Source organism: Cervus canadensis, chromosome 31 (assembly GCF_019320065.1).
Source record: "Cervus canadensis isolate Bull #8, Minnesota chromosome 31, ASM1932006v1, whole genome shotgun sequence".
In the NCBI taxonomy this organism is placed as follows: domain Eukaryota; kingdom Metazoa; phylum Chordata; class Mammalia; order Artiodactyla; family Cervidae; genus Cervus; species Cervus canadensis.
Genome location: NC_057416.1, coordinates 6,129,842 through 6,191,911, shown reverse-complemented (window position 1 = coordinate 6,191,911; position 62,070 = coordinate 6,129,842). Strand labels below are relative to the sequence as shown.

Sequence of the window (62,070 nt, the reverse complement as noted above, 5' to 3'; positions counted from 1 at the left end):
TCTATGCTTTTAACTTAAGAATATGCTGATTTAATACCTGTAGTAAGAAATACTCTAGCCTATAAAGCCTCACCTGGTTGTGGTCTGTGTAAGAGATGACCTAGTAAGCTTGCTTAGGATGGGTCAGTCTCTCTGGACATGGTAGCAAGAAATATGTTGAGAGTGCAAAAGGAGAGAAGACTATTTCTGTTTCCAAAATTCTTTTTGCTTTTTCATTGCAAAAGGAGTGTGGAGGGGGGGCGGGGGGGCGCAGTATTTATTCTGAAAGGATAAAGAGACAGATGCAGAGATATGCAAAAAAATGAATAAATAAATGAATAATTTCTAAACAGAATGTAATTTTTAATGATTTTTCTCAAAAACAAAAACAAAAAGAAAAAAAACCCCAAACCTCAGAGCCATAAGGAGAAGTCACAACCAATGTGGAAACCCTGATTTCCTGCACACCGCTCCCTTTACAAAAGGGAGACACTTGGGTCTGGGACCTTGAGTTCACAGATGAGACACCCTCAAATTACTCCCAGGCCAGAACTTAATATCTCTAGTAGGGACTTTCCAGGTGGCGCAGTTGTAAGGAAACACAGGAGACCCAGATCCGATCCCTGGATCAGCAAGATCCCCTGGAGTAGGAAATGGCAACCCACTCCAGTACTCTTGCCTGGAAGATTCTATCAACAGAGGAACCTAGTAGGCTGCATTCCCCGGGGTTGCAAAGAGTCCAACCAGACAGAGCACAGTACCACCACCAGTCGGAATACAAGTTCTTTCTCTCTGCCTGTTGGTCAAACGCTTTCCCAGATCGCCTGCCCAATTCAGGTGTGCCATCAGACACTGCTGGGTCGACCTGGAATCCAGAAAGCTCCTCTTCCATCATGAGGCTCCTGTACCTTCTCTTCCCCTTACTCATATGTCTTATCCAGACGACACCAGGTAATCGGTGGCTAGGCTGGCTCCAAACTTGGAGCCTGGAGTAGGGAAATTCAGGTTGATTCCTCATTCAGTGATATGCTGAAATATATAGCGACTGAATAATATATCTGAAAGAAGCATGCATATACAATATGCTCCATTTTTCAAATAAGGAAAGAGAAGCTTAAAGTGAAAAATAGTCTCCCATGACTGCCCTTAACTAGTTGGTAGTAAGTCCATAAATTGTAAAGCTGATAGACAACATTTACAGGAGACTTTACAGATTCCAGATCATTTCATGTGACTAACAGTAACACTAATAGTAATAGTAAATTATATTGACCACTTCCTCTTTACTGAGACACCAAAACTTTTAATGTCTTATCCCAAATGTATTCCTCCCAGTGCTATTTACGGGATAGGTGTTTTTAGCCCCGTTTTTCAGCTGGGACTTAGAAATAAGGTAATTTGTTCAAAGTCGTGCAGGTTCTGTGAAAAAATAGCTTGGTAGCTTTGATAGGGATACATTGAATCTATAGATTGCTTTTGGTAGTATAATCATTTTGACAATATTGATTCTTCCAATCCATGAACACGGTATGTTTCTCCATCTGTTTGTGTCCTCTTTGATTTCTTTCATCAGTGTTTTATAGTTTTCTATGTATAGGTCTTTTGTTTCTTTAGGTAGATATACTCCTAAGTATTTTATTCTTTTTCTTGCAATGGTGGATGATATTGTTTCCTTAATTTCTCTTTCTGTTTTGTCATTGTTAGTGTATAGGAATGCAAGGGATTTCTGTGTGTTAATTTTATATCCTTCCACTAAACCACAATGAGGTACCATTACACGCCAGTCAGGATGCCTGCTATCCAAAAGTCAGCAAAGCAATAAATGCTGGAGAGGGTGTGGAGAAAAGGGAACCCTCTTACACTGTTGGTGGGATTGCAAACTAGTACAGCCACTATGGAGAACAGTGTGGAGATTTCTTAAAAAACCTGGGAAATAGAACTGGCCATATGAACCAAGGCAATCCCACTCCCTTGGACAATACAAAGTAGGAAACCAGTCCTGATAGACACGTGCACCCAATATTCATGCACAGCACTGTTTATTAAAAAATAGCGCAGGACAATGGAAGCAAACTTAGATGCCCATCGGCAGATGAATTGCATAAGGAAGCTGTGGCAACATATATCACAAGGAAATATTACTAGGCATTAAAAAGAATTCATTTGAATCAGTTCTAATGAGATGGATGAAACTGGAGCCCATTATACAGAGTGAAGTAAGCCAGAAAGATAAAGACCAATACAGTATACTAACGCATATATATGGAATTTAAGAAAGATGGTAACGATAACCCTATATGCAAAACAGAAAAAGAGACACAGATGTACAAAACAGACTTTTGAACTCTGTGGGAGAAGGCGAGGGTGGGATGTTTCGAGGGAACAGCATCGAAACATGTATTTATCTAGGGTGAAACAGATCACCAGCCCAGTGGGATGCCCATGAGTACAAAGTGTCGGGCTTGGGTGGCACTGGAAGACCCAGAGGGATCGGTAGAAGAAGGCAGGTGGGAGGGCGGATCCGGATGGGAATACATGTAAATCCATGGCTGCTTCATGTCAATGTATGACAAATACCACTACAATATTGTAAAGTAATTAGCCTCCAACTAATAAAAATAAATGTTAAAAAAAAAAAATTCGTGCAAGATGTGTGTAGGGAGGACTTTAACTCAAGCCCAAGTGGGTTTGATTCCAAAGACCATGTTTTTATTAAATATTCAACAATCCCAAAAAACAAATTTACTTACTGAATTATAGGAACAACACATTTATAGATTTGTTTAATATATTTATATATACATATAAATTTATATATTTGTGTATATAAACAACAAATACTTTAGCTTGAGTGTGCTCTCTCCATCACTTGGGACATACTTATCCTACCAGATTGTTTGTTGATCACCTGAAATCCAAGTTAAACTGGGTGTCCTGCATTTTCTCTGCAGCCCTCCTCAAGTGACAGCATGCTCCAGGCTGTGCTGTAGTGACAGTGCTTCCAGATCATAGGATCTAAAAAGAGCCAAAGGTGATTCTTGCTCAAATGACACCAACCCATGAGGGACCAGGTGCATTGATCACGCCCCACCTCCGAGGAGCAGCCACCACTGTGGTCGCTGCTGGTTCTGTTGTCGAAGAAGGCGCTCTCAGGACTCTCAAGCTGGCGATTAAGGGCCCCAGCCCTGAAGGGAAACGTCAGACCCCTTCCTGACTCACGAATTTGGTGGTTTTCAGACTGCAGTAAAGAATAAGGTATGTTTGACCTGAAATGCCGCACTCCATCACAGGCAAAGGACACAGGGCAGAGTCTCTGGAATGCAACCCACTTTTCCTTCCCTTCGCACACTACTTAAAAGCTGATTCCATTTCGGGCAAATCCAGGCAGGCTCAGGGCATGACACACCCCAGTCTACACCTAGATTCTGAATACACCAGCCTTGGACTGGACTGATGGGGCTCAGGCTCTCCCAGGACTTTAGGAAGAAGGCAAAAGCTTAGAAGACCACAGTGGGCACAGGTGAGCTCCCAGCTACACGCCCCAGGACTGTATCCAGGAGTGGGCAGGTCTTTCCCGTCTCAGACAGTCAAACATGAGCCAGCCCTACACGAGCACCCAGAGCTCAGAGGCAACAGAACAAGCCTGTGCTTACATCAGGCACTGAGTCTCCCTGAGGTTTGTCGTTAACTCCTGGGGGGAATGCGCATGGTCTGCTTTGTAAGGGACCTTGGTATGAAGCATCAGGAAATACATCATATTATCATCACTGCAATATTACAGGAATTGCAGCTGCTGAATGCTTCTCCCTATGGCTGCGGACCTGGAGCCTTTATAAAGTGAGCGAGCACACCGTCCTGTCCAGTCTCACCTGGGAAGCCAGACAGCCATGAGGGTCTACTACCTTCTCTTTGCGTTGCTCTTCTTGTTCTTGCTGCCTGTTCCAGGTAAGAAGCGCTGGGAAATGACAGGGCTGAATGGATTGAGAATTTGTTAGTCAGAGTCAGCCCTCTCCATTCATTTGGGAATTTTAGATAAGAGAGATTTATTGCTTGGGAATTAGACATTACCGGCTTTTCTTTTCTTTTTTTTTTTTTTTCTTGACAAAGATCATCAAGAACCTCAAAGTAGGCTCTCCATCCCTTCTGATTCACTCTTAAGAGACTAATTAGCTCACAAACCATCCCTCCATGGGAGGACTGTTATACAGGTTCATGAGAGAGGAAGAAAGTGATGTAAATCTTTATTTATTTATTTATTTTATAAATCTTAATACCAACAGGAGAAATGGAAATTAATCTGAGGACAGAAGCACAGGTTCCCTTTTATTAGCTTAGAAGTCGGAGGTACAGTCTTTAGGCCTCTAAAGGACTTGGGGGACCATCGTGGCCCCTGCCTCCCAGGTGTCAGTTCACAAAGGGGCTGCCACGGTCACGCCACATTCTCAGCTGAGTCGATCCCACAGAATCATTGTTAGTAGTTAGCCACACCTTCTTCTTTACTCCAGATGGTAGAGAAAGAGGAAAAAGACATACAAGAACAGAAAATGGCAACAGATAACTTATTAGAGAGATTTCAAAAGCCTTGGACTTCACCTTGGCCTTCCTAAAACCTTCCATGTGCTCCATTTCTTCACCACAGGCAATGGCGGCATCATAAGCGGGTTACAAAGGTATTACTGCAGAAGAAGAAGCGGCCAGTGTGCTCTGATTGGCTGCCTTCCAAATGAGGAGCAGATAGGCCGCTGTTCCCTGAGTGGCCGAATATGCTGCCGGAAGAAGAAATGAAAAATCCAGAAACAGGAGGAGAAAGTTGCATAGTGTGAAAATGCCTCCTTGAAGACTCCAGAAGCCAAATCAAAGACTTTTTACAAAATTTAAAAGCTTGATTATTATCATGATTATTTTTTAACATTCTGTTTATTGTGCTGCTTCTTACCAAATAAGCAACTTAAAAAGTGTTAATGACTCCCCTTTAATTCAAATAAAGTATAATCCCTAGAGGAAGCCACAAGAGGGTCTCAACTGATGTTCCAAAGATTGTCAGATTTTTTTCCTCTTTCACAACTTTCACCCCACAGTGACACTGGACCACTTGTTCTTTCTGAAACACTTCCTTTGCCTTCTGTCACCCATCTGAGCTGTGCAGTCTGTCCATCTGTCAGAGCATCTCCCCAGCAAATCCATCTCTGAAACTTCAGGGCATCCCTGAGTGTCTTCCCAAGTCCTTCTGAGCACTTTCCAGCTCAGAGACACGGGAACCTGGCTCCTCCTTGACCTTGCCTTCAGCTTTCCTCTCACTCTTGCCTCTGTTTTGACTGACCTCAAGCCTGGATAAAATCTCTCCTCCAGCTATGTCTCCAAACCCATCTCTCAGGGGCACCTCAAATTCTACCTCCTTCTTAAAAACATATTTGTTTCCCCAACGAATATGATCTTTCCTTTTAAAAGGGTTCTGATCTGAGTGCTCCATCTATGAGTCCTGCATGATTTTTACATTCACTACATTTGCATATTTCCACTCTTCATATTTGGCTGCAGGATTTTGAAGGGCACTTCATCATTTAATCACTCCTGGCACAAGTGTTTTGGCACAAAAGCTGCTCAACAAGTGTTTATTGTGACCCCATGGACTGGGGCCCACCAGGCTCCTCTGTCCATAAGATTCTTCAGGCAAAAATACTGGCGTGGGTTGCCATGTCCTCCCTTATGAGAGCTGAAGTACACTCCAAGGCTCTGTAACTATTTAATGGTCCCTGGAGGTTGACACAAAATGATTCCATCGAATGTGGTGGCAGGCCCATCACCCCCAACAAGAGCCCCCAGTCAAGGAAGTGAGTTCTCAGGAAGAAAGGGCAAACACTCAAAGACAAGAGCTTGGACCCCACAATTCAGCATTAAAAAAAAGAAACGACGTGATGGGACTGTATGCTGCCCTTCTCCAGTACACAACTAAGGAACCAGGCAAAACCTGGGAAACCACTGATTCAGACTCTGGCACAAGCAATGCAGGACCATAATTGAGGAGAGTAGAAAACAGGTGAGGTGAGGGACTTCCCCACCGGTCTGGGGCTGGGATTCTGTGCTCCCAACACAGGGGGCCTGGGTCCACCCCTGGTCAGGGAACTAGATTCCACATGCTGCAACTAGATTCTGCCTGCCGTGATTAAGGCCCAGGGCACCCAAATTAATGAATTTGCTAATTAAATTTTTTAAATCCTGTGCTCAACCATTTATAAAAAAAGAAAAGAAAGCAACTGAAGTGAGACTTATGGCATCTCCAGCCTCTACAGATTTCCAGGCCTAAAGCATAGGGAACAAGAACCCAAACAGGCCAACAACTCTCCTGAGTCGAAGAGAGTGGGGTCAAAGTTCAGAGAGTGCAGACATCTTCACTTCTGGACCGAAAACCAGCAACGGGCATCAGGATCAGGGCTGTGTGCCTGTGTGCTAAGTCGCTTCAGTTGTGTCTGACTCTTTGCCCTCTGTGGACTGTGGAGTTGCTGAAAGCATATGGGAAAACACTGTGGTTTTCATTCAATTCTAAAGCTGCTCTAAAACAATGAAATCTATGATACTAGGTGGGAAGTTGGATCCGCCTTACGGGATAAACTGTGATGCTAAGATTCAAGACACTCTCTTAAGGAAAGAGATGATCATTTCAGTAGAGAAGAAAAAAACATCAAGAATCAGATATCAGTTATCTGTAATAAACCCACTTGAGATATCATATATAAAGGCAAATGGGTTAAAAAGGAAAGGATGGAAACAGATCTGCTGCTGCTGTTGTTTAGACGCTCAGTTGTGTCCAACTCTCTTGAGACCCCTATGGAATCATCCAGGCAAGACAGCTGGAGTGGGTTGCCATGCCCTCCTCCAGGGACTCTCCCCACCCAGGGATCAAAACCATGTCTCTGCATCTCCTACATCTCAGGAGATTCTTCACTGTTGAGACAACAGATATGCTATGGAAACATTAATTTAAAGAAAACATAGGAGAGTGTATGGTTAATTAACAGGCTTCCTGGTGGTTCAGATGGTAAAGAATGTGCCTGCCATGTGGGAGACCTGGGTTCGATTCCTGGTTTGGGAAGATGTCCTGGAGGAGGGCATGGCAACCCGCTCCAGTGTTCTTCCCTGGAGAATCCCCATGGACAGAGGAGCCTGGCAGGCTACAGTCTATGGGGTCACAAAGGGTCAGACACGACTGAGTGACTATGCATGGAACACAATCAAGTAACTTTTAGAACAAGGACCAGATATAGAGAGGGGTATTTATCCTAATGGTAAAATGTGTAATTCATCAAGAATACATATGATTACTGAATCAGAAATCAGAATGTACTTAGCAAAGGAAGTTTAAACTTCTTAAAGACAACCCATAGGAATAAGCATAGAAACAGACAAATTAGCAATTACAATTGGAATTTCCCTGGCAATCCAGTAGTTGAGATCCCTAGCTTTCACTGCAGGGGGCACAATTCCGTTCCTGGTTGAGCAAGTAAGATCTCTTGTATCATATACAAAATTCAATGCAAGATAGATGAAAGGTTTACAAAAACCACACAACTCCTAAAAGAAAGCATAGGAGAAAAATTCTTTGGCATGGGTCTCCACAATGATGGTTTTGAGCTTGACACCAAAAGCACAAGCCACAAAAACAAAGCTAGACAGTAGGATCATCAAACTGGAAAGTTCTGCTCAGCAAAGGAAACAATGAACCACCTGAAAAGACGGTGTTCTTTTAACGCTCCAGGGATCTCTGAAGCTGGAGGAGATGGCAGCAGTGCTGCGGGCAAGAAAGTGGGGTGAGAGAGGATGGTCACATCCCAGGTCATCTCCGAGTCCCTGGGATGGCTACCAGGTGTGGGTACGTGACTTCAGATAGGCAGAAATTCAAGAGGGGGTCACGGTGAAGTGAAAGAAGGTCAATCCAGGGAGGAAACACTCTACACAGACAGCGTTGGCCATCCTGGAAGGCAAGCGCAGCACCAGGGTATAGGGCTGTCAGTGTTTATAGTGGGGGTTATTTCATAGCCTGATGAGTGGTAGGAGTATGCCAGCTATTTTCAGGAAAGAGTAGGGATTTCCAGGAACTGGGTCAGCACCCACTTTTTGACCTTTATGGTCAGCCCTAGAACTGTCATGGCGCCTCTGGATGTGTCACCTAGCTACCACGTTACAAAGGGATCCAAAAAAAAATATTTACTTCAAGTCTCAGTTGCGGTATGCAGGATATTCATCTCAGCACACTGGTTTAGTTGCCCCATGGTAAGTGGAGAAGAAAATGGCAACCCACTCCAGTATTCTTGCCTGGAAAATTCCATGGACAGAGGAACCTGGTGTGCCAAGGTCCATGGAGTCGCAAAGAGTTGGACACGACTGAGCGACCTCACTTTCTTTCTTTCACGTGGAATCCTACTTCCCAGGCCAGGGACTGACCCACATCCCCTGCATTGCAAGGCAGATTCTTAACACTCAGACCACAAGGAACGTCCCGGTAATTCTTTCAGAGGTTGTGCCCTGCCCACTTCCGGTCTCATCAGCACCGGATAGCCGGCCTTTGACAGCGCCATGGGAGCTCTTGCCTTACAGGAGAATGCCCTGGTGAGGTTCTCAGGACCCTGTGCTGACTGCAGACGGCAGGAAGGACCCTGTGAAGAGAGGCTGATTTAGCTCCAAGTTACACCACGGCCTCTTAGCATGCTGAGGCCTTGGACACACATTTTTGTTGGATTTGCAGCCAATTTCAATTGACTTTTTAAGTCAGTTTTGCCTGTGGCCTCACACATGGCTTTCTAGTCCTCAGGACCGTCTTGTATAAAACTTGGGTCATACCTACCTGGCGGGTTTGTTTAGGGGAACTCAAAGAGATAACTTGAATACAAGTGGCCAGCTACTGAGCAAGGCTCATTGCAAAATATAAGTGTGGGACGAGTTCAAAGAAAAAACTACTAAAAGTGTCAGTGGGGGAGCACAGCATTAGACCCAGCCCTGGTCCCCTTCTGAGGACAGGTGTGACCGGAATATGACCCGGGTGACCATCAGAAGCCATGGCACCCACCCCATCCACAGGAGAAGGGAACTGGGAACAACAGCCTCTGCCCATTAACACCCAGGGCTCCGTGCTGACAACACCTGAGTTTGTGGAGTCATAGATTGAAGGGCTTTGCTCTTCAAAACCTTATCTGTAGGACTGGGACACCCTTTCTTGCCTGAGGAACTAATGCACTCTCCTGGAAAGACACTGCCTCACTTTCCTACTCACAGGTTAAAGGTTTGGAGACATAGCATTTATCTTCCCTTTAAAGAATGAGACCCTGAATTGCCTCTCAGCCCAGGCATGAAGCAACCATAATCCACATGGCCTTGTTTGGCTTTGAACCTGTGAAAACTAATAATCCATTTAGACTTTAATAATATTAACCGTTCCCTCTACCTTATATTAACTAATCTCTGGTTTCTGGTGAGCCACCCCATGGTTTCTTGGATGTGTGACCTGCTTGCTGAAGCAACAGGACCCTTCCCTGATGGACAGAGATGCCCCTGGGCTTTATCTCCAGATTAACAGCTCTGCAAAGCAGTCATCTTTAGATCTTGCCTAGGAAAAATAAGCCACTGCAATTGGAGAATTCCTACAAGGGCCATGTCCCACTAGTGAGGAACTGTGGCAAGAAACTCTCTTGAAACTCACCATGGCACCGTGCAAGCCTTTTGGAAACTTCCTTCTGTGAAAACTCATGCCCGGTCTTACATATAAAACTGCATCATCTTGCTTAAGCTTCATCTTCCTTAAAAGAAAAAAAAAAAAATCTACATCTTCCATAAAAGAAAAAAAAATCTGCTGTGCTGCAAACCATAGGTCATTAAAATACACCAATTTTTATTTTGTTTATTTATTTAGGCTACACCAGGTCATCGTTGTGTCATGTAGGTTCTAGTTCCCTGAACTGCTACGCTTCGGAGTATAGTCTTACCCACTGGACCATCAAGGAAGTCCTGGAAAACAGCATTTTTAAAAATTATATTTAAAAAAAACTTTGAATTGGAGTATAGCTGACTAATACTGTTGTGATGGTTTCAGGTGGACAGCAAAGAGACACAGCCATGCATATACAGGTATCCATTCTCCCCCAAACTCCCTTCCCATCCAAGCTGTCACATAACATTAAGCAGAAGTCCCTGAAAAACAGCATTTTCAACAAAGAGCCACTGTAGACAGCGATTTAGTCTCACTTCTTTCTCCAGTGTAGAATTAGAGCATGTATGTAAATCAACCCTGTAGCATAGATTTTGACTGCAAGGTCCATAAATAAACAGATACATATATATATCTTATGTATCAGTTCAGTTCAGTTCAGTCACTCAGTCGTGTCTGAGTCTTTGCGACCCCACGAATCACAGCAGGCCAGGCCTCCCTGTCCATCACCAACTCCCAGAGTTCACCCAAACTCATGTCATCAAGTTGGTGATGCCATCCAGCCATCTCATCCTCTGTCGTTCCCTTCTCCTCCTGCCCCCAATCCCTCCCAGCATCAGGGTCTTTTCCAGTGAGTCAACTCTTTGCATGAGGTGGTCAAAGTATTGGAGTTTCAGCTTCAACATCAGTCCTTCTAATGAGCACACAGAACTGATCTCCTTTAGGATGGACTGGCTGGATCTGTATAGATAATGATATATATATAAGTAGATGATGTCTACCTCTCTCAAATATCATGTAGAGCTAAAGCCGAGGGAATCATGATCAAGACAACTTATTTTCCATCAGAAAATTCCTATTCCCGGGTGCCAGCCAGGGACTCTGTCTGTTCCAGGCAGCCTCCATGGCTTTGCCGAGCCTCAGAGGTGAGATGCTGAGCCACAGTGGGGAACCTGAACAGGACTGAAGTTCTGGAGGCTCCTTCAGGACGGGGTCCACCCGGGGTACCCACATTTCTAAAGGGCTTGGAGTTCTACTCAGAGCTGCATGGCAAGCTCCATCCTGAGCTTTAGCATTTCTGAAAAGCCAGATCAGTGTCTCTCCAGCACTGAGATGGATGGATGTTACTAAGTGAGGGATGTTACTAAGTGAGGGCTGTTACTTAGTGATGGAGGTCCCTCTTAACCCAGTGAAAGGGTCCCCACTGCTGGACCATTGTGATACTAGGCTGGGGAGATGCGTTCAGTGGCAGCATCATCCTCCCACTCTGTCTCTGATGAAAGGAAACGGAGCACCCTTCTGCCCATCATGTGTCCCACTGAGATTTTATGAGACTGGCATGTGATTGTCTTGCAGTGAATTAAGAAAAGATTTTTTTCCCTCTTTCTTTTTTCCCTTTTGCATCTTTCTCCACTTTAACTGTTCCTAACCTACAGTCTGCGCTGATAACCAAGTTTCTTCTTATCAGAAGACTAACCGATTATGCAAACTACATCTGGTACCTATTGCCCTCCATTTCTGCAGGAGTCACGTCTGCATCTGTTATCCTTTAATTTAGTCTCGCCACATCCTGATACTTAACTCTATCGCATCATAAACCTCCCCTTGTAGTTTAATTTCCCTTCCTTTGCTCTGTGTTCCTCATGTTGATGCTTAACTTTACGGTACACTCTTTGGAAGCCACCCCCTAGTGGTTTGCTTTCCCCCTTCTGTATTACAGGAAGACAGTTGCCAGGAAATCCCCAAAGGACAATGGACCCAACCACCAGGACCAACTGCCAGACCCGAAAACCAGCTACCTGATTCTGGCCTTGACTGTTTCCAAACAGCCCAAAAAGAGATCATTCAGGACCCCTAAACCTTTTGCGGTGTATCTCCAACCCCTGACTGAGAGCACCAATTGTATGATGCCCTCAATTCCCAACGGAGGGAAGACAGTCTCCTTGAGGCAAGAGCCTACTGTGTTCTCCCTTCTGCCAGCTAAAGGGTTGAAAGTATCTTTCCCTTTGCTCCAAACTCTGTCTCCACAAGTTTTATTCAGCTCTGGTGGGCAGAGAAAACCAAGATTTTGGCGGTGACTGTTGCTGCCAACCCATAACAGGCTAGCTGGCGTGGCAAGAGGGTTGAGACCACTGGGTCTCTTCCCTCAGGGCCCCAGGGGCCATAGAGAGGATGGCTGTCTCTGCGGATGCTGGGAGTCAGCAAGTCTTGCCCAGGGTGTGAAACTGCCTCTGGACGAGTCAGTTCCTATTTGGGCTTGAAACAGCCTTTCAGGAAAACAGTGTATGTGTGAGTTGCTTAGTTGTGTCCGCCTCTCTGCAACCCCACAGACTGCAGCACACCAGGCCCCTACGTTCATGGGACTCTCCAGGCAAAAACACTGGAGTTGGTTGCCATTTCCTTCCCAAAAGAACTAGAGAAATAAAGAAAGTGGAGTCGCTCAGTCGTGTCCAACTCTCTGCAACCCCATGGACTGTAGCCCACCAGGCTTCTCCATCCTTGGAATTTTCCAGGCAAGAGGACTGGTGTGGGTTGCCATTTCCTTCTGAAAAGGAAAAAAGTGGGCAGATTCAAAGACCCGGAGGGGTGAGGGTGGGGCTGGGGAGCGGGTAAGCCAAGGTTGAGCAAGAAGTCTGTGCCCCTGCCAGGGGAGACAGGCCCCTGGGCCTTGCCACACCCTTGCCCAACAGCTGAACTGACTTCCAGGGAGAAGCATCTGGTCAAAAGGGAGGCAGGAAAGCTTTTTGTGGGGTTTTCAACAGCCTCATTAGCATAAGAGAGACTGACCCTGCTCTGTGCTATAAAGGCCACTCCCAGGACACACAGATAGAGACTCAGTTAACCAGTTCATAAGAACCAAATCCACAGCCAGCGCGGAATTCCTCCTGGAACCTGGGACCTTTATAAAGCGGCAAGCACAGCCTCTTCTCCAGCGTCAGCCCCAGAGCTCCGGCTGCCAGCATGAGGCTCCATCACCTGCTCCTCGCGCTCCTCTTCCTGGTCCTGTCTGCTGGGTCAGGTGAGCTCCTGGGAGCCCCGGGGGAGCCGCGGGCTCTCTCTCCTGTTTCTACCTCCTTCTTTCCTGCTACCCTCATCTACACGGGGTCAGACTAAACCCACCGTGTGTGATGCTTCTGAGAAGCCAGCGCTGAGTCCTTAGTAGCGGGAGGGGTCTGAGAACCGCCCTGCAAAGTTCCTGGCTGTTTCTAAGCCACTCTAGCGAGTCAAAGCTTCTGAGCCAGTCTCCTCACTGGTGTCATGAGGACGAAACAGAAGATGCCTCTGTTAAGGGACTCTCCTTTGTATCTTTTTCATAAAAGCAAGAAATCTGATTTTGTCCCATGACAGAAGCGCAGAATGTCGCTTTATAAATCTTTCTACTTGAAGGGTGGAGGCTCTGGGCAACCAGAGAAGTCCAGAGGAGAGTCAGGCCGAGCCTGGGCTTTGGGAGCTGCCCTTGGGACGCTCCGTGCTGAGTCTCCTCAGCAGGAAGGTCCTCCAGGACACGTCGCTGATGATGCGACACTCGCTCCTCAAATGGGAGGCACCACATCCAAAGCAGTGTGCAGGATCGGATGTCTAATTTTCATCTTACCCTTGATATTTCCAGAAATAAGATGAAAATATGTAGGAAGAAAGGAAAGAGGGAGGGAGGGAGAGAGAGGATGCGGAGACTGAGACCTGACAACTGATTAGATGTCAGAATGAAGTTGAAAAGCCCTTGTCATCAGTGTTGTTTATGATTGTAACCCAACTCTTACACAGTGGCAGGGAGAGAGGCCAGGGGGTTAAGGATGACCGCTGCTCAGTGCCCGAGACCCGGGTTCAATCCCTGGGGGGATGATCTAGAGGGACCAGAGGTGCCTTGTGGTCAGGGGGAAAAAGGCCTGTGACGGAGATGGAAAGGCCACTGGTCAGGAGGAAACCACAAAGGGAGGAGGAGAGGGGCTGACTCTCTCCAGTGCTGAGCTCTGAGTCAGTAGAGATAATGATACAAAATTTGTTTTCCGAACCATTATCACTCTCAGTTGTAAGTTACTTTGAGAGTAAGTTCTTTTTAAACAGTTCTTACACTTTCAGCTGCATCTTTTCCTCCTATCTCAGCTCCACTACTTGACTGACTCCTTGTGCTGGAAAACTAAACAGTGAAAATAGACGCCCGCGGGCCTCTTCTGACTCCTGGCCGGAAGGTGGATGTAGCAGAGCTTACGGGTCTTTGCCCTCGTGGTGGAGCTGACCACGCACACAACCATGCTCCTCACGCCCCAGTCCCTCACCCTCTGTTTCTGGAAACGTGAGGGTCCTCCGGAGCCCGGGCAGGGTCAGTGTCTGTCTGTAAGCTGGTCCATGGTGTCCTGGACTCACATCCTGTTATCACGAGGCCGTGTCCGCATCTCAGCACAGAAAGCCCCAGGGTCTCACTCAGAGGGCACACAGCTGCCCTTCTCGAGATGCCGCTTTTCCTGCTGACACTTTCTTTCCCTCTTCGTTCTCTTTTTAGGATTTACTCAAGGAATAATAAGTTCTGTAAGCTGCCGTTTGAATAGAGGCATCTGTGTGCCAAACAGGTGCCCTGGACGCATGAGACAGATTGGCACCTGTTTCGGGTTTAGAGTAAAATGCTGCAGATGAAGATAAAAGAAGGCGAGGAGGTGGTCAGGACCGATGCGAAGTCAGAAACTGCACCCTTCAACGGAGCATCTAAAATTGAAACCAGAATAAATTTTGTTCAAAATTAAAGAATTGCCCACTGGTCACTGAGGTTGTTGTGTGGAGTCTGATCCCAGACTAATTCCCAAATCCCTGATGATGGTCTCTGAGCTCCTTACGGGAACCATGGGGGAATCGTAGTGGGTGCTCTGATTTCCCTGTTCCTTGCGGGCCTGACCTTCCCCAGCCCCTCTGTGTGCTGTCCTTCCTGCTTTCCGGCCCAGGGCACCCTCGCCTGCCCCTCATCTCCCCTCAAACATGCACCCCAAGGGTCCAGAATCACCAGAACACCAGTCCCGTAGGAAACCCCCGTCCCCTGCTTCAGGAGGAAACCCTTTCCTCTGTCCCCCTGCAGTCCTCACTTCTGTTTGGTTTATGCTTCTTACTTCTGCCTGTGCACACATGGATACACTTCCGATTCCCTTTTGGACAGTAAGGTCTCTATAGGCATGGACTTGTCCTATTCCTGGATGTGCCGGGCATTGAGCCGAGACATTGCTTCACCAACTGTCATCAGTTGAATGACACAGTTGTCATGGACAAAGCATGTCTCTCTGTGCGAACATGATAGGATGCAACTAAATGCGATGGAAGAACCAGTCCTGTGGAAGCACAATTCAGTGAGGACAACACAGCACGGAACAGAGAGCCCGCCAGGGCAGGGTGAGCACACGGACCTCAGCCTGCTTGCAGTTTCTTCAGAGGGTTTCCCAGTTAAATCAAGAGCGTTGCTGGTGCATGGGGTATGTGTGAGCAGCTCTCTGGTCTTCACACTAACTCTTCCCTCAGTGCAAGCTGAGCTCACCAAAGGGATGGTGTTAGGAGACAGGGCCTTTGGGAGGTGATTTGGTCATAAGTGTGGGACCATTCTGGGTGGAATGAGGGCCTTTATGAAAGAGGCCCCAGAGAGATCGCTCACCCTTGTGCCCTCTGAGGACACAGGGAGAAGACTGCCGTCCACCAGCCACTTGCTCTGTCTTGATCCTGGAGCTCCCAGCCTCCAAATCTGAGAAGTAGAGGTCTGTTGTTAATCAGCCACCTATTACAATACCACATGTAAAATAGATAGCCAGTGGGAATTAGCTGTATCACTCAGGGAACTCAGACAGGGGCTCTGCGACCAGCTGGAATGGTGGGATGGGGAAGGAGATGGGACGACGTTTCAGGAGGGAGGGGACATGGGTGAACATGTGGATGATTCTTGTTGATGTATGACAGAAAACCTCGAAATTCTGTAAAGCAATCATCCTTCAATTAAAAAATACAGTGCAAAGAAAGAGCCACCTAGCCTTTGGTGTTTCTGTTTTAATAGGCTGAAAGGGCAGACACATGACAAGTGAGAATTCCAGCACAGGTGGAAATATGGTACCTAGTCATTGGCCCTTAAGATAAGGAAATGACCTGGATTAACTGACTGTGCCCAATGCCATCTCCTTACAAGGAGCCTTCGATGTGGACGAGGGATGCAGCTCAGTGTCAGAGACGTGGGCTGAGAGACTAAACCAGCCCTGGCTCCCACTGACATGGAGGGGAGCCATAAGCCAAGGAGGGATGGCATCTTCTAAGCATGAAAAGGATGGAAGCCTCCAGAAGGAACAGCATTCTGCTGACACCGTGATTTGAAGCCAGCGAGACCCATTTGGGACTTTGGATCCTCAGAACCACAATAACAACCATGTGTTCCTTACAGCAATTAGTTGGTGGCTATTTGTGAAGCTGTAACGGGAAATCAATACAGCAATCGCTTAAAATCATGCTTTGAGCCTAAAATTAGGAGCTCAAAAGAGACAAACGTGTGTGTTTAATGGAGGAAAAAATGATAACGGCTGTCAACATTTTGTTCAACTTTATATTTTTTTTTTCACAGAAATGCCCATGGTACATCTGCCAACTCCTTTTCATCTCAAAGGTTGTATTTGCGACTCAGTCTTACATTCATATATCGTATAGCCCTTTTATCCTTTATTTTTAATTTTTTTTTATCATGGAAAGTTTATCTGACATTGAGTGTGGTTTGGTGGGACTGTTTATTAAAGTTTTATCATATTCTTTATTGGGATTTCAATTTTTTATTTTTGCTTGACTTTTTAGGTGTTATTGTAAATGTATCTGCTGATGTTTTATTGCCATGATATTTCTGAGTGTCGTGTTGGACTATTGCGTGGGAGGAATGCTCTTCTCATTTCAGCACCAAGAAGAGGATGGCTTTTCCATGTGACTCATGAACCAAACAACTTCCTGCTCTGGTCCATAGCCAACCATTCCACCTGGGTCCTGGATCTCATTTCTCTTGCTTACTTGTGGGTGAGGCCCAAATCAGCTCCACCTCTTGCTTCCATCTACTCAATCTATTGTGAATGCAGTGGCACCCCACTCCAGTCCTCTTGCCTGGAAAATCCCATGGACGGGGGAGCCTGGTAGGCTGCACTCTGTGGGGTCCCTCGGAGTCAGGCATGACTGAGCCACTTCACTTTCACTTTTCGCTTTCATGCACAGGAGAAGGACATGGCAACCCACTCCAGTGTTCTTGCCTGGGAAAACCCAGGGACGGGGGAGCCTGGTGAGCCGCCGTCTATGGGTCGCACGGAGTCAGACACGACTGAAGTGACTTAGCAGCAGTAGCACTGCATCTGTAGAAACTAACAGCAGGGATTGACCCGGCGTCCAGTGGTTAAAGACTTCATGCTGCCCATGCAGGGGGCTGGATTCCATCCCTGGTTGTGGAACTAAGACTCCACATGCTAAGGAAGAGGCCAATAGTTCCAAAACAGACAAACAAAATACACCCCCTAAATGCCAGTGTTTAAAATAATAAAACCTAAAAGCAGGAAATAGTTCTTCATTGACATGAGAGCAATCATGAGCTCAGTCTTCTTTGCACTTAGTTTTTCAGCAAAACTCTTCAGAAGGAGTGTCTGCAGCCCCCACTTCCTCTCATCCTCTCAGGGGGATAGATACCATCAACTCTGGCTGGTCTCACCCCTCTCCCCCAGGATGACTCCTGCCAACATGGATCACGAGGCATCCTGTGTGACCTCACTCAGCCCTTCCTCTGCCCTTTCTTGACCTGCCCCTCACTGTGTGGCAACGGAGAGGGGCTCTCGGGTGTCTCTGCCTGAGTGGATGGGCCACAGTCCACCTGAGAAGGGCGGAGGAGCCAAGTGTAAGGTAGGTTTTTGGGAGAGAGAGAGAGAGACATCGGTTGTTGAAGAAGGGGTGGGAATAGATGCCTAACATTTAGGGAGTCAGTGTAAAGGACTGCTTTCCCTATAAGAGTAGAAGAGAGAAATGTGACCCAATGCTTTTAGTTTATGCTTTCTTTTCTATTATTATAAAAGTACTGTTGCTGGGGCCAATGAAGTAAAACCCTCACAGCTATTCTGTAGCATTAGGTAAGACTTATTGAAACAGCTTACTGCAAACACTCATTCTATTTTTAGGTTGATATCACTAAATTAAAATAGATCTCTACTTAGTGAAAGATTCAAATGCTGATCAAAAGATTAAGTGAAAATATTTTATTTCTAAGTTGCCTCATGACAGAGAGAAAAAAGTCAGAACATACAGTTCATGTAAGATGGAAGAGAGTCGGGTGAGTGAAGGCTAGAGGCCATGATGTATTATGACAAGCTTTGACCTGTTCTGTTGGGAATGAGTGAGTGGGTGCTTGAGCTCAGGAACACTTTGGCATAAAGAAACTTAATGGGCTCTCTCCCAACCCTCAAAACTCTAAGGATTATGTCTGAGCCTTCCTTCCTTTGCTCCTTGCCTCCTTCTCTCCCTGATTCCCTCCATTCATCCATTTATTCATTCACCCATAGGATGACGTTTCCATACTAGGGCCTGTTCATACAGAGGTTTGACTGACTACCTGCTCTATGCCTGGCTCTGTTCAAATGTGATATAATAAAACAGGACTTGTTGCTTTAGAAATTTACATATAAAGCTAAAGAGAGATATGAACACTCTAAAGCAAAACTGAGATGGAGAGAAGGAAGAGATGGAGAAAAATTTCAGTTATTTACCTGGTATGCGTGGGTGCTGGGTTACTTCAGTCATGTCCAACTCCTTCCAACCCCACGGACTACAGCCCATCAGGCTGCTCTGGCCATGGGATTTCCCAGACAAGAAAAGTGGAGTGAGGGAGGAGCCAAGATGGTGGAGGAGTAGGACAGGGAGACCACTTTCTCTCCTACAAATTCATCAAAAGAATAACTGAACGCAGACCAAACTTCGCAAAACAACTTCTGATCGCTAGCTGAGGTCATCAGGTGCCCAGAAAAGCAGCCCATTGTCTTCGAAAGGAGAGTTTTACGATTTTTTTAATTAGGGAAAAAAAAATTTTTTTTTCTTTTTTCTTTTTTTTTTCTTTCCTTTTTCTCTTCTATTTTCTATTTTTCTTTTTCTCTTATTTCTTTTAAAGTCCTCTAGTACTCCTCAACTACTCCTTAATTTTCATTTTCAATATACTATAACCTTACAAAAAAAAAAAAAAAAAAGAAGAGAAGCCCTATTTTTAAACCGAAGATTATTCTCTCCCAATCTTGACTCTCTGTTTTCTACCTCAGAACACCTCTATTTCCTCCTTGCCCCTTCTCTTCCCAATCCAATTCTGTGAATCTTTGTAGGTGACAGGGCCAGGGAGAACACTCTGGGAACAGACAGTTGCGTAGATCTGTCTCTCTCCTCTTGAGTCCCCCTTTTTTCCTCCTGCTCATCTCTATCTCCCTCCTTCCTCTCCTCTTCTTCATGTAACTCTGTGAACCTCTCTGGGTGTCCCTAATGGGGGAGAATCTTTTTGCCATTAACCTAGAAGTTTTATTATCAGTGCTGTATAGTTGGAGAAGTCCTGAGACTACAGGAAGAATAAAACTGAAATCCAGAGGCAGGAGACTTAAGCCCCAAACCTGAGAACACCAGAAAACTCCTGACTACATGGAACTTTAAGTAATAAGTGACCGTCCAAAAGCCTCCATACCTACACTGAAACCAACCACCACCCAAGAGCCAATACGTTTTAGAGCAAGACAAACCACGCAAATTCTCCAGCAATGCAGGAACATAGCCCTGAACATCAACATACAGGCTGCCCAAGGTCACACCTAACACATAGACCCGTCTCAAAACTCATTACTGGGCACTCCATTGCTCCCCAAAGAGAAGAAATCAAGTTCCACGCACCAGAACACTGACACAAGCTTCCCTAACCAGGAAACCTTGACAAGCCAATCGTCTAACCCCACCCACTGGGTAAATCCTCCACAATAAAAAGGAACCACAGACCTCCAGAATACAGAAAGCCCACTCCAGATACAGCAATCTAAACAAGATGAAAAGGGAAAGAAATACCCAACAGGTAAAGGAACATGAAAAATGCCCACCAAGTCAAACAAAAGAGGAGGAGATAGGGAATCTACCTGAAAAAGAATTTTAGAATAATGATAATAAAAATGATCCAAAATCTTGAAAACAAAATGGAGTTACAGATAAATAGCCTGGAAACAAAGATTGAAAAGATACAAGAAATGTTTAATAAAGACCTAAAAGAAATAAAAAAGAGTCAATTAAAAATGAATAATGCAATGAATGAGATCAAAAACACTTTGGAGGGAACCAAGAGTAGAATAACGGAGGCAGAAGATAGGATAAATGAGGTAGAAGATAAAATGGTGGAAATAAATGAAGCAGAGAGGAAAAAAGAAAAAAGGATCAAAAGAAATGAGGACAACCTCAGGGACCTCTGGGACAATGTGAAACGCCCCAACATTCGAATCATAGGAGTTTCAGAAGAAGAAGACAAAAAGAAAGGCCATGAGAAAATACTCGAGGAGATAATAGCCGAAAACTTCCCTAAAATGGGGAAGGAAATAGCCACCCAAGTCCAAGAAACCCAGAGAGTCCCAAACAGGATAAACCCAAGGCGAAACACCCCAAGACACATATTAATCAAACTAACAAAGATCAAACACAAAGAACAAATATTAAAAGCAGCAACGGAGAAACAACAAATAACACACAAAGGGATCCCCATAAGGATAACAGCTGATCTATCAATAGAAACCCTCCAGGCCAGAAGGGAATGGCAGGACGTACTGAAAGTAATGAAAGAGAATAACCTACAACCTAGATTACTGTATCCAGCAAGGATCTCATTCAGATATGAAGGAGAATTCAAAAGCTTTACAGACAAGCAAAAGCTGAGAGAATTCAGCACCACCAAACCAGCTCTTCAACAAATGCTAAAGGATCTTCTCTAGACAGGAAATGCAGAAAGGTTGTATAAACGTGAACCCAAAACAACAAAGTAAATGGCAACGGGACCACACCTATCAATAATTACCTTAAATGTAAATGGGTTGAATGCCCCAACCAAAAGACAAAGATTGGCTGAATGGATACAAAAACAAGACCCCTATATATGCTGTCTACAAGAGACCCACCTCAAAACAAGGGACACATACAGACTAAAAGTGAAGGGCTGGAAAAAAAATATTTCATGCAAACGGAGACCAAAAGAAAGCAGGAGTCGCAATACTCATATCAGATAAAATAGACTTTCAAATAAAGGATGTGAAAAGAGACAAGGACACTACATAATGATCAAAGGATCAATCCAAGAAGAAGATATAACAATTATAAATATATATGCACCCAACATAGGAGCACCGCAATATGTACGGCAAACACTAATGAGTATGAAAGAGGAAATTAATAGTAACACAATAATAGTGGGAGACTTTAATACCCACTCACAACTATGGATAGATCAACTAAACAGAAAATTAACAAAGGAAACACAAACCTTAAATGACACAATGGACCAGCTAGACCTAATTGATATCTATAGGACATTTCACCCCAAAACAATCAACTTCACCTTTTTCTCAAGTGCACACGGAACCTTCTCCAGAATAGATCACATCCTGGGCCATAAATCTGGTCTTGGAAAATTCAAAAAAATTGAAATCATTCCAGTCATCTTTTCTGACCACAGTGCAGTAAGATTAGATCTCAATTACAGGAAAAAAATTGTTAAAACTTCAAACATATGGAGGCTAAATAACACGCTTCTGAATAACCAACAAATCATAGAAGAAATCAAAAAAGAAATCAAAATATGTATAGAAATGAATGAAAATGAAAACACAACAACCCAAAACCTATGGGACACTGTAAAAGCAGTGCTAAGGGGAAGGTTCATAGCATTACAGGCTTACATCAAGAAACAAGAAAAAAGTCAAATAAATAACCTAACTCTACACCTAAAGCAATTAGAGAAGGAAGAAATGAAGAACCCCAGGGTTAGCAGAAGGAAAGAAATCTTAAAAATCAGGGCAGAAATAAATGCAAAAGAAACTAAAGAGACCATAGCAAAAATCAACAAAGCTAAAAGCTGGTTTTTTGAAAAAATAAACAAAATTGACAAACCATTAGCAAGACTCATTAAGAAACAAAGAGAGAAGAACCAAATTAACAAAATTAGAAATGAAAATGGAGAGATCACAACAGACAACACTGAAATACAAAGGATCATAAGAGACTACTACCAGCAGCTCTATGCCAATAAAATGGACAACTTGGAGGAAATGGACAAATTCTTAGAAAAGTATAACTTTCCAAAACTGAACCAGGAAGAAATAGAAGATCTTAACAGACCCATCACAAGCAAGGAAATTGAAACCGTAATCAAAAATCTTCCAGCAAACAAAAGCCCAGGAGCAGATGGCTTCACAGCTGAATTCTACCAAAAATTTAGAGAAGAGCTAACACCTATCTTACTCAAACTCTTCCAGAAAATTACAGATGAAGGTAAGCTTCCAAACTCATTCTATGAGGCCACCATCACCCTAATTCCAAAACCAGACAAAGATGCCACAAAAAAAGAAAACTACAGGCCAATATCACTGATGAACATAGATGCAAAAATCCTTAACAAAATTCTAGCAAACAGAATCCAACAACATATTAAAAAAATCATACACCATGACCAAGTGGGCTTTATCCCAGGAATGCAAGGATTCTTTAATATCTGCAAATCAATCAATGTAATACACCACATTAACAAATTGAAAGATAAAAACCATATGATTATCTCAATAGATGCAGAGAAAGCCTTTGACAAAATTCAACACTCATTTATGATTAAAACTCTCCAAAAAGCAGGAATAGAAGGAACATACCTCAACATAATAAAAGCTATATATGACAAACCCACAGCAAGCATCACCCTCAATGGTGAAAAATTGAAAGCATTTCCCCTGAAATCAGGAACAAGACAAGGGTGCCCACTCTCACCACTACTATTCAACATAGTGTTGGAAGTTTTGGCCACAGCAATCAGAGCAGAAAAAGAAGTAAAAGGAATCCAGATAGGAAAAGAAGAAGTGAAACTCTCACTGTTTGCAGATGACATGATCCTCTACATAGAAAACCCTAAAGACTCTACCAGAAAATTACTAGAGCTAATCTATGAATATAGTAAAGTTGCAGGATATAAAATTAACACACAGAAATCCCTTGCATTCCTATACACTAACAATGACAAAACAGAAAGAGAAATTAAGGAAACAATACCATTCACCATTGCAACAAAAAGAATAAAATACTTAGGAGTATATCTACCTCAAGAAACAAAAGACCTATACATAGAAAACTATAAAACACTGATGAAAGAAATCAAAGTGGACACAAACAGATGGAGAAACATACCGTGTTCATGGACTGGAAGAATCAATATTGTCAAAATAGCTATTCTACCCAAAGCAATCTACAGATTCAATGCAATCCCTATCAAGCTACCAATGGTATTTTTCACAAAACTAGACCAAAGAATTTCACAATTTGTATGGAAATACAAAAAACCTCGAATAGCCAAAGTAGTCTTGAGAAAGAAGAATGGAACTGGAGGAATCAACCTGCCTGACTTCAGACTCTACTACAAAGCCACAGTCATCAAGACAGTATGGTACTGGCACAAAGACAGAAATATAGATCAATGGAACAGAATAGAAAGCCCAGAGATAAATCCACGAACCTATGGACACCTTATCTTTGACAAAGGAGGCAAGGATATACAATGGAAAAGACAACCTCTTTAACAAGTGGTGCTGGGAAAACTGGTCAACCACTTGTAAAAGAATGAAACTAGAACACTTTCTAACACCATACACAAAAATAAACTCAAAATGGATTAAAGATCTAAATGTCAGACCAGAAACTATAAAACTCCTAGAGGAGAACATAGGCAAAACACTCTCCGACATAAATCACAGCAAGATCCTCTATGACCCACCTCCCAGAATATTGGAAATAAAAGCAAAAATAAACAAATGGGACCTAATGAAACTTAAAAGCCTTTGCACTACAAAGGAAACTATAAGTAAGGTGAAAAGACAGCCCTCAGATTGGGAGAAAATAATAGCAAATGAAGAAACAGACAAAGGATTAATCTCAAAAATATACAAGCAACTCCTGCAGCTCAATTCCAGAAAAATAAATGACCCAATCAAAAAATGGGCCAAAGAACTAAACAGACATTTCTCCAAAGAAGACATACAGATGGCTAACAAACACATGAAAAGATGCTCAACATCACTCATTATCAGAGAAATGCAAATCAAAACCACAATGAGGTACCATTACACGCCAGTCAGGATGGCTGCTATCCAAAAGTCTACAAGCAATAAATGCTGGAGAGGGTGTGGAGAAAAGGGAACCCTCTTACACTGTTGGTGGGAATGCAAACTAGTACAGCCGCTATGGAAAACAGTGTGGAGATTTCTTAAAAAACTGGAAATAGAACTGCCATATGACCTAGCAATCCCACTTCTGGGCATACACACTGAGAAAACCAGATCTGAAAGAGACACGTGCACCCCAATGTTCATCGCAGCACTGTTTATAATAGCCAGGACATGGAAGCAACCTAGATGCCCATCAGCAGATGAATGGATAAGGAAGCTGTGGTACGTATACACCATGGAATATTACTCAGCCATTTAAAAGAATTCATTTGAACCAGTCCTAATGAGATGGATGAAGCTGGAGCCCCTTATACAGAGTGAAGTAAGCCAGAAAGATAAAGAACATTACAGCATACTAACACATGTATATGGAATTTAGAAAGATGGTAATGATAACCCTATATGCAAAACAGATAAAGAGACACAGAGGTACAGAACAGACTTTTGGACTCTGTGGGAGAAGGCGAGGGTGGGATGTTTCGAGAGACCAGCATCGAAACATGTATATTATCTAGGGTTAAACAGATCAACAGCCCAGGTTGGATGCATGAGACAAGTGCTCGGGCCTGGTGCACTGGGAAGACCCAGAGGAATCGTGTGGAGAGGGAGGTGGGAGTGGGGATCGGGATGGGGAATACGTGTAAATCCATGGCTGATTCATATCAATGTATGACAAAACCCACTGAAATGTTGTGAAGTAATTAGACTCCAACTAATAAAAAAATAAAAATAAAGAAAATTAAAAAAAATAAAGATAATAAGGAAACAATTAAAAAAAATAAAATAAAATAAAAAGCAAAAAAAAAAAAAAGAAAAGTGGAGTGAGTTATTTGACATCCAGGGGATCTTGCTGACCCAGAGATCAAAGCTGCATCTCCTGCATTGGCAGGTGGGCTCTTTAGCACTAAGACCATCTGGGAAGCCCCACAGCAAGTACCCTTCTATGCTTTTAACTTAAGAATATGTTGATTTAATACCTGTAGTAAGAAATACTCTAGCCTATAAAGCCTCACCTGGTTGTGGTCTGTGTAAGAGATGACCTAGTAAGCTTGCTTAGGATGGATCAATCTCTCTGGAAATGGTAGCAAGAAATATGTTGAGAGTGCAAAAGGAGAGAAGACCATTTCTGTTTCCAAAATTCTTTTTGCTTTTTAATTGCAAAAGGTGTGTGGAGGGGGGGGGGTGCTGTATTTATTCTGAAAGGATAAAGAGAAGGATGCAGAGATATGCAAAAAACTGAATAAATAAATGAATAATTTGCTAACAGAATGCAATTTTTAATGATTTTTCTCAAAAAAAAAAAAAACAAAAAGAAAAAAAACCCCACACCTCAGAGCCATAAGGAGAAGTGACAACCAATGTGGAAACCCTGACTTCCTGCAAACCTCTACCTTTACAAAAGGGAGACACTTGGGTCTAGGACCCTGAGTCCACAGATGAGGCACGCTCAACTTACTCCCAGGCCATAACTGAATATCTCTAGTAGGGACTTCCCAGGTGGCGCAGTTGTAAGGAAACACAGGAGACCCAGATCCGATCCCTGGATCAGCAAGATCCCCTGGAGTAGGAAATGGCAACCCACTCCAGTACTCTTGCCTGGAAGATTCCATAAACAGAGGATCCAAGTGGGCTACATTCCACAGGGTTGCAAAGAGTCCAACCAGACAGAGCACAGTACCACCACCAGTCGGAATACAAGTCCTTTCTCTCTACCTGTTGGTCAAACTCTTTCCCAAATCACCTGCCCAATTCAGGTGTGCCATCAGACAGCGCCGGGTCGACCTGGAATCCAGAAAGCTCCTCTTCCATCATGAGACTCCTGTACCTTCTCTTCCTCTTACTGATATGTCTTAACCAGATGACATCAGGTAACCAGTGGCTAAGCTGGCTTCAAACTTGGAGCCTGGAGTAGGGAAAGTCAGGTTGATTGCTCATTCAGTGATATGCTGAAATATATAGCAACTGAATAATATATTTGAAAGAAGCATACATACACAATATGCTCCATTTTTCAAATAAGGAAAGAGAAGCTTAAAGTGAAAAATAGTCTCCCATGACTGCCCTTAACTAGTTGGTAGTAAGTCCATAAATTGTAAAGCTGATTTACAATGTAAAGATAACATGTACAGGAGACTTTACAGGTTCCAGGTCATTTCATGTGACTAACAGTAACACTAATAGCAATAGTAAATTATATATTGACCACTTCCTCTTTACTCAGACACCACAACTTTTAATGTCTTATCCCAAATGTATTCCTCACAGCACTATTTACAGGATAGGTGCTTTTAATCCCGTTTTTCAGCTGGGACTTAGAAATAAGGTAATTTGTTCAAAGTCGTGCAGGTTCTGTGAGAAATACCGTTGGTAGCTTGATAGGGATTGCATTGAATCTATAGATTGCTTTGGGTAGTATAGCCATTTTGACAATATTGATTCTTCCAATCCATGAACACAGTATATTTCTCCATCTGTTTGTGTCCTCTTTGATTTCTTTCATCAGTGTTTTATAGTTTTCTATATACAGGTCCTTTGTTTCTTGAGGTAGATATACTCCTAAGTATTTTATTCTTCTTCTTGCAATGGTGGATGGTATTGTTTCCTTAATTTCTCTTTCTGTTTTGTCATTGTTAGTTTATAGGAATGCAAGGGATTTCTGTGTGTTAATTTTATATCCTGCAACTAAACCACAATGAGGTACCATTACACGCCAGTCACGATGGCTGCTATCCAAAAGTCTACAAGCAATAAATGCTGGAGAGGGTGTGGAGAAAAGGGAACCCTCTTACACTGTTGGTGGGAATGCAAACTAGTACAGCAGCTATGGAGAACAGTGTGGAGATTTCTTAAAAAACTGGAAATAGAACTGCCATATGAACCAGCAATCCCACTCCTGGGCATACACACCGAGGAAACAAGATATGAAAGAGACACGTGCATCCCAATATTCATCACAGCACTGTTTATAATAGCCAGGACATGGAAGCAACCTAGATGCCCATCAGCAGATGAATGCATAAGGAAGCTGTGGTATATATACACAATGGAATATTACTCAGGCATTAAAAAGAATTCTTTTGAATCAGTTCTAGTGAGATTGATGAAACTGGAGCCCATTATACAGAGTGAAGTAAGCCAGAAAATAAAGACCATTACAGTATACTAACACATATATATGGAATTTAGAAAGATGGTAACGATAACCCTATATGCAAAACAGATAGAGACACAGAGGTACAGAACAGACTTTTGGACTCTGTGGGAGAAGGCGAGGGTGGGATGTTTCGAGAGACCAGCATCGAAACATGTATATTATCTAGGGTGAAACAGATCACCAGCCCAGGTTGGATGCATGAGACAAGTGCTCACGGCTGGTGCACTGGGAAGACCCAGAGGGCTCGGGTAGAGAGGGAGGTGGGAGGGGGCATTGGGATGGGGAATACATGTAAATCCATGGCTGATTCATGTCAATGTATGACAAATACCACTACAATATTGTAAAGTAATTAGCCTCCAACTATTAAAAATAAATGTTAAAAAAAAAAATGATGCAGGTTGTGTGCAGGGAGGACTTTAACTGAAGCCCAAGTGGGTTTGATTCCAAAGACCATGTTTTTATTAAGTATTCAACAATCGCCAAAAAACAAATTTACTTACGGAATTATGTGAACAACATATTTATAGATTTGTTTAATATATTTATATATTTGTGGATGTAAACAGCAGGTACTTTAGCTTGAGTGTGATCTCTGAATCACTTGGGACATACTTATCCTACCAGATTGTTTGTTTATCACCTGAAATCCAAGTTAAACTGGGTGTCCTGCATTTTCCCTGCAGCCCTCCTCAAGTGACAGCATGCTCCAGGCTGTGCTGTAGTGACAGTGCCTCCAGATCATAGGATCTAAAAAGAGCCAAAGTTGATTCTTGCTCAAACGACACCAACCCGTGAGGGACCAGGTGATTTGATCAGGCCCCAGCCCTGAGGAGCAGCCACCACCGTGGGCGCTGCTGGTTCTGTTGTCGAGGAAGGCGCTCTCAGGACTCTCATGCTGGCGATTAAGGGCCCCAGCCCTGAAGGGAAACGTCAGGCACCTTCCTGACTCAGGAATTTGGTGGTTTTCAGACTGCAGTAAAGAATAAGCTATGTTTGACCTGAAATGCCACACTCCATCTCAGGCCAAGGACACAGGGCAGAGTCTCTGGAATGCAGCCCAGTTTCCCTCCCCTCCCACACTAGTAAAAGCTGATTCCATTTCAGGCGTATCCATGCAGGCCCAGGGCATGACCCAGCCCCAGTCTACACCTAGATTCTGAATACACCAGCCTTGGACTGGACTGATGGGGCTCAGGCTCTCCCAGGACTTTAGAAAGAAGGCAAAACCTTAGAAGACACAGTGGGCACAGGTGAGCTCCCAGCTAAATGCCCCAGGACTGCATCCAGGAGTGGGCAGGTCTTTCCCGTCTCAGACAGTCAGACCTGAGCCAGCCCCACACTAGCACCCAGAGCTCAGAGGCATCAGAACAGGCCTGTGCTCACATCAGGCTCTGAGTCTCCCAGAGGTTTGTAATTAACTCCTGGGGGGAATGGGCATGGTCTGCTTTGTAAGGGACCTTGGCATGAAGCATCAGGAAATACATCATATTGTCATCACTGCAATATTACAGGAATTGCTGCTGCTGAATGTTTCTCCCTATGGCTGCGGACCTGGAGCCTTTATAAAGTGAGCGAGCACACCATCTTGTCCAGTCTCAGCTGGGAAGCCAGCCAGCCATGAGGGTCTACTACCTTCCCTTTGAGTTCCTCTTCTTGTTCTTGCTGCCTGTTCCAGGTAAGAAGCGCTGGGAAATGACAGGGCTGAATGGACTGAGAATTTGTTAGTCAGAGTCAGCCCTCTCCATTCATTTGGGAATTTTAGATAAGAGAGATTTATTGCTTGGGAATTAGACATTACCGGCTTTTCTTTTTTTTTTTTCTTGACAAAGATCATCAAGAACCTCAAAGTAGGCTCTCCATCCCTTCTGATTCACTCTTAAGAGACTAATTAGCTCACAAACCATCCCTCCATGGGAGGACTGTTATACCTGTTCATGAGACAGGAAGAAAGTGATGGAAATCTTTATTTATTTATTTTATAAATCTTAATACCGACAGGAGAAAAGGAACTTAACCTGAGGACAGAAGCACAGGTTCCCTTTTATTAGCTTAGCAGTCGGAGGTACAGTCTTTCGGCCTCTTAAGGATCAGGGGGACCATCGTGGCCCCTGCCTCCCAGGTGTCAGTTCACAAAGGGGCTGCCACGGTCACGCCACATTCTCAGCTGAGTCGATCCTACAGAATCATTGTTAGCAGCTAGCCCCACCATCTTCTTTACTCGAGATGGTAAAGAAAGAGGAAAAAGGCATACAAGAACAGAAAGTGGCAACAGATAACTTATTAGAGAGATTTCAAAAGCTTTGGACTTGCACCTCGGCCTTCATAAAACCTTCCGTGTACTCCGTTTGTTCACCGCAGGCAATGGCGGAATCATAAGCGGGTTACAAAGGTATTACTGCAGAAGAAGAAGCGGCCAGTGTGCTCTGATTGGCTGCCTTACAAATGAGGAACAGATAGGCCGCTGTTCCCTGAGTGGCCGAAAATGCTGCCGGAAGAAGAAATGAAAAATCCAGAAACAGGAGGAAAAAGTTGCATAGTGTCAAATTCCCTCCTTGAAGACTCCAGAAGCCAAATCAAAGACTTTTACAAAATTTAAAAGCTTGATTATTATCATGATTATTTTTTAACATTCTGTTTATTGTGCTGCTTGTTACCAAATAGGCAACTTAGAAAGTGTTAATGACTCCCCTTTAATTCAAATAAAGTATAATCCCTAGAGGAAGCCATAAGAGGGTCTCAACTGATGTTCCAAAGATTGTCAGATTTTATTCCTCTTTCACAACTTTCACCCCACAGTGACACTGGACCACTTGTTCTTTCTGAAACACTTCCTTTGCCTTCTGTCACCCATCTGAGCTGTGCAGTCTGTCCATCTGTCAGAGCATCTCCCCAGCAAATCCATCTCTGAAACTTTAGGGCATCCCTGAGGGTCTTCCCAAGTCCTTCTGAGCACTTTCCAGCTCAGAGACACGGGAACCTGGCTCCTCCTCGACCTTGCCTTCAGCTTTCCTCTCACTCTTGCCTCTGTTCTGACTGACCTCAGGCCTGGATAAAATCTCTCCTCCAGCTATGTCTCCAAACCCATCTCTCAGGGGCACCTCAAATTCTACCTCCTTCTTAAAAACATATTTGTTTCCCCAACGAATATGATCTTTCCTTTCAAAAGGTTTCTGATCTGAGTGGTCCATCTATGAGTCCTGCATGATTTTTACATTCACTACATTTGCATATTTCCAATCTCCATATTTGGCTGCAGGATTTTGAAGGGCACTTCATCATTTAATCACTCCTGGCCCAATTGTTTTCACACAAAAGCTGCTCAACAAGTGTTTATTGTGACCCCATGGACTGGGGCCCACCAGGCTCCTCTGTCCATAAGATTCTTCAGGCAAAAATACTGGAGTGGGGTGCCATGTTCTCCTTTATGAGAGCTGAAGTACACTCCAAGTCTCTGTAACTATTCAGTGGTCTCTGGAGGTTGATACAAAATGATTCCAGCGAATGTGCTGGCAGGCCCATCACCCCCAACAAGAGCCCCCAGTCAAGGAACTGAGTTCTCAGGAAGAAAGGGCAAACACTCAAAGACAAGAGCTTGGACCCCACAATTCAGCATTAAAAAAAAAGAAACGACGTGATGGGACTGTATGCTGCCCTTCTCCAGTACACAACTAAGGAACCAGGCAAAACCTGGGAAACCACTGATTCAGACTCTGGCACAAGCAATGCAGGACCATAATTGAGGAGAGTAGAAAACAGGTGAGGTGAGGGACTTCCCCACCGGTCTGGGGCTGGGATTCTGTGCTCCCAACACAGGGGGCCTGGGTCCACCCCTGGTCAGGGAACTAGATTCCACATGCTGCAACTAGATTCTGCCTGCCGTGATTAAGGCCCAGGGCACCCAAATTAATGAATTCGCTAATTAAATTTTTTAAATCCTGTGCTCAACCATTTATAAAAAAAAAAAAAGAAACAAGTCAAGGACACTTATGGCATCTCCAGCCTCTACAGATTTCCAGGCCTAAAGCATAGGGAACAAGAATCCAAACAGGCCAACAATTCTCCTGAGTCGAAGAGAGTGGGGTCAAAGTTCAGAGAGTGCAGACATCTTCACTTCTGGACCAAAAACCAGCAACGGGCATCAGGATCAGGGCTGTGTGCCTGTGTGCTAAGTCGCTTCAGTTGTGTCTGACTCTTTGCCACTCTGTGGACTGCGGAGTTGCTGAAAGCATATGGGAAAACACTGTGGTTTTCATTCAATTCTAAAGCTGCTCTAAAACAATGAAATCTATGATACTAGGTGGGAAGTTGGATCCGCCTTACGGGATAAACTGTGATGCTAAGATTCAAGACACTCTCTTAAGGAAAGAGATGATCATTTCAGTAGAGAAGAAAAAAAATCAAGAATCAGATATCAGTTATCTGTAATAAACCCACTTGAGATATCATATATAAAGGCAAATGGGTTAAAAAGGAAAGGATGGAAACAGATCTGCTGCTGCTGTTGTTTAGATGCTCAGTCGTGTCCAACTCTCTTGAGACCCCTATGGAATCATCCAGGCAAGACAGCTGGAGTGGGTTGCCATGCCCTCCTCCAGGGACTCTCCCCACCCAGGGATCAAAACCATGTCTCTGCATCTCCTACATCTCAGGAGATTCTTCACTGTTGAGACAACAGATATGCTATGGAAACATTAATTTAAAGAAAACATAGGAGAGTGTATGGTTAATTAACAGGCTTCCTGGTGGTTCAGATGGTAAAGAATGTGCCTGCCATGTGGGAGACCTGGGTTCAATTCCTGGTTTGGGAAGATGTCCTGGAGGAGGGCATGGCAACCCGCTCCAGTGTTCTTCCCTGGAGAAGCCCCATGGACAGAGGAGCCTGGCAGGCTAAAGTCTATTGGGTCACAAAGGGTCAGACACGACTGAGTGACTATGCATGGAACACAATCAAGTAACTTTTAGAACAAGGACCAGTATAGAGAGGGGTATTTATCCTAATGATAAAATGTGTAATTCTTCAAGAATACATATGATTACTGAATCAGAAATCAGAATGTACTTAGCAAAGGAAGTTTAAACTTCTTAAAGACAACCCATAGGAATAAGCATAGAAACAGACAAATTAGGAATTACAGTTGGAATTTCCCTGGCAATCCAGTAGTTAAGATCCCTAGCTTTCAATGCAGGGCGCACAGGTTCATCCCTGCTTGAGCAAGTAAGATCTCTTATATCATATAGAAAATTCAACGCAAGATAGATTAAAGGTTTACAAAAACTACACAATTCCTAAAAGAAAGCATAGGAGAAAAATTCTTTGGCATGGGTCTCCACAAGGATGGTTTTGAGCTTGACACCAAAAGCACAAGCCACAAAAACAAAGCTAGACGGTAGGATCCGTCAAACTGAAAACTTTTGCTCAGCAAAGGAAACAATGAACAACCTGAAAAGACGGTGTTCTTCTAACGCTCCAGGGATCTCTGAGGCTGGAGGAGATGGCAGCAGTGCTGCGGGCAAGAGTGTGGGGTGAGAGACGATGGTCACATCCCAGGTCATCTCCGAGTCCCTGGGATGGCAACCAGGTGTGGGTACGTGACTTCACATAGGCAGGAATTCAAGAGCGAGTCACGGTGAAGTGAAAGAAGGTCAATCCAGGGAGGAAACACGCTACACAGAGAGCGTTGGCCATCCTAGAAGGCAAGCGCAGCAGCAGGGTATGGGGCAGTCAGTGTTTATAGGGGTGGGTCATTTCATAGGCTGATGAGTGGTAGGAGTATGCCAGCTATTTTCAGGAAAGGGTGGGGATTTCCAGGAACTGGGTCAGCACCCACTTTTTGACCTTTATGGTCAGCCTTGGAACTGTCATGGTGCCTCTGGATGTGTCACCTAGCTGCTGTGTTACAAAGGGATTTAAAAATATATATTTACATCAGGTCTTAGTTGCAGTATGCAGGATGTTCATCTCAGCACACTGCCTTACTTGCCCCACAGCATGTGGAGAAGGATATGGCAACCCATCTACTATTCTTGCCTGGAAAATTCCATGGATGGAGGAGCCTGGTAGGCCAGGGTCCATGGGGTCACAAAGATTCTGAAACGGCTGAGCGACCTCTTTTTCTTTCTTTCACGTGGTATCCTAGTTCCCAGGTCAGGGACTGAACCCACATCCCCTGCGTTGCAAGGCAGATTCTTAACAAGAGGCCCACCAGGGAAGTCCCTCTCATTCTTTTAAAGGTTGTACCCTCCCACGTCCGGTCTCATCAGCACCGGATAGCTGGCCTTTGACAGCGCCATGGGAGCTCTCGCCTTACAGGAGAATGCCCTGGTGAGGTTCTCAGGACCCTGTGCTGACTGCAGGCGACAGGCAGGACCCTGTGAAGAGAGGCTGATTTTGCTCCGAGTTAGACCACTGCCACTTAGCATGCTGAGGCCTTGGACACTTTTTTGTTGGATTTGGAGCCAATGTTAATTGACTTTTTAAGTCAGTTTTGCCTGTGGCCTCACACATGGCTTTCTAGTCCTCAGGACCATCTTGTGTAAAACTTGGGTCATACCTACCTGGCGAGGTTGTTTAGGGGAACTCAAAGAGATAACTTGAATACAAGTGGCCCGCTACTGAGAAAGACTCATTGCAAAATATAAGTGTGGGACAAGTTCAAAGAAAAAACTACTAAAAGTGTCAGTGGTGGAGCACATCATTGGACCCAGCCCTAGACCCTTCTGAGGACAGGTCCTCGGGTGACCAGCAAAAGCCATGGAGCCCACCCCGTCCACAGGAGAAGGGAACTGGGAACAATAGCCTCTGCCCGTTAACACCCAGGGCTCTGTGCTGAGAACACCTGAGTTTGTGGAGTCGTAGATGTGAAGGGCTTTGCTCTTCAAAACCTTATCTGTAGGACTGGAACACCCCTTCTTGCCTGAGGAAGTGATGCACTCTCCCGGGAAGACACTGCCTCAATTTTTGACTCACAGGTTAAGGATTGGGGACACAGCATTTATCTTCCCTTTAAAGAATGAAACCCTGAGTTACCTCTCAGCCCATGATCCACCATGGCCTTCTTTGGCTTTGAACCTGTGAAAACTAATAATCCATTTAAACTTTACCTAAAAGTAATGCTTTCCTCTATCTTATATTAACTCATCTCTGGTTTCTGGGGAGCCACCCCATGGTTTCTTGGGTGTGTGACCTCCTTGCTGAAGCAACAGGACCCTTCCCTGGTGGACAGAGATGCCCCTGGGCTTTATCTCCAGATTAACAGCTCTGCAAAGCAGTCGTCTTTAGATCTTGCCTAGGAAAAATAAGCCACTGCAATTGGAGAATTCCTACAAGGGCCATGTCCCACTAGTGAGGAACTGTGGCAAGAAACTCTCTTGAAACTCACCATGGCACCCTGCAAGCCTTTTGGAAACTTCATTCTATGAAAACTCATGCCCGGTCTTACACATAAAACTGCATCATCTTGCTTAAACTGCATCTTCCTAAAAAGAAAAAAAAAAATTCTGCAGCTTCCTTAAAAGAAAAAAAATATCTGCTGTGCTGCAAACCATAGATCATTAAAACACACAAATTTTTATTTTGTTTATTTACTTAGGCTACACCAGATCATGGTTGTGGCATGTGGGTTCTAGTTCCCTGACCTGCTATGCTTCGGAGTACAGTCTTACCCACTGGACCATCAAAGAAGTCCCGGAAAACAGCATTTTAAAAAATTACATTTAAAAAACACTTTGAATTGGAGTATAGTTGACTAATGATGTTGTGATGGTTTCAGATGGACAGCAAAGAGACACAGCCATGCATATACATGTATCCATTCTCCCCCAAACTCCCTTCCCATCCAAGCTGTCACATAACATTAAGCAGAATTCCCTGAAAAACAGCATTTTCAATGAAGAGCCACTGCAGACAACGATTTAGTCTCACGTCTTTCTCCAGTGTAGTATTAGAGCATGCATGTAAATTAACCCTGTAGGATAGATTTTGACTGCAAGGTCCATAAATAAACAGATACATGTATATATCTTATGTATCAGTTCAGTTCAGTCACTCAGTCGTGTCTGACTCTTTGCCACCCCATGAATCACAGCAGGCCAGGTCTCCCTGTCCATCACCAACTCCCAGAGTTCACCCAAACTCATGTCATCAAGTTAGTGATGCCATCCAGCCATCTCATCCTCTGTCGTTCCCTTCTCCTCCTGCCCCCAATCCCTCCCAGCATCAGGGCCTTTTCCAGTGAGTCAACCATTTGCATGAGGTGGCCAAATATTGGCGTGTCAGCTTCAACATCAGTCCTTCCAATGAACACACAGGACTGATCTCCTTTAGGATGGACTGGTTGGATCTGTATAGATAATGATATATATATAAGTAGATGATGTCTACCTCTCTCACATATCCTGTAGAGCTAAAGCAGAGGGAATCATGATTAAGACAACTTATTTTCCATCAGAAAATTCCTATGCCTGGGTGCCAGCCAGGGACTCCGTCTGTTCGAGACAGCCTCCATGGCTTTGCCGAGCCTCAGAGGTGAGATGCTGAGCCACAGCAGGGAACCTGAACAGGACTGAAGTTCTGGAGGCTCCTTCAGGACCGGGTCCACCCGGGGTACCCACATTTCTAAAGGGCTTGGAGTTCTACTCAGAGCTGCATGGCAAGCTCCATCCTGAGCTTTAGCATTTCTGAAAAGCCAGATCAGTGTCTCTCCAGCACTGAGATGGATGGATGTTACTAAGTGAGGGCTGTTACTTAGTGATGGAGGTCCCCCTTAACCCAGTGAAGGGGTCCCCACTCCTGGGCCTTTGTGATACTAGGCTGGGGAGATGCATTCAGTGGCAGTATCATCCTCCCACTCTGTCTCTGATGAAAGGAAACGGAGCACCCTTCTGCCCATTATGTGTCCCACTGAGATTTTATGAGACTGGCATGTGATTGTCTTGCAGTGAATTAAGAAAAGATTTTTTTTCCCTCCTTCTTTTTGCCCTTTTGCATCGTTCTCCACTTTAACTGTTCCTCACCTACAGTCTGCACTGATAACCAAGTTTCTTCTTATCAGAAGACTAACTGATTATGCAAACTACATCTGGCACCTATTGCCCTCCATTTCTGCAGGAGTCACATCTGCATCTGTTATCCTTTAACTTCTTCTAGCCACATCCTGATACTTAATGCTATCGCATCATAAACCTCCCCTTGTATTTTATTTTTGCCCTCCATTGCTCTGTGGTACATCATGTTGATGCTTAACTTTACAGTACACTCTGTTTGGAAGTCACCCCTAGTCGTTTGCTTTCCCCCTTCTATATTACAGGAAGAAAGTTGCCAGGAAATCCCCAAAGGACAATGGACCCAAACACCAGGACCAACTGCCAGACCCAAAAACCGGCTACATGGCTCTGGCCTTGACTGTTTCCAAACAGCCCAAAAAGAGAGCATTCAGGACCCCAAGACCTCTTGCGGTGTATCTCCAACCCCTGACTGTGAGCACCAATTTTATGATGCCCTCAATTCCTAACGGAGGGGAATAGGGCTCCTTGAGGCAAGAGCCTACTGTGTTCTCCCTTCTGCCAGCTTAAGGGTTAAAGCCATCTTTCCGTTTGCTCCAAACTCTGTCTCCACAAGTTTTATTCAGCTCCAGTGGGCAGAGAAAACCAAGATTTTGGGGGCGACTGTTGCTGCCAACCCGTAACAGGCTAGCTGGCGTGGGGGGAGGGTTGGGACCACTGGGTCTCTTCCCTCAGGGCCCCAGGGGCCAGAAAAAGGATGGCTGTCTCTGCGGATGCTGGGAGTCAGCAAGTCTTGCCCAGGGAGTGAAACTGCCTCTGGATGAGTTAGTCCCTATTTGGGCCTGAAACAGCCTTTCAGGAAAACAGTGTATGTGTGAGTTGCTTAGTTGTATCCGACTCTCTGCAACCCCATAGACTGCAGCACACCAGACCCCTCTGTCGATGGGACTCTCCAGTCAAGAAGACTGGAGTTGGTTGCCACTTCCTCCCCAAAAGAACTAAAGAAATAAAGAAAGTGGAGTCACTCAGTTATGTCCAACTCTCTGCAACCCCATGGACTGTAGCCCACCAGGCTTCTCCATCCTTGGAATTTTCCAGGCAAGAGGACTGGAGTGGGTTGCCATGTCCTTCTGCACAGGAAACCAGAGGGCAGATTCAAAGCCCTGCAGGGGTGAGGGTGGGGCTGGGGAGCGGGTAAGCCAAGGTTGAGCAAGAAGTCTGTGCCCCTGTCAGGGGAGACAGACCCCTGGGCCTTGTCACACCCTTGCCCAACAGCTGAACTGACTTCCAGGGAGAAGCATCTGGTCAAAAGGGCAGCAGGAAAGCTTTTTCTGGGGTTTTCAACAGCCTTATTTGCATAACAGTGACTGACCCTGCTCTGTGCTATAAAGGCCACTCCCAAGACACACAGATAGAGACTCAGTTAACCAGTTCATAAGAACCAAATCCACAGCCAGTGCGGAATTCCTCCCGGAACCTGGGACCTTTATAAAGCGGCAAGCACAGCCTCTGCTCCAGCGTCAGCCCCAGAGCTCCGGCCGCCAGCATGAGGCTCCATCACCTGCTCCTCGCGCTCCTCTTCCTGGTCCTGTCTGCTGGGTCAGGTGAGCTCCTGGGAGCCCCGGGGGAGCCTCAGGCTCTCTCTCCTGTTTCTACCTCCTTCTGTCCTGCTACCCTCATCTACACGGGGTCAGACTAAACCCACCGTGTGTGATGCTTCTGAGAAGCCAGCACTGAGTCCTTAGTAGCGGGAGGGGTCTGGGAACAGCCCTGCAAAGTTTCTGGCTGTTTCTAAGCCACTCAAGCGAGTCAAAGCTTCTGAGCCCATCTCCTCATTGGTTTCATGAGGAGGAAACAGAAGATGCCTCTGTTAAGGGACTCTCCTTTGTATCTTTTTCATAAAAGCCAGAAATCTGATTTTGTCCCATGACAGAAGTGCAGAATGTCGCTTTATAAATCTTCCTACTTGAAGGGTGGCGGCTCTGGGCAACCAGAGAAGTCCAGAGGAGAGTCAGGCCGAGCCTGGGCTTTGGGAGCTGCCCTTGGGCCGTTCCATGCTGAGTCTCCTCAGCAGGAACGTCCTCCATGACACGTCGCTGACGATGCGACCCTCGCTCCTCAGCTTGAAGGCAGCAAATCCAAAGCAGTGTGCAGGATCGGATGTCTAATTTTCATCTTATCCTTGATATTTCCAGAAATAGGATGAAAATATGTAGGAGGAAAGGAAGGACGGAAGGAGGGAGAGAGAGGATGCGGAGACTGAGACCTGACATCTGATTAGACGTCAAAATGAAGTTGAAAAGCCCTTGTCTATCAGTGTTGTTAGTGACTGTAACCCAACTCTTACACAGTGGCAGAGAGAGAGGCCAGGGGTGTAAGGATGACGGCTGCTTAGTGCCCAGGGCCCGGGTTCAATCCCTGTTGGGGAACTAGAGGGACCAGAGGTGCCTTGTGGTCAGAAGGAAAAAGGCGTGTGACAGAGATTGAAAGGCCGCTGGTCAGGAGGAAACCACAAAGGGAGGAGGAGAGTGTGTGAGGAAAGCGGGAAAACCGCTGGTCAGGAAGAAACCACAAAGGGAGGAGGAGAGCCTGTGAGGAAAGCAGATAGGCCGTTGGTCATGAGGAAACCACAAAGGGAGGAGGAGAGCGTGTGAGGAAAGCGGGAAAACCGCTGGTCAGGAAGAAACCACAAAGGGATGAGGAGAGCTTGTGAGGAAAGCGGGAAGGCCACTGGTCAGGAAGAAACCACAAAGGGAGGAGGAGAGGGGCTGACTCGCCCCAGCGCTGCGAGCTCTGAGTCAGTAGAGACAGTGATACCAAACTTTTTTTCCCGAATCATTATCACTCTCAGTTGTAAGTTACTTTGAGAGTAAGTTCTCTTTAAACAGTTCTTACACTTTCAGCTGCATCTTTTCCTCCTATCTCAGCTCCATTACTTGACTGACTCCATAATTCGGAAAACTAAAGGGTGAAATTAGACGGTCACAGGCTGCTTCTGACTCCTGACCAGAATGTGGATGTAGCAGAGCTTCCTGGTCTTTGCTCTCGTGGTGGAGCTGACCCCGCACACAACCGTGCTCCTCACGCCCCCGCCCCTCAGCCTCTGCTTCTGGAAACGTGAGGGTCCACCGGAGCCCGGACAGGGTCAGCCTCTGTCTGGAAACTGGTCCACGGTGTCCTAAACTCACATCCTGTTGTCATGAGGCCGTGTCCGCATCTCAGCACAGAAAGCCCCAGGATCTCGCTCAGAGGGCACACAGCTGCCCTTCTCGAGATGCCGCTTATCCTGCAGACACGTTCTTTCCCTCTTCATTCTCTTTTTAGGATTTACTCAAGGAATAAGAACTTTTGTAGGCTGCCGTTTGGAAAGAGGCCATTGTCTGCCAATCAGGTGCCCTGGACACATGAGACAGATTGGCACCTGTCTCGGGCCCCGAGTAAAATGCTGCAGAAGGAGATAAAAGAAGGCGAAGAGGTGGCCAGGACAGATGCGGAGTCAGTAACTGCACCCTTCAACAGAGCATCTAAAAGTGAAACCAGAATAAATTTTATTCAAAATTACAGAATTGCCCACTGGTCACGGAGGTGGTTGTGTGGTGTCTGTTCCCAGGCAAATTCCAAAATCCCTGAGGATGCTTTCTGAGCTCCTTATGGGAACCACGGGGGGATCGTGGTGGGAGCTCTGATCGCCCTGTTCTTGGGGGCCTGACCTTCCCCAGCCCCTCTGTCTGCTGTCCTTCCTGCTTCCCGGCCCAGGGCAGCCTGGCTGGCCCCTCATCTCCCCTCAAACATGCACCCCAAGGTTCCAGAATCACCAGAACACCAGTCTGGTAGGACACCCCGACCCCTGCTCAGGAGGAAATCTCCTCTTCTGTCCCCCTGCAAGCCCTCACTTCCGTTTGGTTTATGCTTCTTCCTCCTGCCTTGTGCACACGTGGATACACTTCCAGTTCCCTTTTGGGCTGTAAGGTCTCTATAGGCATGGACTTGCCCTATTCCTGTATGTGCCGGGCATTGAGCCGAGACATAGCTTCACCAACTGTCATCAGTTGAATGACACAGTTGACATGGACAAAGCATGTCTCTCTGTGTGGACATGATAGGATGCAACTAAATGTGATGGAAAAACCAGTCCTGTGGAAGCACAATTCAGTGAAGACAACACAGCACGGAGCTCAGAGCCCACCAGGGCAGGCTGAGCACGCGGACCTCAGCCTGCCTGCAGTTTCTTCAGAGGGTTGCCCAGATAAACCAAGAGCCTGGTTGGTGCACGCGGTATGTGTGAGCAGCTCTCTGGTCTTCACACTAACTCTTCCCTCAGTGCAAGCTGAGCTCACCAAGGGGATGGTGTTAGGAGACAGGGTGTTTGGGAGGCTATTTGGTCATGAGGGTGGGACCCTCCTGGGTGGAATGAGGGCCTTTATGAAAGAGGCCCCAGAGAGATCACTCATCTTTGTGCCTTCTGAGGACACAGGGAGAACACCGCTGTCCACCAGCCACCTGCTCTGTCTTGATCCTGGAGCTCCCAGCCTCCAAATCTGAGAAGTAGAGGTCTGTTGTTAATCAGCCACCTATTACAATACCATATGTAAAACAGATAGACAGCTGGAATTAGCTTTTTGACTCAGGGAACTCAGACAGGGCTCTGCGACCAGCTGGAAGGGTGGGATGGAGAAGGAGATGGGACGAAGTTTTGGGAGGGAGGGGAGATGGGCGAACCTGTGGATGATTCTTGTTGATGTATGACAGAAAACCTCGAAATTCTGTAAAGCAATCATCCTTCAATTAAAAAATAAAGTGCAAAAAAAGAGCCACCTAGCTTTTGGTGTTTCTGTTTTAATAGCCTGAAAGAACAGACACAAGACAAGTGAGAATTCCAGCACAGGTGGAATTATGGTAGCTAGTCATTGGCCCTTAAGATAGGGAAATGACCTGGATTAACTGACTGTGCCCAATGCCATCTCCTTACAAGGAGCCTTCGATGTGGAGGAGGGATGCAGCTCAGTGTCAGAGATGTGGGCTGAGAGACTAAACCAGCCCTGGCTCCCACTGACATGGAGGGGGCCATAAGCCAAGGAGGGCAGGCAGCTTCTAAGCATGAAAAGGATGGAAGCCTCCAGAAGGAACAGCATCCTGCTGACACCGTGATTTGAAGCCAGCGAGACCCATTTGGGACTTTGGATCCTCAGAACCACAGTAACAAGTATGTGTTCTTTTAAGCAACTTAGATGGTGGCAGTTTGCGAAGCTGCAATAGGAAATCAATACAGCAATCGCTGAAAATCTTGCCTTGAGCCTAAAATGAGGAGCTCAAAAGAGACAAACCTGTGTGTGTTTAATGGAGGAAAAAAATGATAACGGCTGTCAACATTTTGCTCAGCTTTATATTTCTTTATTCACAGAAATGCCCATGGTGCATCTGCCAAACTTTTTCATCTCAAAGGTTGTATTTGGGACTCAGTCTTACACCTTATAATCTTATATCCCTTTTATCCTTTATTTTTAAAATTTTATCATGGACAGTTTATCTGATATTGAGTAGGTTTGGTAGTACTGTTTATTAAATTTTTATCATATTCTTTATTGGGATTTCAATTTTTTATTTTTGCTTAACTTTTAAAGATTTTTTCTAAATGTATCTGCTGATGTTTTATTGCCATGACATTTCTGAGTGTCGTGTTGCACTCTTGCATGGGAGGAATGCTCTTCTCACTTCAGCACCAAGAAGAGGATGGCTTTTCCATGTGACTCATGAACCAAACAGGTTCCTTCTCTGGTCCAAAGCCATCCTTTCCACCTGAGTCCTGGATCTCATTTCTCTTGCTTACTTGTGGGTGAGGCCCAAATGAGCTCCACCTCTTGCCTCCATCTACTCAATCTATGGCAAATGCAATGGCACCCCACTCCAATACTCTTGCCTGGAAAATCCCATGGATGGAGGAGCCTGGTAGGCTGCAATCTGTGTGGTTGCTGGGAGTCGGACACGACTGACCGGCTTCACCGTCACTTTTCACTTTCATGCAGAGGAGAAGGAAATGGCAACCCACTCCAGTTTTCTTGCCTGGGAAAACCCAGGGACGGGGGAGCCTGGTGGGCTGCTGTCTATGGGTCGCACAGTCAGACACGAGAAGTGACTTAACAACAATAACACTGCATCTATAAAAACTAACAGCAGGGATTGACCCGGCATCCAGTGGTTAGAGACTTCATGCTGCCAATGCAGGGGGCTGGATTCCATCCCTGGTTGCGGAACTAAGAGTCCATGTGCTAAAGAAGAGGCCAAAAGTTCAAAAACAGACAAACAAAAAACACCCCGCAAAAGCCAGTGTTTAAAAAAATAAAACCTAAAACAAGGAAGCAGTTCTTCGTTGACATGATAGCAATCATCAGCTTGGTTTTCTTTGCACTTAGTTTTTCAGCAAAACTCTTCAGAAGAAGCGTCTGCAGCCCCCACTTCCTCTCGTCACTCTCAGGGCAGTTGGTACCATCAGCTCTGGCTGGGCCCACCCCTCTCCCCCAGGATAACTCCTGCCAACAGGGATCACGAGGCATCCTGTGTGACCTCACTCAGCCCTTCCTCTGCCCTTTGTTGACCTGGCCCCTCACTGTGTGGCAATGGACAGGGGCTCTCGGCTGTCTCTCCCTGAGTGGTCGGGCCGCAGTCCACCTGAGAAGGGTGGAGGAGCCAACTGCAAGGTATTCAGGAGAGAGAGAGAGAGACATCTGTGGCTGAAGAAGTGGTGGGAATAGATGCCTAACAATTAGGGAGTCAGTGTAAAGGATCGCTTTCCGTATAAGAGTACAAGAGAGAAATGTGACCCAATGCTTTTAGTTTCTCCTTTCTTTTCTATTATTATAAAAGTACTGTTGCTGGGCCAACGAAGTAAAACCCTCACAGCTATTCTGTAGAACTAAGTAAGACTTACTGAAACAGCTTACTGCAAACACTCATTCTATTTTTAGGTTGATATCACTAAATTAAAATAGATCTCTACTTAGTGAAAGATTCAAATGCTGATCAAAAGATTAAAAGTGAAAACATTTTATTGCTAATTTGCCTCAGGACAGAGAGAAGTCTGTCAGAACATACAGTTCATGTAAGATGGAAGAGAGGTGGGTGGGTGAAGGCTAGAGACCATGACGTATTATGACAAGCTTTGACCTGTTATGTTGGGAATGGGTGAGTGGGTGCATGTGCTCAGGAACACTTTGGGAGAAAGTAACTTAATGGGCTCTCTCCAGACCCTCAAAACCCTAAGGATTATGCCTGAGCCTTCCTTCCTTTTCTCTTTCCCTTCCCTCCCTGATTCCGTCCTTTCATCCATTTATTCATTCACCCATAGATTGACTTTTCCATACTAGGACCTGTTCATACTAGGAGCTCTTTACTGAGACACCAAAACTCTTAATGTCTTCTCCCAAATGTATTCCTCACAGCACTATTTACAGGATAAGTTTTTTAGCCCTGTTTTACAGCTGGATTTAGAAATAAAGTAATTTCTTCAAAGTCGTGCAGGTTGTGTGTAGGGAGGACTTTAACTCAAGCCCAAGTGGGTTTGATTCGAAAGACCATGTTTTTATTAAATATTCAACAATCCCAAAAAACAAATTTACTTCCTGAATTATATAAAGAACACATTTATAGATTTGTTTATTTATTTACACATATATAAATTTATATATTTGTTTATATATGAACAACAAATACGTTAGCTTGAGTATGACCTCTACATCACTTGGGACATACTTTCCTACCAGACTGTTTGTTGATCACCTGAAATCCAAGCTAAACTGGGTGTCCTGCATTTTCCCTGCAGCCCTCCTCGGGGACAGCCTGCTCCAGGCTGTGCTGTGGTGACAGAGCCTCCAGATCTTAGCATCTTAAAAGAGCCAAAGTTGATTCTTGCTCAAACGACGCCAACACATGAGGGACCAGGTGCTCTGAGCAGACCCCCCCACCCGGAGGAGCAGCCACCGCCTTGGGCGCTGTTGGTCCTGTGTCTGAGGTAGGAGCTTTCAGGGCTCTCATGCTGGCAATTAAGGGCCCTAGCCCTGAAGGGAAACGTCAGACAACTTCCTGACTCACTAATTTGGTGGTTTTCAGACTGCAGTAAAGAATAAGCTATGTTTGACCTGAGATGTTGCCCTCCATCACAGGCCTAAGACACAAGACAGAGTCTCTGGAATGCAGCCCACTTTCCCTCCCCTCCCACACTACTTAAAAGCTGATTCCATTTCGGGCGTATCCCTGTAGGCTCAGTGCGTGACCCAGCCCCAGTCTACACCTAGATTCTGAATACACCAGCCTTGGACTGGACTGATGGGGCTCAGGATCGCCCAGGACTTTGGAAAGAAGCAAAAGCTTCATAAGTCCACAGTGGGCACAGGTGAGCTCCCAGCTACATGTCCCAGGACTGAATCCAGGAGTGGGCAGGTCTTTCCTGTCTCAGACAGTCAGACCTGAGCCAGCCCTACACAAGCACCCAGAGCTCAGAGGCATCAGAACAGGCCTGTGCTCACATCAGGCTCTGAGTCTCCCTGAGGTTTGTAATTAACTCCTGGGGGGAATGGGCATGGTCTGCTTTGTAAGGGACCTTGGCATGAAGCTTGAGGAAATACGTCATATTGTCATCACTGCAATATTACAGGAATTGCAGCTGCTGAATGCTTCTCCCTATGGCTGCGGACCTGGAGCCTTTATAAAGTCAGCGAGCACACCATCCTGTCCAGTCTCAGCTGGGAAGCCAGCCAGCCGTGAGTCTCTCTACCTTCTCTTTGAGTTCCTCTTCTTGTTCTTGCTGCCTATTCCAGGTAAGAAGCGCTGGGAAATGACAGGGCTGACTGGATTGAGAATTTGTCAGTCAGAGTCAGCCCTCTCCATTCATTTGGGAATTTTAGATAAAGGAGATTTATTGCTTGGGAACTAGACAGTACCAGTTTTTCTTTTTTTTTTTTCTTGACAAAGACCATCAAGAAGCTCAAAGTAGCGTCTCCATCCCTTCTGATTCACTCTTAAGAGACTAATCAGCTCACAAACCATCCCTCCATGGGAGGATTATTATACCTGTTCATGAGACAGGAAGAAAGTGATGTAAATCTTTAATACCAACAAGAAAAATGAACTTAATCTGAGGACAGAAGCACAGGTTCCCTTTTATTAGCTTAGCAGTTGGAGGTACAATCTTTCCGTCTCTTAAGGACTTGGGGGATCATCATGGCCCCTGCTTCCCAGGTGTCAGGTCACAAGAGGCTACTACTGTCATGTAACTTTCTCAGCTGAGCCGAACCCACAGAATCATTGTTAGTAGCTAGCCCCACATTCTTCTTTACTCCAGATGGTAAAGAAAGAAGAAAAAGACATACAAGAACAGAGAATGGCAACATATAACTTATTAGAGAGATTTCAAAAGCCTTGGACTTGCACCTCGGCCTTCCTAAAACCTTCCCTGTGCTCCATTTCTTCACCGCAGGCAATGGCGGAATCATAAGCGGGTTACAAAAGTATTACTGCAAAAAAGAAGCGGCCGGTGTGCTCTGATCAGCTGCCTTCCAAGGGAGGAACAGATAGGCCACTGTTCCCTGAGTGGACGAAAACGCTGCCGGAAGAAGAAATGAAAAGTCCAGAAACATGAGGAGAATGTTACATAGTGTGAAAATGCCTCCTTGAAGACTCCAGAAGCCAAATCAAGTTAAAGACTTTTAACAAAAACTTAGAAGCTTGATTATTATCATGATTATTTTTTAACATTCCGTTTATTCTGTTGTTGTTACCAAATAGGCAACTTAGAAAGTGTTAATGACTCCCCTTTTAATTCAAATAAAGGATAATCCCTAGAGGAAGCCACAAGAGGGTCTCAACTGATGTTCCAAAGATTTTTAGACTTTATTCCTCTTTCACAGCTTTCACCCCACAATAAGGCTGGACCACTTGTTCTTTCTGAAACACTTCCTTTGCCTTCTGTCACCCATCTGAGCTGTGCAGTCTGTCCATCTGTCATAGCATCTCCCCAGCAAATCCATCTCTGAAACTTCAGGGCATCCCTGACCGTCTTCCCAGGTCCTTCTGAGCACTTTCCAGCTCAGAGACAGGGGGACCCTGGCTCCTCCTCGACCTTGCCCTTAGCTTTCCTCTCACTCTTGCCTCTGTTCTGACTGACCTCAGGCCTGGATAAAATCTCTCCTCCAGCTATGTCTCCAAACCCATCTCTCAGGGGCACCTCAAATTCTACCTCCTTCTTAAAAACAGATATTTGTTTCCCCAACAAATACGCTCTTTCCTTTCAAAAGGGTTCTGATCTGAGTGCTTCTGTGTCCATAAGATTATTCAGGCAAATATACTGGAGTGGGTTGCCATGTCCTCCTTTATGTGAACTGAAGTACATTCCGAGGCCCTGTAACTGTTCAGTGGTCTCTGGAGGTTCATAGAGAACGATTCAAGCAAACGTGGTGGCAGGCCCATCACCCCCAACAAGAGCCCCCAGTCACGGAACTGAGTTCTCAGGAAGAAAGGGCATACACTAAAGACAACAGCTTGGAACCAACAATTCAGCATTAAAAATAAAAAAGGATGTGATGGGACTGTATGCTGCCCTTCTACACTACACAACTAGGAACCAGGCAAAACCTGTGAAACTACTGATTCAGACTCTGCCACAAGCAATGCAGGATCGTAATTGAGGAGAGTAGAAAACAGGTAGGTGAGGGACTTCCCTGGTGGTCTGGGGCTGGGAATCTGTGCTCCCAACGCAGGGGGCCTGAGTCCACCCCTAGTCAGGGACCTAGATCCCACATGCTGCAACTAGATTCTGCCTGCTGTGATTAAGGTCCAAGGCAGATAAAATAATGAATTAACTAATTAAATTGTAAAAATATCTGTGCTCAGCCATTTAAAGAAAGAAAAGAAAACAACTGAAGTGAGACTTATGGCATCTCCGGCCTCTGCAGATTTCCAGGCCTAAAGCATAGGGAACAAGAACCCAAACAGGCCAACAATTCTTCTGAGTTGAAGAGAGTAGGGTCAAAGTTCAGAGAGTGCAGACATCTTCACTTCTGGACAGAAAACCAGCAACGGGCGTCAGGATCAGGGCTGTGTGCTTGTGTGCTAAGTCACTTCAGTTGTGTGCGACTCTTTGCCCTCTGTGGACTGCAACTCTGTCGAGTTGCTGAAAGCATAGGGGAAAACTGTGCTTTTCATTCAATTCTAAAACTGCTCTAAAAAAATGAAGTCTATGACACTAGGTGCAGTTTTGGTTCAGCCTTATGGAATAAACTGTGATGCTAAGATTCTAGACACTATCTTCAGGAAACAAATGATCATTTCAGTTAAAAAAGAAACAAAAAAACAAGAAAAGCAAGAATCAGATATTAATTATCTATTAAAAAACTCACTTGAGATATCAAATATAAAGGCAAATGGATTAAAAATGAACGGATGGAAACAGATATGCTGCTGCTGTTATTTAGACGCTCAGTCGTGTCCAACACTCTTGTGACCCCTATGGAATCATCCAGGCAAGGTTACTGCACTGGGTTGTCATGCCCTCCTCCAGGGAATCTGGCCCTCCCAGGGATCAAAACCATGTCTCTGCATCTCAGGCAGATTCTTCAGTGTTGAGACAACAGATATGCTGTGGAAACATTAATTTAAAGTAAACAGAGGAGGCTGTATTGGTTAACTGACAGGCTTCCTGGTGGCCCAGATGGTAAAGAATCTCCCTGCCATGTGGGAGACCTGGGTGGGATTCCTGGTTTGGGAAGATGCCCTGGAGGAGGGCATGGCAACCCACTCCAGTGTTCTTCCCTGGAGAAGCCCCATGGACAGAGGAGCCTGGCAGGCTACAGTCTATGGGGTCACAAAGGGTCAGACACGACTGAGTGACTAAGCATGGGACACAATCAAGTACTTCTAGAACAAGGACCAGATATAGAGAGGGGTATTTATCCTAATGATAAATGTTTAATTCATCAAGAATGTATATGATTACTGAATCAGAATGTACTTAACAAAGGAAGTTTAAAATTCTTAAAGAAAATTCATAGGAATGAGCAGAGAAACAGACAAATTAGCAATTACAACTGGCATTTCCCTGGCAATCCAGTGGTTAGGATCTCTAGCTTTCAATGCAGGGGGCACAGGTTCCGTCCCTGGTTGATCTCTTATATCATATACAAAATTAAACACAAGATAGATTAAAGGTTTACAAAAACCACACAACTCCTAAAAGAAAGCATAGGAGAAAAATTGTTTGGCATGGGTCTCCACAAGGATGGTTTTGAGCTTGCCACCAAAAGCACAAGCCACAAAAACAAAGCTAGACGGTAGGATCCATCAAACTGAAAACTTCTGCACAGCAAAGGAGACAATGTACAAACTGAAAAGACGGTGCTCTTCTAATGCTCCAGGGATCTCTGAGGCTGGAGGAGATGGCAGCAGTGCTGGGGGCAAGAGAGTGGGGTGAGAGAGGATGGTCACAACCCAGGTCATGTCCGAGTCCCTGGGATGGCCACCCAGTGTGGGCACTTGACTTCACATAGGTAGGAATTCAAGAGCAAGTCACGGTGAAGTGAAAGAAGGTCAATCCAGGGAGGAAACACTACACAGAGAGCGTTAGCCATCCTGGAAGGCAAGCCAAGCACCAGAGTATGGTCCTGTCAGTGTTTATAGGGGTGGGTCATTTCATAGGCTGATGAGTGGGACGAGGATGTCAGCTATTTTCAGGAAAGAGTGGGGATTTCCAGGAACTGGGTCAGCACCCACTTTTTGACCTTTATGGTCAGCCCTGGAACTGTCATGGTGCCTCTGGGTGTGTCACCTAGCTGCTGCCTTACAAAAGGATTTAAAAAAAAATTTACTTCAAGTCTTAGTTGTGGTATGCAGGATATTCATCTCAGCACACTGGTTTAGTTGCCCCACAGTAAGTGGAAAAGGAAATGACAACCCACTCCAGTATTCTTACCTGGACAATGCCATGGACGGAGGAGCCTGGTATGCCAAGTCCATGGGGGTGACAAACAGTTGGACACGACTGAGCGACCTCACTTTCTTTCTTTCACGTGGAATCCTAGTTTCCAGGCCAGGGACTGAACCCACATCCCCTGCATTGCAAGGCAGAATCTTAACACTCAGACCACCAGGGAAGTCCCTGTCATTCTTTTAGAGGTTGTGCCCCGCCCACTTCCGGTCTCATCTGCACCAGATAGCTGGCCTTTGACAGCGCCATGGGAGCTCTCGCCTTACAGGAGATTGCCCTGGTGAGGTTCTCAGGAAGCTGTGCTGACTGCAGGCGGCACGCAGGACCCTGTGAAGAGAGGCTGATTTTGCTCCAAGTTACACCACTGCCACTTAGCATGCTGAGGCCTTGGACACACATTTTTGTTGGATTTGCAGCCAATTTTAATTGACTTTTTAAGTCAGTTTTGCCTGTGGCCTCACACGTGGCTTCCTAGTTCTCAGGACCGTCTTGTATAAAACTTGGGTCATACCTACCTGGCGGCTTTGTTTAGGGGAACTCAAAGGGATAACTTGAATACAAGTGGCCAGCTACTGAGCAAGGCTCATTGCAAAATATAAGTGTGGGACAAGTTCAAAGAAAAAATTACTAAAAGTGTCAGTGGAGGAGCACAGCATTAACCCAGCCCTGGTCCCTTTCTGAGGACAGGTGTGACCGGGGTATGACCCGGGTGACCATCAGAAGCCATGGCACCCACCCCATCCACAGGAGAAGGGAACTGGGAACAACAGCCTCTGCCCATTAACACCCAGGGTTCCAGGCTGACAACAGCTGAGTTTGTAGAGTCATAGATTGAAGGGCTTTGCTCTTCAAAACCTTATCTGTAGGACTGGGACACCCCTTCTTGCCTGAGGAAGTGATGCACTCTCCCGGAAAGACACTGCCTCAATTTCCTACTCACAGGTTAAAGGTTTGGAGACACAGCATTTATCTTCCCTTTAAAGAGTGAGACCCTGAGTTGCCTCTCAGGCCAGGCATGAAGCAACCATGATCCACATGGCCTTGTTTGGCTTTGAACCTGTGAAAACTAATAATCCATTTAGACTTTACCTACAATGAACCCTTCCCTCTATCTTATATTAACTCATCTCTGGTTTCTGGTGAGCCACCCCATGGTTTCCTGGGTGTGTGACCTCCTTGCTAAACAACAGGACCCTTCCCTGATGGACAGAGATGCCCCTGGGCTTTATCTCCAGATTAACGGCTCTGCAAAGCAGTCGTCTTTAGATCTTGCCTAGGAAAAATAAGCCACTGCAATTGGAGAATTCCTACAAGGGCCATGTCCCACTAGTGAGGAACTGTGGCAAGAAACTCTCTTGAAACTCACCATGGCACCATGCAACCCTTTTGGAAACTTCCTTCTGTGAAAACTCATGCCTGGTTTTACACATAAAACTGCATCATCTTCCTTAAACTGCATCTTCCTTAAAAGAAAAAAAAAAACTGTGCATCTTCCTTAAAAGAAAAAAAAATCTGCTGTGCTGCAAACCATAGATCATTAAAACACACCAATTTTTATTTTGTTTATTTATTTAGGCTACACCAGGTCATCGTTGTGGCATGTGGGTTCTAGTTCCCTGGCATGCTATGCTTGGGAGTACAGTCTTACCCACTGTACTATCAAGGAAGTCCCAGAAAACAGCATTTTTAAAAATTACATTTAAAAAACACTTTGGAGTATAACTGACTAATACTGTTGTGATGGTTTCAGGTGGACAGCAAAGAGACACAGCCATGCGTATATATGTATCCATTCTCCCCCAAGCTCCCTTCCCATCCAAGCTGTCACATAACATTAAGCAGAGTTCTTGAAAAACAGCATTTTCAATGAAGAGCCACTGCAGACAAGGATTTAGTCTCACTTCTTTCTCCAGTGTAGTATTAGAGCATGCATGTAAATTAACCCTGTAGCATAGAGTTTGACTGCAAGGTCCATAAATAAACAGATACATATATATATCTTATGTATCAGTTCAGTTCAGTTCAGTCACTCAGTCGTGTCTGACTCTTTGCCACCCCATGAATCACAGCAGGCCAGGCCTCCCTGTCCATCACCAACTCCCGGAGTTCACCCAAACTCACATCCATCAAGTTGGTGATGCCATCCAGCCATCTCATCCTCTGTCATCCCCTTCTCCTCCTGCCCAAATCCCTCCCAGCATCAGGGTCTTTTCCAGTGAGTCAACTCTTTGCATGAGGTGGTCAAAGTATTGGAGTGTCAGCTTCAACATCAGTCCTTCCAATGAACACACAGGACTGATCTCCTTTAGGATGGACTGGTTGGATCTGTATAGATAATGATATATATATAAGTAGATGATGTCTACCTCTCTCAAATATCATGTAGAGCTAAAGCAGAGGGAATCATGATCAAGACAACTTATTTTCCATCAGAAAATTCCTATGCCTGGGTGCCAGCCAGGGACTCTGTCTGTTGGAGGCACCCTGCATGGTTTTGCCGAGCCTCAGAGGTGAGATGCTGAGCCACAGTGGGGAACCTGAACAGGACTGAAGTTCTGGAGGCTCCTTCAGGACCAGGTCCACCCGGGGTGCCCACATTTCTAAAGGTCTTGGAGTTCTACTCAGAGCTGCATGGCAAGCTCCATCCTGAGCTTTAGCATTTCTGAAAAGCCGGGTCAGTGTCTCTCCAGCACTGAGATGGATGGATGTTACTAAGTGAGGGCTGTTACTTAGTGATGGAGGTCCCTCTTAATCCAGTGAAGGGATCCCCACTGCTGGGCCTTTGTGATACTAGGCTGGGGAGATGCGTTCAGTGGCAGTATCATCCTCCCACTCTGTCTCTGATGAAAGGAAAGGAAGCACCCATCTGCCCATCACGTGTCCCACTGAGATTTTATGAGACTGGCATGTGATTGTCTTGCAGTGAATTAAGAAAAGTTTTTTTTCCCTCTTTCTTTTTTCCCTTTTGCATCTTTCTCCACTTTAACTGTTCCTAACCTACAGTCTGCACTGATAACCAAGTTTCTTCGTATCAGAAGACTAACCAATTATGCAAACTACATCCGGAACCTATTGCCCTCCTTTTCTGCAGGAGTCACATCTGCATCTGTTATCCTTTAATTTAGTCTAGCCACATCCTGATACTTAACTCTATCGCATCATAAACCTCCCCTTGTAGTTTAATTTCCCTTCCTTTGCTCTGTGGTAGCTCATGTTGATGCTTATCTTTACGGTACACTCTTTGGAAGCCACCCCCTAGTGGTTTGCTTTCCCCCTTCTGTATTACAGGAAGAAAGTTGCCAGGAAATCCCCAAAGGACAATGGACCCAACCACCAGGACCAACTGCCAGACCCGAAAACCAGCTACCTGATTCTGGCCTTGACTGTTTCCAAACAGCCCAAAAAGAGATCATTCAGGACCCCAAGACCTCTTGTGGTGTATCTCCAACCCCTGACTGAGAGCACCAATTGTATGATGCCCTCGATTCCCAACGGAGGGGAGACAGACTCCATGAGGCATGTGTTCTCCCGTCTGCCAGCTTCAGGGTTAAAACTATCTTTCCCTTTGCTCCAAACTCTGTCTCCACAAGTTTTATTCAGCTCCGGTGGGCAGAGAAAACCAAGACTTTGGCGGCGACTGTTGCTGCCAACCCGTAACAGGCTAGCTGGCGTGGGGAGAGGGTTGGGACCACTGGGTCTCTTCCCTCAGGGCCCCAGGGGCCAGAAAGAGGATGGCTGTCTCTGCGGATGCTGGGAGTCAGCAAGTCTTGCCCAGGGTGTGAAACTGCCTCTGGACGAGTCAGTCCCTATTTGGGCTTGAAACAGCCTTTCAGGAAAACAGTGTATGTGTGAGTTGCTTAGTTGTGTCCAACTCTCTGCAACCCCACAGACTACAGCACACCAGGCCCCTACGTTCATGGGACTCTCCAGGCAAAAACACTGGAGTTGGTTGCCATTTCCTTCCCAAAAGAACTAGAGAAATAAAGAAAGTGGAGTCACTCAGTCCTGTCCAACTCTCTGCAACCCCATGGACTGTAGCCCACCAGGCTTCTCCATCCTTGGAATTTTCCCGGCAAGAGGACTGGTGTGGGTTGCCATGTCCTTCTGAACAGGAAACCAGTGGGCAGATTCAAAGCCCTGGAGGGGTGAGGGTGGGTCTGGGGAGCGGGTAAGCCAAGGTTGAGCAAGAAGTATGTGCCCCTGCCAGGGGAGACAGGCCCCTGGGCCTTGCCACACCCTTGCCCAACAGCTGAACTGACTTCCAGGGAGAAGTATCTGGTCAAAAGGGAGGCAGGAAAAAAAAAAAAAAAAAGGGAGGCAGGAAAGCTTTTTGTGGGGTTTTCAACAGCCTCATTAGCATAAGAGTGACTGACCCTGCTCTGTGCTATAAAGGCCACTCCCATGACACACAGATAGAGACTCAGTTAACCAGTTCATAAGAACCAAATCCACAGCCAGCGCGGAATTCCTCCTGGAACCTGGGACCTTTATAAAGCGGCAAGCACAGCCTCTTCTCCAGCGTCAGCTGCAGAGCTGCGGCCGCCAGCATGAGGCTCCATCACCTGCTCCTCGCGCTCCTCTTCCTGGTCCTGTCTGCTGGGTCAGGTGAGCTCCTGGGAGCCCCGGGGGAGCCGCGGGCTCTCTCTCCTGTTTCTACCTCCTTCTGTCCTGCTACCCTCATCTACACGTGGTCAGACTAAACCCACCGTGTGTGATGCTTCTGAGAAGCCAGCGCTGAGTACTTAGTAGCGAGAGGGGTCTGAGAACCTCCCTGCAAAGTTCCTGGCTGTTTCTAAGCCACTCCAGCGAGTCAAAGCTTCTGAGCCCGTCTCCACATTGGTTTCATGAGGAGGAAACAGAAGGTGCCTCTGTTAAGTGACTCTCCTTTTTATCTTTTTCATAAAAGCAAGAAATCTGATTTTGTCCCATGACAGAAGCGCAGAATGTCGCTTTATACATCTTTCTACTTGAAGGGGGGCGGCTCTGGGCAACCAGAGAAGTCCAGAGGAGAGTCAGGCCGAGCCTGGGCTTTGGGAGCTGCTCTTGGGACGCTCCGTGCTGCGTCTCCTCAGCAGGAAGGTCCTCCAGGACACGGCGCTGATGATGCGACCCTCGCTCCACAGCTGGGAGGCACCACATCCAAAGCAGTGTGCATGATCGAATGTCTAATTTTCAACTTACCCTTGATATTGCCAGAAATAGGATGAAAATATGTAGGAAGGAGGGAAGGAGGGAGAGAGAGGATGCGGAGCCTGAGACCTAACAACTGATTAGATGTCAAAATGAAGTTGAAAAGCCCTTGTCATCAGTGTTGTTTATGACTGTAACCCAGCTCTTACACAGTGGCAGGGAGAGAGGCCAGGGGGTTAAGGATGACGGCCACTCAGTGCCCGGGGCCCGTGTTCAATCCCTGTGGGGGGAAATAGAGGGACCAGAGGTGCCTTGCAGTCAGGAGGAAAAAGACGTGTGACGGAGATGGAAAGGCGGCTGGTCAGGAGGAAACCTCAAGGGGAGGAGGAGAGCGTGTGAGGAAAGCGGGAAGGTCACTGGTCAGGAGGAAACCACAAAGGGAGGAGGAGAGCACATGAGGAAGGCCAGAAGGCTGCTGGTCAGGAGGAAACCACAAAGGGATGAGGAGAGCCTGTGAGGAAAGGGGATAGGCCGTTGGTCAGGAGGAAACCACAAAGGGATGAGGAGAGCCTGTGAGGAAAGCGGGAAGGCCGCTGGTCAGGAAGAAACCACAAAGGGAGGAGGAGAGGGGCTGACTCTCTCCAGCGGTGAGAGCTCGGAGTCAGTAGAGACCATGATACAAAAGTTTTTTTTCCAAACCATTATCACTCTCAGTTGTAAGTTACTTTGAGAGTAAGTTCTCTTTCAACAGTTCTTGCACTGTCAGCTGCATCTTTTCCTCCTATCTCAGCTCCACTACTTGACTGACTCCTTGTCTGGAAAACTAAACAGTGAAAATAGACGCCCGCGGGCCACTTCTGACTCCTGACCAGAAGGTGGATGCAGCAGAGCTTACAGGTCTTTGGCCTCGTGGTGCAGATGACCCCGCACACAACCGTGCTCCTCACGCCCCAGTCCCTCAGCCTCTGCTTCTAGAAATGAGAGGGTCCACCGGAGCCCGGACAGGGTCAGCGTCTGCCTGGAAACTGGTCCACGGTGTCCTGGACTCACATCCTGTTGTCATGAGGCCGTGTCCATATCTCAGCAAAGAAAGCCCCAGGGCCTTGCTCAGAGGGCACACAGCTGCCCTTCTCAAGATGCCGCTTTTCCTGCTGACACGTTTATACCCTCTTCTTTTTCTTTCTAGGATTTACTCAAGGAATAAGAAATTCTCTAACCTGCCGTTTTAATTTTGGCATCTGTCTGCCGAAGAGGTGCCCTGGACGCATGAGACAGATTGGCACCTGTTTTGGGTCTGCAGTAAAATGCTGCAGATGAAGATAAAAGAAGGTGAAGAGGTGGCCAGGACCGATGCGGAGTCAGAAACTGCACCCTTCGACAGAGCATCTAAAATTGAAACCAGAATAAATTTTGTTCAAAATTAAAGAATTGCCCACTGGTCACTGACGTTGTTGTGCGGTGTCTGATTCCAGGCTAATTCCCAAATCCCTAAGGATGCTCTCTGAGCTCCTTACGGGAACCATGGGGGAATTGTAGTGGGTGCTCTGAAACCCCTGTTGCTTGGGGGCCTGACCTTCCCCAGCCCCTCTGTCTGCTGTCCTTCCTGCTTCCTGGCTCAGGGCACCCTGGCCTGCCCCTCATCTCCCCTCAAACATGCACCCCACGGGTCCAGAATCACCAGAACACCAGTCTGGTAGGAAACCCCCGACCCCTGCTCAGGAGGAAACCCCCTCTTCTGTCCCCCTACAGTCCTCACTTCCGTTTGGTTTATGCTTCTTCCGCCTTCCTTGTGCACACATGGATACACTTCTGGTTCCCTTTGGGCTGTAAGGAATCTATAGGCATGGACTTGTCCTACTCCTGGATGTACCGGGCATTGAGCCGAGACATAGCTTCACCAACTGTCATCAGTTGAATGACACAGTTGACATGGACATAGCATGTCTCTCTGTGCGAACATGATAGGATGCAACCAAATGCGATGGAAAAACAAGTCCTGTGGAAGCACAATTCAGTGAAGACAACACAGCACGGAACTCAGAGCCCGCTAGGGCAGGCTGAGCACGCGGACCTCAGCCTGCCTGCAGTTTCTTCAGAGGGTTTCCCAGTTAAATCAAGAGCCTGGCTGGTGCACGCGGTATGTGTGAGCAGCTCTCTGGTCTTCACACTAACTCCTCCCTCAGTGCAAGCTGAGGTCACCAAGGGGATGGTGTTAGGAGACAGGGTATTTGGGAGGCGATTTGGTCATGAGGGTGGGATCCTCCTGGTTGGAATGAGGGCCTTTATGAAAGAGGCCCCAGAGAGATTGCTCACCGTTGTGCCCTCTGAGGACACAGGGAGAAAACTGACATCCACCAGCCACCTACTCTGTCTTGATCCTGGAGCTCCCAGCCTGCAAATCTGAGAAGTGGAGGTCTGTTGTTAATCAGCCACCTATTACAATACCACATGTAAAACAGCCAGCGGGAATTAGCTGTATCATTCAAGGAACACTGACGGGGGCTCTGCGACCAGCTGGAGGGTGGGATGGGGAAGGAGACAGGACGAGGTTTCGGGAGGGAGGGGACATGGGTGAACCCTTGGGTGATTCTTGTTGATGTATGACAGAAAACCTCAAAATTCTGTAAAGCAATCATCCTTCAATTAAAAAATAAAGTGCAAAAAAAGACCCCCTAGCCTTTGGTGTTTCTGTTTTAGTAGCCTGAAAGGGCAGACACATGACAAGCGACAATTCCAGCACACGTGGAATTAAGGTACCTAGACATTGGCCCTTAAGGTAAGGGAATGACCTGGATTAACTGACTGTGCCCAATGCCATCTCCTTACAAGGACCCTTCGATGTGGAGGAGGGATGCAGCTCAGTGTCAGAGACGTGGGCTGAGAGACTAAACCAGCCCTGGCTTGCACTGACATGGAGAGGGGCCATAAGCCAAGAAGGGCAAGCAGCTTCTAAGCGTGAAAAGGATGGAAGCCTCCAGAGGGAACAGCATCCTGCTGAGACTGTGATTTGAACCCAGCGAGACCCATCTGGGACTTTGGATCCTCACAACCACAATAACAAGTATGTGTTCCTTTAAGCCAATTAGCTGGTGGCAATTTGCAAAGCTGCAACAGGAAATCAATACAGCAATCGCTTAAAATCATGCCTTGAGCCTAAAATTAGGAGGTCAAAAGAGACAAACCTGTGTATGTTTAACGGAGAAAAAAAATGATAATGGCTGTCAACATTTTGCTCAGCTTTATTTTTCTTTTTTCACAGCAATGCCCATGGTGCATCTGCCAACTCCTTTTCATTTCAAAGGTTGTATTTGCGACTCAGTCTTACATTCGTATATCTTATATCCCTTTTATCCTTTATATTTAATTTTTTTTATCATGGAAAGTTTATCTGACATTGAGTGTGGTTTGGTAGTACTGTTTATTAAACTTTTATCATATTCTTCATTGGGATTTCAATTTTTAATTTTTGCTTGACTTTTTAGGTGTTATTCTAAATGTATCTGCTGATGTTTTATTGCTGCAACATTTCTGAGTGTCCTGTTGGTCTCCTGCATGGGAGGAATGCTCTTCTCATTTCAGCACCAAGAAGAGGATGGCTTTTCCACGTGATTCATGAAACAAACAGGTTCCTGCTCTGGTCCAAAGCCAACCTTTCCACCTGAGTCCCTGATCTCATTTCTCTTGCTTACTTGTAGGTGAGGCCCAAATGAGCTCCACCTCTTGCCTCCATCTACTCAATCTATGGAGAATGCAATGGCACCCCACTCCAGTCCTCTTGCCTGGAAAATTCCATGGACGGGGGAGCCTGGTAGGCTGCAGTCTGTGGGGTCCCTCGGAGTTGGACATGACTGCGCCACTTCACTTTCACTTTTCACTTTCATGCATAGGAGGACATGGCAACCCACTCCAGTGTCCTTGCCTGGGAAAACCCAGGGATGGGGGAGCCTGGTGGGCTGCCATCTATGGGTCGCACAGAGTCAGACTCGACAGAAGTGACTTAGCAGCAGTAGCAGTGCATCTATGAAAACTAACAGCAGGGATTGACCCGGCGTCCAGTGGTTAAAAACCTCATGCTGCCAATGCATGGGGCTGGAATCCATCCCTGGTTGTGAAACTAAGACTCCACATGCTGAAGAAGAGACCAAAAGTTCCAAAACAGACAAACAAAAAACACCCCCCAAATGCCAGTGTTTAAAAACATAAAACCTAAAACAAGGAAACAGTTCTTCATTGACATGAGAGCAATCATGAGCTCGGTCTTCTTTGCACTTAGTTTTACAGCAAAACTCTTCAGAAGGAGTGTCTGCAGCCCCACTTCCTCTCATCCTCTCAGGGGGATAGATACCATCAACTCTGGCTGGTCCCAGCCCTCTCCCCCAGGATGACTCCTGCCAGCAGGGATCACAAAGCATCCTGTGTGACCTCACTCAGCCCTTCCTCTGCCCTTTGTTGACCTGCCCCTCACTGTGTGGCAATGGAGAGGGGCTCTCTGGTGTCTCTGCCTGAGTGCATGGGCCGCAGGCCACCTGAGAAGGGCGGAGGAGCCAAGTGTAAGGTAGGTTTTTAGGAGAGAGAGAGAGACATTGGTGGTTGAAAAAGGGGTGGGAATAGATGCCTAACATTCAGGGAGTCAGTGTAAAGGATTGTTTTCCGTATAAGAGTACAAGAGAGAAATGTGACCCAATGCTTTTAGTTTATCCTTTCTTTTCTATTATTATAAAAGTACTGTTGCTGGGGCCAACGAAGTAAAACCCTCACAGCTATTCTGTAGCATTAGGTAAGACTTATTGAAACAGCTTACTGCAAACACTCATTCTATTTTTAGGTTGATATCACTAAATTAAAATAGATCTCTACTTCATGAAAGATTCAAATGCTGATCAAAAGATTAAGTGAAAATATTATTGCTAAGTTGTCTCAGGACATAGAGAAAAAAGTCAGAAGATACAGTTCATGTAAGATGGAAGAGAGTCGGGTGAGTGAAGGCTAGAGGCCATGATGTATTATGACAAGCTTTGACCTGTTATGTTGGGAATGTGTGAGTGGGTGCTTGTGCTCAGGAACACTTTGGTATAAAGAAACTTAATGGGCTCTCTCCAGACCCTCAAAACTCTAAGGATTATGCCTGAGCCTTCCTTCCTTTTCTCCTTCCCTCCTTCTCTCCCTGATTCCCTCCATTCATCCATTTATTCATTCACCCATAGGATGACGTTTCCATACTAGGACCTGTTCATACAGACGTTTGACTGACTACCTGCTCTATGCCTGGCTCTGTTCAAATGTGAGATAATAAAACAGGACTTGTTGCTTTAGAAATTTACATATAAAGATAAAGAGAGATATGAACACTCTAAAGCAAAACTGAGATGGAGAGAAGGAAGAGATGGAGAAAAATTTCAGTTATTTACCTGGTATGTGTGTGTGCTGAGTTACTTCAGTCATGTCCAACTCATTCCAACCCCATGGACTACAGCCCATCAGGCTGCTCTTGCCATGGGATTTCCCAGACAAGAAAAGTGGAGTGAGTTATTTGACATCCAGGGGATCTTGCTGACCCAGAGATCAAAGCTGCATCTCCTGCATTGGCAGGTGGGATCTTTAGCACTAACACCACCTGGGAAGCCCCACAGCTAGTATCCTTCTATGCTTTTAACTTAAGAATATGCTGATTTAATACCTGTAGTAAGAAATACTCTAGCCTATAAAGCCTCACCTGGTTGTGGTCTGTGCAAGAGATGACCTAGTAAGCTTGCTTAGGATGGATCAGTCTCTCTGGACATGGTAGCAAGAAATATGTTGAGAGTGCAAAAGGAGAGAAGACTATTTCTGTTTCCAAAATTCTTTTTGCTTTTTCATTGCAAAAGGAGTGTGGAGGGGGGGCGGGGGGGCGCAGTATTTATTCTGAAAGGATAAAGAGACAGATGCAGAGATATGCAAAAAAATGAATAAATAAATGAATAATTTCTTAACAGAATGTAATTTTTAATGATTTTTCCCAAAAACAAAAACAAAAAGAAAAAAAACCCCAAACCTCAGAGCCATAAGGAGAAGTCACAACCAATGTGGAAACCCTGATATCCTGCAAACCGCTCCCTTTACAAAAGGGAGACACTTGGGTCTGGGACCTTGAGTTCACAGATGAGACACCCTCAAATTACTCCCAGGCCAGAACTTAATATCTCTAGTAGGGACTTTCCAGGTGGCGCAGTTGTAAGGAAACCCAGGAGACCCAGATCCGATCCCTGGATCAGCAAGATCCCCTGGAGTAGGAAATGGCAACCCACTCCAGTACTCTTGCCTGGAAGATTCTATCAACAGAGGAACCTAGTAGGCTGCATTCCCCGGGGTTGCAAAGAGTCCAACCAGACAGAGCACAGTACCACCACCAGTCGGAATACAAGTCCTTTCTCTCTACCTGTTGGTTAAACTCTTTCCCAGATCGCCTGCCCAATTCAGGTGTGCCATCAGACACTGCTGGGTCGACCTGGAATCCAGAAAGCTCCTCTTCCATCATGAGGCTCCTGTACCTTCTCTTCCCCTTACTCATATGTCTTATCCAGACGACACCAGGTAATCGGTGGCTAGGCTGGCTCCAAACTTGGAGCCTGGAGTAGGGAAATTCAGGTTGATTCCTCATTCAGTGATATGCTGAAATATATAGCGACTGAATAATATATCTGAAAGAAGCATGCATATACAATATGCTCCATTTTTCAAATAAGGAAAGAGAAGCTTAAAGTGAAAAATAGTCTCCCATGATTGCCCTTAACTAGTTGGTAGTAAGTCCATAAATTGTAAAGCTGATAGACAACATGTACAGGAGACTTTACAGATTCCAGATCATTTCATGTGACTAACAGTAACACTAATAGTAATAGTAAATTATATTGACCACTTCCTCTTTACTGAGACACCAAAACTTTTAATGTCTTATCCCAAATGTATTCCTCCCAGCACTATTTATGGGATAGGTGTTTTTAGCCCCGTTTTTCAGCTGGGACTTAGAAATAAGGTAATTTGTTCAAAGTCGTGCAGGTTCTGTGAGAAATAGCCTTGGTAGCTTGATAGGGATTACATTGAATCTATAGATTGCTTTGGGTAGTATAGCCATTTTGACGATATTGATTCTTTCAATCCATGAACACAGTATATTTCTCCATCTGTTTGTGTCCTCTTTGATTTCTTTCATCAGTGTTTTATAGTTTTCTATGTATAGGTCTTTTGTTTCTTTAGGTAGATATACTCCTAAGTATTTTATTCTTTTTCTTGCAATGGTGGATGATATTGTTTCCTTAATTTCTCTTTCTGTTTTCTCATTGTTAGTGTATAGGAATGCAAGGGATTTCTGTGTGTTAATTTTATATCCTGCCACTAAACCACAATGAGGTACCATTACATGCCAGTCAGAATGGCTGCTATCCAAAAGTCTACAAGCAATAAATGCTGGAGAGGGTGTGGAGAAAAG

The 62,070-nt window shown here is 45.5% G+C and overlaps 2 protein-coding genes and 1 pseudogene across 4 annotated transcripts; all 3 read left to right on the top strand.

Moving 5' to 3' along the window:
• The first annotated feature begins 3,359 nt into the window (after positions 1-3,359).
• Positions 3,360-4,971, top strand: LOC122432329 (beta-defensin 103A-like). 2 transcript variants are annotated; one of them, XM_043454174.1, is made up of 3 exons: positions 3,360-3,499; positions 3,761-3,924; positions 4,619-4,971. In XM_043454174.1, exons 2-3 carry the CDS (start codon positions 3,867-3,869, stop codon positions 4,762-4,764), a joined length of 204 nt encoding a protein of 67 aa, XP_043310109.1. In that variant the 5' UTR covers positions 3,360-3,499; positions 3,761-3,866; the 3' UTR covers positions 4,765-4,971. The 2 variants fall into 2 exon arrangements, with proteins under 2 accessions (XP_043310109.1, XP_043310108.1); XM_043454173.1 differs by lacking the exon at positions 3,360-3,499 and adding an exon at positions 3,612-3,655.
• Positions 4,972-28,670: 23,699 nt separating this feature from the next.
• Positions 28,671-30,175, top strand: LOC122432330 (beta-defensin 103A-like). 2 transcript variants are annotated; one of them, XM_043454176.1, is made up of 3 exons: positions 28,671-28,755; positions 29,017-29,180; positions 29,864-30,175. In XM_043454176.1, exons 2-3 carry the CDS (start codon positions 29,123-29,125, stop codon positions 30,007-30,009), a joined length of 204 nt encoding a protein of 67 aa, XP_043310111.1. In that variant the 5' UTR covers positions 28,671-28,755; positions 29,017-29,122; the 3' UTR covers positions 30,010-30,175. The 2 variants fall into 2 exon arrangements, with proteins under 2 accessions (XP_043310111.1, XP_043310110.1); XM_043454175.1 differs by lacking the exon at positions 28,671-28,755 and adding an exon at positions 28,780-28,911.
• A 14,649-nt stretch (positions 30,176-44,824) lies between these two features.
• Positions 44,825-46,119, top strand: LOC122432284 (annotated as a pseudogene).
• Positions 46,120-62,070: the final 15,951 nt, after the last annotated feature.

Coding starts and splice junctions, on each gene's coding strand:
- LOC122432329 (XM_043454174.1), top strand. CDS start 3,867: ATGAGGGTCTACTACCTTCTCTTTGCGTTGCTCTTCTTGTTCTTGCTG. Junction 3,925..4,618: donor GTTCTTGCTGCCTGTTCCAG/GTAAGAAGCGCT, acceptor TCTTCACCACAG/GCAATGGCGGCATCATAAGC.
- LOC122432330 (XM_043454176.1), top strand. CDS start 29,123: ATGAGGGTCTACTACCTTCCCTTTGAGTTCCTCTTCTTGTTCTTGCTG. Junction 29,181..29,863: donor GTTCTTGCTGCCTGTTCCAG/GTAAGAAGCGCT, acceptor TGTTCACCGCAG/GCAATGGCGGAATCATAAGC.